At 37.9% G+C, this 72,089-nt stretch overlaps 2 protein-coding genes and 1 non-coding gene across 3 annotated transcripts; 2 read left to right on the plus strand and 1 right to left on the minus strand.

Annotated features, from left to right (window-relative positions):
- The first annotated feature begins 21,772 nt into the window (after nucleotides 1-21,772).
- LOC110885336 (ultraviolet-B receptor UVR8) lies at nucleotides 21,773-26,373 on the plus strand. Its single transcript, XM_022133021.2, has 12 exons — nucleotides 21,773-22,029; nucleotides 23,331-23,517; nucleotides 23,621-23,767; nucleotides 23,935-24,016; nucleotides 24,197-24,352; nucleotides 24,633-24,806; nucleotides 25,073-25,144; nucleotides 25,257-25,328; nucleotides 25,459-25,577; nucleotides 25,672-25,757; nucleotides 25,890-25,942; nucleotides 26,071-26,373. Exons 1-12 carry the CDS (start codon nucleotides 21,948-21,950, stop codon nucleotides 26,137-26,139), a joined length of 1,299 nt encoding a protein of 432 aa, XP_021988713.1. The 5' UTR covers nucleotides 21,773-21,947; the 3' UTR covers nucleotides 26,140-26,373.
- A 607-nt stretch (nucleotides 26,374-26,980) lies between these two features.
- Nucleotides 26,981-27,547, minus strand: LOC110882077. Its single transcript, XM_022130175.1, has one exon. The coding sequence runs from the start codon at nucleotides 27,545-27,547 to the stop codon at nucleotides 26,981-26,983; it is 567 nt and encodes a 188-aa protein (XP_021985867.1).
- An 8,356-nt stretch (nucleotides 27,548-35,903) lies between these two features.
- Nucleotides 35,904-36,010, plus strand: LOC118483443. Its single transcript, XR_004870731.1, has one exon. It is a non-coding gene; the product is annotated as a small nucleolar RNA R71 (small nucleolar RNA).
- Nucleotides 36,011-72,089: the final 36,079 nt, after the last annotated feature.

Raw genomic sequence — 72,089 nt, forward strand, 5'->3', positions numbered from 1 at the left:
GCCAAAGGAATGCGAATGATTTTCTCATGACAAATAACTTCAGCTTTGTTCTTGGACAACCAGTCCATTCCGACCACTACATCGAAACTACCCAATTGAATAGGTAAGAGATCGATGCTAAATCTTCGTTCACCAAGTTTTAATGTGCAGCCTCTAACAACTTCGCCTGATTTGACAAGTTTACCATTGGCTAGCTCTATAGAATAAGGAATATCTAATCTGCTAGATTCTATTCCAAGCATGCGTTTAAATTCCACAGACATGAAACTATAGTCGGCACTAGTGTCAAATAATATGGATGCAAAGTGATTGTTAACGAGAAACGTACCGGTGACCACATTAGGGTCCTCGCGTGCGTTCTTTGCTCCAATCACGAATGCTCGAGCCTGAGCGTTGTTTCCCTTTGGGCAGTCTTTCATGTAATGCTCTTTGCTTCCACAACTGAAGCATCCTTGGTTCTGCCCCTTTTTGTTACCATTCCTGTTACCAGCACCATTTCCATTCCAGTTCTTTCCTTTTCCCTAAAAATCCTCAGTGTGGTGACCCAGCTTTCCACACTTGTCACATTTTGGAATGCGATAAACCCCTTCGTGATGACGCTTGCAATTGTTGCAAATGGGCAGAGTGCCCAGGTATCTTTTTGTAGGAGCGTCATTCATGGTTGCAAGAGTTTTCGCCTCCTGAGGCAGGTTAGTGTCACGCTTCTTGTTGGAACCCTTGTTGTTACGTGTCGCTTGATTCAGGTTCGCATGCTTCCTTTTCTTGTCACCAGACGACTCAGCATGCGTCTCGGTCTTTTCAGTAGGGTTCAGCGACAAGTTCTTCATACGGACAGCATCTTCAGTAAGGCTAACAGCCAGAGTTACAGCCTCAGTGATTGTTGTAGGTTTGGCCGAGGTTACCATGCTGCGAAATTCTGAGGCCAATCCCCAAATGTAGCGTTCAACGCGCTTAAATTCGGGTGTCACCATGTAGGGAAGCACTCTAGACAGATCGTGGAACCTTCGAGTATAACCAGTAATGTCAGCACCTTCCATGGTCAAGTGCCAAAACTTGTAGGATCGAATCGGTGACCCAAACGAGTCAATCAGAAGAATTCTTGTCTGTTTCAGAGGCGGAAACAAAGAAACAGACTTGTAAAACAGCTTATTTCACACTTAATCGTCTTGTTTTATTGATATCACAGCAATACAGATCGATAGACGCGTCGGCAGCACTTCGGTACCGGAATCATGAAGGATACAAATGATTTCGCTTGGGAGGTATTTATAGTGTGTTAATTCCGCTTGAACAAGACACAAACGGAATTAGAATTGCAAACGGAATTTAATTCCGCACGAAATTACACCAAGCATTTTCAAGCGGAATTAGCTCCTTCAAGCGAAATTACTTTAATACCCTATTTGATGTAGTGCGTGGTACGATAAATGAAGATCAAATACGTTGATTCTACGAATACCCGTGTAGTTCTTCCCCAACCCCAAAATTCAACCCAAAGGGCACGGAATTTGAAGTGAAAAATCAGTTTTCTCAAAATTCAAGTCTGAACTTTTCATTATCTTTAGCAACATATAAATAGAGACTGAAATTCGAAAATGGGCCTAAAACACACTTGGGCCAGAAACTAGAACAAAACAAAAGTCCAAAAAACCCACTAAAAAACATAAAACATAAAATAACTCATGGAAATAAGCGTTTTTGCAGCAAGATAGAGCTTGTTCTCACGTTCGAATCGCCTGGTCGCACGTCCCAAACGGACCCCCGTAGCCCAAGTTAGAGCCATTTTAGTGAGGCCCCTTTTGTTACGCGGTCTTGGGCCTCCAAATACAAAATAGCCCGCTCTTCTACACTTGGGCCTACATCACTATTTCTCGAACTACGCGCCCTGATCTAACATTCTTAGTACAAGACTCGATACAAGACGAAGTCGACAGACGCATGCACCAACAGACTCCCCCTCGAATGTTGACGAGTCTTAAGTGTCGAGTCTTCAACGTCTTCAGTCTTTATCAGTCTTCGGACTTCCAGAATCTTTATCTGGCTTTTATCACACTCTAACTCTTTCTTCAGCTAATCTCCCCCCGGATGATGCTCTATCAATCTCTGGCATCTTCAGGATCAAATTCCTAGCTCTTGCATCTTCAGACTCTCTTTCTCTAACAGACTCCCCCTCAAGTTGTACTGGGATCGTAGTCTGGCTTTCACAGGATCAGGATCAAAACCTGGCTCTCTTTTCAGAAATATACTCCAGGTTATCCTGCACATCCTCTACCTCAAAATAAGATTTACAAATTTAATAATTTGACAAATTTAAACTTTTGCAAGAGTCGATCTGAAAGATTTAGCATTTAATATATCTGATGACCACTTGTAAATATAACTTTCAAACAAACTCTTACCAAACCTGTTCGTCATGTTTAGCACTTGAATTTTGAAAAACAGCTTTTCATCATCAGTTGTCGAAAATCTTTTTGTACTTTCAAAAATTTATGCTAAAACACACTAAAAATCTTTTTGGTTTTTTTGAGTTAAAAAAAATGTAGAACTGAAATATTTACAAACACTATTTTGTGAGTTTGTGTAAGAGGATCATATCAGTTTTTTGAGACATATCACTAACACCGTTAAGCTTTAAACATTTTAAGTTCTAAACGATTCACTTAGATTGTTAGTATATTAGACCACTTAAATTTTCACACAAAGTTCAACTGTTTCGAGATACGAAATTAATGTTTTAATAGACTTAAACCTATTCGTGTGTCCCACCTCAGAATATACTCCCGCATCCAGATCCCAATATTCAGTCTTACAGGTGAGTATACCTAGATGATATCTGTTAAAGGGTTAAATGCGAAACCGTGAGAGCTCAGGTCAGAACTTCCGTTCAGCAAAGAGATGACGGTTCGACTTTTAGGTGGGTTCCCTTTAGAGAATCTTTTCTACAACAGCACATGATTAGCATTTTGCAATGTTTCATCATTTTTTTTACTAAGGGCAGTGCTATATTTCAAGCAAATGCGGAGTATTATACTGGGACTAGGCCATTGTGTAGGATCGTGATCTCACTCGAATGAGTCGTTCAGAGGAGCTTTACTCCGTTTCAGGTGCGGAATAACAAGAAACAAAGCTAGAAACAGCTGATTCTTCACTTTAACTACTGATTGTATTGATCTGAAAGCAATTATAGTCAGTCTTCACACCGGCAGCACTTCGGCGTGGAAGACAAGGCAACCAATACTGATTTCGCTCATGAAACACCTATATATAGTGTTGTGATTTCGCCCCAAACACCACATGCTCACAGGAGCGAAATCACAGATAGTGATTTCGGGCGAAATCACTTCTAAGACACCTAGGAGCAAAATCAGCTGCTAAAACACATACACTCTCCTATTTTCTCGTAAAACGTGCTCTAATCTATACAATGCAATCTAAGACTCGATACAAGACGAAGTCGACAGATGTAGTGCACCAACAGATTCCCCCTCAGATGTTGACGAGTCGTCCATCGAGTCTTTGACAATGTCATGTCTTCACTTCTTCAGTCTTGATCAGTCTCTGGGCTTCTCTCTTTCTATCTTCATCAACAGACTCCCCTTTAACAATATCTACTTGAATATCTTCAGACTCCCCCTCTCAATATGCTGGCATTTCTTTGTTCTTCAGCAACAGCTGCTTCAGGATTGTTGTCTGGCTTTCACATAGGTCCAAGATTGTTGCCTGGCTTTAACTTTGTCCACATAATCGAAACTTGGCTCTAGTTCTATCCACAGAAACTTTAGGATCGATCATCCTGGCTCATACTTTGATTTTAGAGTCTACAGGAATCAGAAACCTGGCTTTCTTCAATCAGAGTCCTTAGGTATCGTAACCTGGCTCTCGTTCAGCTTAGATCTCAGGATTGAATTAACCTGGCTCAACTTAACCTGCATAAACTCTACCTCAAAGTAAGATTTATATTTAACAATTTGAATATAAACGTATGCACCACATCGACTTCCCTCTCATGAAAACTTCCTCTTTGATGAACCACTTGTTGATTTTTTTTAAAAAAAACATTTGATGTTCAAGACACACTCCCCCTCTCAACAATGTCATCATGTTTAGCGCACGGAATTTTGAAAATCAGCTTTCCAACATCAGCTGTCGAAAATCTTTTTGATTTTTTTTAAAAATTTATGCTAAAACACACACAAAATCTTTTTGGATTTTCTGAAAGAAAGTAACTAACACCAATTGAAGAATCAAAAAAAATGCAGAAATGAAATATTTACAAACAATATTTTTTGTGAGTTTGTGTAAGAGGATCATATCAGTTTTTGAGACAAGACACTAACACCATTAAGCTGCGAGTTCTAAACAATTCACCTAGATTGTCAGTATATTTGTCCACTTAAGTTTTCATACAAAGTTCAATTGTTCCGAGATACGATATTAACGTTTTAATTTCTTGAACTTATCCGTGTGTCCCACTACTTGAATATACTCCCGTATCCAGATCCCAGCATTCAGTCTTACAGGTGAGTATACCACAGATGATATCTGTTCAGGGGTTAATTGCGAGGGCCGTGAGAGCTCAGGTCGATACTCCCGTATACACAAAGAGATGACGGCTTCGACTTTTCGGTGTGTCCCCTTTAGAGGATCTTTTGATTACAACAGCAGTGGCTATCAATTTTATTGTTTCATCGACATGCTGAGGGCGTAGCTGTGTTTCAAGCTATTGCGGAAAGCATTATCCGGGGACTAGGTCAAAACTTCCATTCAGCAGAAGTCCCGGGATAATACCCCAGATATCACTAAGCATAAAGACCTAGTATCTCAGAATAAGGGACCTTTCAAACAAGATTTCAGGGGTTACCTATATATCCAAGACGTTGTTACCCACAGAATAAGCAAGTCTGAATTTTTATGTTTATATCTTGTCACAATTTACTAAGTATGTAAAAACCTACTAACATATCCACAGTGAGATTGTTTATCACATTTTATCTTTACATTTCTTTAGCATGTTGTAACAGTCTACTGATGTACTATCATCTCCTCTATTCACAACAAAACTCAATTTTTGATTTTATAATGTTTATGGCTTTTTCAAATTTTCTAATGTTTTTGGATTTTCTGAAAATTTTCTACTCCCCCTAAAATGCAAACACATTAAAGAAAAATTGAAAATAAACTAAACTCTTGACCCACTTGAAACATGAAATGTAAAACAAACTGTACAAAACTTGACAACTGACATCGAGTCGCATTAAATCTCCATCCACTCGGCATAAACAATCTGAACTCCCCCTTTCACAAACCATTTTCTCATTTAGATTTCAAAATACTTAAGTTTGTTTTAATCAAAATGATTTTTCCGGAAAATGAGTTTGTTTTTATCACTTGTAGGATCATCAATAATCGATTTGGGGTTACGGTTCATCATCTTGTTCATCAGTCACATATGTAGTAAATCAAGTACAACTTACTATCCCTGATTTACCATTTGCAGTAAAGCAACTTCTGTACCACTTGTAAGTATATCTGAAACAATACCACTTGTAAAAATGCACACAATTCTAACTGTAGGAATGTTACGTCTACATAACCAATTTACCAACTCAGGATGCCGATTCCTGCTTCTCACTTACCAACATGGAAGCTCCGGCGTAGTCCTTCACCTGTAAAATTTGAACACTTATAAAAAAAACTTTCATACAAACTCATTAAACATGAATGATGCCGATTCCTGATCCACGATATAAACTTGGGATCTCCGGTATAGTCCTAAGACTTCAAGGAAAACAAACTTCCATCCAAGTCTTCTCAGACTTGATGGTTTTCAATTCTTGCGCAGTAGGATTGTATGTTGCCTTTTTAGTTGCATAACAATCTTTAACCCCCTTTGCTTTCCCATTCAGCATTTTCCCAAAAATTTTCTTAATATTCCCATTGAATGTTTTCTCGACATCAAATTTAGTTTTCTCGTTGTAAAACTGCTTCGAGATTTCAACTTTTCCAACTTTCTTTTTAACTTCTTCAAACTTCAGTGATGGAAACTCTTCATCATTCACTGAAATTTTTACCTCAACTTGTGGCTCTTCTGGCTTTGTGGAACCAGATTCATCGCCGACTTTCTCATCAACCTTTTTAACAACCCATACTTGGTTGTCTTTCTCTTTCTTTTTGTAAACATTCTTTTTAGAACACTCACCAATCTCATAAGTTGAATTTTCAAAAATTTTAAATTTCTCGATTGGTGGTTCAACATCAATAACCTTTTCTTTCAATTTGTTAGAAACTCCTTGTTTTGTTTTGGCATTTCTCGGACAGTTCCATGCAATGTGACCAGCTTCATTGCATTTGTAACATGTTCGAGTTTCCTTTGGATGAAACACTACAGTTCCATTCCTTTTCTTCTCAGTAAGAAACTCTTGATTTGACTGTCTCCAGAATGATTTCTTCTGTTCATCCTCAGCACTCCCACCTGAAACAAATTATGTTTTTGTTTTAGAATTTTTTACATTTTTATGATTTTCTGGTGGAATAAATCCTAAACCTTTCTTTTTGTAGCTTTGATTTTGGTTAGGTTTCTTTTGAAAACCAAGACCAGAATTGTAACCCTTTTTCTTGTTTATACGTTGTTGAACTCTTGAAGTGTATTTTTTAGGTTTTCCAGTAAGATTTAACTCTTTTATTTCAGAAATATTAATTTCTGTCATTTTGAAAACCTTTTTGATCATGTCAAAACGAACACTTCTTATTGGAAACTCTTTGTCAGAGTATAATTTGTCAGAATCATTTAAAGTGTATGCAACTTCAAATGTTTCATCATCCAAATTTGCTTTTGATAACAAAAATTCTTTACTATAAGACTGTTTAACCGACGACTTTGAACTGTTGACTGACGAATTTGACCCTCTAGACTCAGACTTTGACTCGGACTCCTCATCAGTATCCAACAGTTGATCGACCACCTTTTTGATTAACTCAGACTCATGATCAGTGTCAGACGAGGTAAACGTGACGTCAATGTTTTCCGGTAATTCATCAGTTGTGTCGGTTTTTAGCTTTATATTGACTGCTTTTTCAAGTTGCTCCTCGTTTGGTTTTCTAGGAGAGTACCCTTCCCAAATTGGAGGCGGACACTTGTTATAGCTAACAGTCGGTTTCTTACCAGTATCCTTTTTCTTCGGCTTGTCATTTTGAAAAGTTTCCATACCTGCAACAGTTGGGTAAATACGATCAATGAGATAATCAGAACTAGAATAACTTTGCAATAAACGTCTAATTCTCTCATTTTCAATCTTCTCTGTTTCCAACTCTTGCTTCCACTTAGCACTCTCTTCGATGTAAAAATTTATAGATCTTCTCTGTTTCCAACTCTTGCTTCCACTTAGCACTCTCTTCGATGTAAAAATTTATAGCTTTTTGCTTTGTCATCATGACTGCATTCATCATCGTTAGTGCTTGTTCTCTTTCAGAATATGTCTTTTGGAGACCAGTTACTGTTTTGTTCAAGACATCATAAGATTCTTTCACATAGTTGAGGTTGAACAGTAACTGCTCCTTCTTCTTCTCATACTCAGCAATTATATCGTCTTTTGCTGCACATTCCTTGCATGCTTCCAAACACTTTTCACAAGGCTTGACAACTTCAACAATCTTTTCAACTTCGATTGTTTTCACTACTTCAACCACTTTCTCTGTCTCAATCAGCATCTCACCTTCAGCAATCTCCTCAGCAACACTTTCAATGTTCTCATTCTGAACATCATCTTCAGTTTTCACTTGTTGTTGTTTTTTAGCAGCTTGTTTCTCCTTTAGTTTCTCCAAGCGATCTGCAAAATAGAAATGAAAACTTTTAGGAGATGGATGAGTTTTAGCAACATTAATGTGTTTTTCCTCCTCATCATCACTGCTGTCATCTGGAGGTGATTGATCAAACTGTGCAAATTTTTCAGAACTAACATTTGATAAACCAGAATCAGATGGAGTTTGATCAAAAACAACTTCTTTTTCTGAACTAACATCATTTTGTACACTCTCATCTGAACTCTGTGAGTTTTCATCAGCACTTTCTGAACTTTCAACAGAAACAACAGACTCTTCTTCCACATTCTTCACAGTCTAACCAATAAACTTCATCCATGTGGCAAACATGTCTGGTTCTCTAACAATCTTAGCGATGAAAGCTTTGAAATCTCCTTTTTCATCAACAAACATATCCCAGCTGAAGCCTTCAGGTAGCCTTTCATCATCTTGATCGACTAAACATGCTTTGCTTTTAGTTGATATGTAGTTGCTCCAATTGAAATCCACCAAACACGCTCTCTTTGAATCCTCAATCTTTCTACCATGAGCCACCTGAGGTTCTTGCTGATGACCAACTTGTTGATAAATGGCTTTCCGGTAATAGTCGTCTTTTCTGAACGGATTCTGAGCTCCACTAGTTTCCCTGTTCTTGCACTCTCGCTTGAAATGGCCTTTCTCCCTGCATCGAAAACAAGTAACTTTAGATTTATCAAAACCTAAAGTAGATACATGAGCATCGAGAAAGTCATTTCTCCCAGTAATAAGCTTGAATTTTTCAGCTCGTCTGAGAACACTCGCTAGACACCATTTGATATCCATTAATTCCATCTCTTTGGTGTCTATCTGATCGTAATCCTCCTTTGTGAGCATAGGATTCCCGATTCTTCCAGCCACTAGACCTTCATACGAGAGTAACACAGAACCAAGTAAAGCCATGTGATCTTTAGCAGTTTCTTCCGAAAAACTTTGACCTTTTGGAAGATTTAAAGCGATGTTGCACTGGATCACGTAACCACTTCCTGTCTTTGTGCTCTGAGAATGAAAACTTGTATTTGACTCTTTCGGATTGGCACTAGGAAATGATGAAAATCCACTGCTACTGTTGTTTGTACCCTGATCAGCTTTTTCTGATGAATCCCCAGCACTAAATGCAGTTTGTATCTTCGAACTTCTCTCAGCTTCTGGAACGGGAACACTACCCTTGTAGTAAATCTTTACGTCCTGTTGACCACTTGGACTGTTCATCCTAGCGATCTTCTGCTGTTCCAAATCCTGACTTTCAATCTTTTCGATAAACTGAGAAATCGTTAACCCATCATAAACACCCGTATTTTTCAAAATCATCAAATACGTTCCCCATTCTTTCTGTGGTAACGCATCAGCTAGCTTGTCTACCCACTCTTCACGATCTTTTGTAATACTCAACATTGACATGGATCGCACTAAGTGGCAGTAGCGTTCTATCAGCTTCTTCGTATCCTCTCCCGGTAGACTGCTAAACAGATCAAACTCTTTCTTGAGCAATGCCTTTTTGCTCTTTATCATATTCTCACTACCTTCAAATTTAACTTTAAGAGCATCCCAGATTGATTTTACAGTTTTGTCGTGCTGAAGCAATATGAAGATGTCTTCTTTGATAGCTTGCTGAAGCAGACTTATCATCATCTTCTCAGCTTTATACATAATTCGTTCTTCATCAGTAAACTCTGATAAATCTTTGATAACCTACAAATCTGTTCGAGGCAACACATATTTCTTTAGTATACATTCCCAAGACCTTAGATGATTTGCCTGAACCCAATTTTCGAATATGTCCTTCCACCCGTAGTATTCTTCGATACTCATCAATTTCGGGGGCTTTTGGGTAGTTCCAGTCTCGTTTTCTAAACTCATGGCCTGAGCAATGACAGTTGGACCAGATGGAGTTGCAAATGCATTATAGAACTCGGTATCCATGATTAGTCAACACGTTTTTCAAAATCAGCAACTTTCGAGCGAAATTAGCAATTTGCAGCTTCAAGCGAAATCCCAAATAACACACTGGAGCGAAATTAATTGCTTATCAGGAGCGAAATCAGACAGATGGCAACTAGGAGCGAAATCAGAAGTCAGTTTAGAGCAAAATCCCTCGGAACTTGTCCACTGGAGCGAAATCAGAACAACCTTGGAGCGAAATTAATCAACAATTGTCACACTGGAGTGAAATCTGATGTGAACTCGAGCGAAATCAGACTGTAACGGACTTCTGGAACGAAATCAGGTTGTATTCTGGAGCGAAATCAGAAAGATCTTGTTCGAGCGAAATCAGCTCGGAGGTTAATTTGGTCCATTTTTAGTCCGATTTTAAGTCTCAAACTTTCAGGGATTTATCTTTGTCCAATTATCTATAGTCTGTGAAATTTTGAGCAGGTTTTGACCGGTAAAACTTTCTGAAATGATGAAAGAAGGTGTAGAAGTAAGAAAACTCGATAAGTTCCAGCTAATCTCTGCAGAACTCCTCCTCCTGAGCTCTGATACCACTTGTATGATCGTGATCTGACCCGAATGAGTCGTTCAGAGGAGCTTTACTCTGTTTCAGGTGCGGAATAACAAGAAACAAAGCTAGAAACAGCTGATTCTTCACTTTAACTACTGATTGTATTGATCTGAAAGCAATTACAGTCAGTCTTCACACCGGCAGCACTTCAGCGTGGAAGACAAGGCAACCAATACTGATTTCGCTCATGAAACACCTATATATAGTGTTGTGATTTCGCCCCAAATACCACATGCTCACAGGAGCGAAATCACAGATAGTGATTTCGGGCGAAATCACTTCTAAGACACCTAGGAGCGAAATCAGCTGCTAAAACACATACACTCTCCTATTTTCTCGTAAAACGTGCTCTAATCTATACAATGCAATCTAAGACTCGATACAAGACGAAGTCGACATATGTAACAACACATTGCTTCCGCAAAATCAGAAGTCCCGGGATAATACCCCAGATATCACTAAGCATAAAGACCTAGTATCTCAGAAAGAGGGACCTTTCAAACAAGATTTCGGGGGTTACCCATATATCCGAGAGATGTTCCCCACGAGATAAGTAAGTATTTGTATTTATGTTTATATCTCGAAAACAATCTACTAAATGAGTAAAAACCTACTCGCACATCCGCAGTGAGACCGTTTATCACATTTTAACTTTCCAATTCTTTAGCGTGTTGTGATAGTCCACTGATGTACTATCATTTCCTCTTTTATACAACAAAACTCATTTTGAATTTTTCTAATTTTTGTCTTTTTCAAATTTTCTAATATGTAAGAAATTTGAAAACAAACTGTACAATCAAAGTGACAACTGATCTTCAAGCTTCAATTTGCCATCCACTTGGCATAAACAATCAGATCTCCCCCTCACAACAAACTATTTTCCCATTAAGATTTCAAAATACTTAAGTTTGTATTAATCAAAATGGTTTTTTCGGAAAATTAGTTGTGTTGTTACCACTTGTAGGGTAGGGATGAGATCATCACTTTGTTTTTTTTTCTTTACAATGAATTGAACCCCAATTTTTTTTAACTACTTATAGAAAATCAAGTACAATTTAATGTCCCTGATTTACCACTTGTAAGAATGCACAATTACACTTGAAATAAAGAATGATGCCGATTTATGCTCCACGATTACCAACTTGGGAGCTCCGGCAAGTCAGGATTTCAGTTAGGAGATACTTTCCCCCAAGCCTGACCAGCCTTGGGAGATTCTGGAACACATCTATCCCACCAACATTTTGATTTGTAAAATTCTTTTGCACCCTTTACTTTCCCATCAACCATCTTTCTAAAAATATGTTTAACTTTTCCATTAAACACCTTTTCAGCATCAAATTCTTTCTTACCATCAAAGAATTGATCTGAAATTTCAACCTTACCAACTTTCTTCTTCAAATTTTCTTTTGACAATGTTGGAAAATTTTCATCGTTCAACTCAAGAACGGAATTCACAACCTTTTTCTCAACCAAACACTCCTCTGATTTTATGGAATCAGATTCATTGTCAGAACTAGTTTCAGATTTAACAACCCACTTTTGTTTGTTCAAATCACCTTTCCTTTTGTAAAAACGTTTTGAAGTTTCACCAACTTCAAGAGTCGATTTATCAAACATTTTCAATTTTTCTTTTGATTGTTCTGATTTACCAACACATTTCCTTCTCATTTCAGAGTTAGAAGAAACTCCCTGTTCTGAATAATTGGACTCGTTGCAGTTCCAAGCAATGTGTCCAGTTTTTTGACACTTGAAACAGGTTCTTCTGTCAACTCTTGGAGCGAATTTCTTCACAATCCTCTTTACTTCAGCAAGAAATTCTTGGTTTGACTGTTTCCAGAATGGTTTCTTCTGCTCATCTTCAGAACTTCCTCCTGCAACAAATATTGTTTTTGGTTATAATTTTTTTCATTTTTATAATTTTCTGAAGAACTAAAACCAAGACCTTTCTTTTTGAAATTACTGTTATGGTTTGGCCTCTTTTGAAAACCATAACCAGAACCGTAACCCATTTTCCTGTTTACTCTTTGTTGAATTCTTGAAGAAGTGTACTTATTAGGTTTTCCATCAAGATTTAAATCTTTTATTTAAGAAATTTTAATTTCTGTTAATTTGAAAACCTATTTGATCATTTCAGTTTTGACACTTCTTATTGGGAATTCCTCATCAGAATATAATTTGTCTGAATCATTCAAAGTATAAGCTACTTTAACTGATCCATCATTCAAATTAGATTTTGACAATAGGAATTCTTTATTATAAACTCTTTTAACCGATGAACTCGGACTCTTTTCTGACGAACTCGAACTTTCAGACTTAGACTCCGGTTTTGACTCTTCATCCATATCCAACACCTGATCGACAACTTTCTTTACTAACTCAGACTCATGATCAGTGTCAGATGCTGTGAATGTGACATCAATATTGTCTGGTAATTCATCAATGATTTCAGACTTTAACTTGATGTTGAGAGCCTTATTAACTCGTTCCTCGTTTGGCTTTCTGGGAGAATAACTTTCAAAGATCGGGGGCGGACATCTGTTATACTTGACACTTTGTTTCTTACCAGTCTCAGTATCTTCAGTCTTATCCTCCTTGAATGCTTCCAGACCTGCAACAGTAGGATAAGCTCTGTCAATCAAATAATCACATGTTGTATAACTCAAAAGTAATCGGTTAATCCTTTCACTTTCAATCTTCTCAAGCTCTAAATCATGCTTCAGCTTAGCACAGTCTTCAATATACTCATTGATGACCTTCTGCTTCATCATTAGTGTCGAATTCATTTTTGTCATTGCATTTTCAATTTCTAAATTTGTTTTTTTCAGACTATCAACTGTTTTGTTCAGCACATCATATGATTCCTTCACATACTTCACATCAGACAGTAAATCTTCTTTAATCTTCTCAACCTCGACAATTTTCTCAATTCCAACGATTTTCTCTATAATCTTTTCAACCACTGGTTCTTCAGATTCTATTTCAGCTTTCTGTTCCTCAGCTTCCTTTGTTAAACTTTCTTCAACTTCTGCTTTCTCAGCTTCTACTTTTCCATTATCTTCTGCAGCTTTTCTTGCTTCTGTCTCTTCCCATTCTCTTTTCAATCGAGCAGCTCTTTTTTCTTTCAACATCTCGATCTTTTCTGCAAAAAAACAAATTAAAACTATCAGTATCTAAACCTCTCCTAGCTTTTTCAATATATTCTTCTTCATCATCAGTATCTGCCTCAACTCCCAATTCTGGAAAAATCGGAATTCTTTTTGGTTTAGATTTTACAGATGTTTCCTTCAAGATTCGAGCAACAAAAGCTGAGCTTAAGTGTGGATTTTCTTGAACGTATTTATCCCAGCTAAAACCTGCAGCCATTTTCTCATCATCTTGATCAATAATACCAAAATAAGCTTTCTTATTTGCATCTTCGATCATTTTCCTTTTTCCATCATCAATGCCCCGAGCATGTGCAGTTTGTGGTTCCTTTTGTTGAGTAATCTGATGAAAAATTGACTTCTGATAATAATCATTCTTTTCTTGATTCTCGGTTGTTTCTTTATATGTACATTCTCTTTTAAAATGACCTTTTCCTTTACAACGGAAACAGGTAACTTTTGATTTATCAAATCCCAAAGGAGAAGTAGCCATTCCCCAAACCTCATCTCTACCAGTAACTTGTGTAAACTTTTCTGCTCTTCTAAATGCACTGGATAGACACCACTTGATATCCATCAAATCAAGCTCTTCTGCATCAATTTGGTCATAATCCTCTTTGGTAAGCATAGGGTTTCCAATTCTTCCTGCAATCAGACTTTCATATGACTCTAACATAGTAGCAAGTGATGCCATATGTTGTTTTGCAACTTCTGGAGAAAGATTGTGACTGTTTTGAAAATTCAAAGTGACATTGCATTGAAGATTTGTTGAGTTCTGCCTTTGAGGACTTGATGTTGTATGATTTGGATCAAAGCTTGAATAGAAGACGAAGATCCACCACTCTGGGTTACATTACTACTCTTTGTTCCAGACGAACTATCAGCACTGAAACCAGTTTGAATTTTAGGACTTGAAGTGGCCTCAAATTTGTTTCCCCTATAATACAAACTGACATCTTGTTGAGCATTCGGATTCGTCATAATAGCAGTTTTCTGAATATCCAATTCATGCTCTTCAATTTTTTGAATGAACTGTGCCAAATTCATATTCTCAGACTTTCCCATGTGTTTCACAATCATCAAATAAGTTCCCCACTTATGTTGTGGTAGTGCTTTAGCTAGTTTATCAACCCACTCCTCATCATCTTTCTTTATATCCAATCTTCCCATCTCCAAAACAAGATGACAATACTGTCGATGGTCGTTTTTGTTGATTCACCTTCGAAAGCTACAAACATATCAAATGATTTCTTCAATAACGCCTTTCTGTTTTTAATCATATATGCACTTCCTTTGAACTTTTGAATCAATGCATTCCAAATCGATCTAGCAGTATTCTCATGTTGAAGTAAAACAAAGATATCTTCCTTTACTGCTTGTTATAGAAGGCTAATCATCATTTTCTCACTTGTATACTTCAATTTATCACTTTCAGAAAAATCACAAAAAGCTTTTTCAAGCCCACGCTCGTTTTTCAGTTTCTCGTAATCTTTGTTTAAAGCACACCATGCGTCAAACTTATATGCCTGCACCCAGTTCTCAAATCGATTTTGCCATCCTTTGAAATCTTCAATGAACATCAGCTTAGGTGGTTTTTGGTAAGTTCCTGTTTCATTCTCACTGTACAATGTCTCGGCAGCAGTGACAGGAGTAATCGGTGTCGCAAACACATTGTAAAATTCCTCGTCCATGTTTCGGTAAATTTTTTCACAAAATTACAAGTTCAAACAAAATATCAGTCCAAACGAAATTACTCTTCAAACGGAAATACCTGCACAACAACTTCAAACGAGAATAGAAAAAATTCAAACGGAATTCTAACTCTTAAACGAAATTAGTAATTCCACGCGGAATTACTTCACACAGAATTGCACTTTGACACGGAATTAACTGTTTCAAGCGAAATTAAGTAATTTCATGTGAAAATGTCAAACGAAATTACTGATTCAAGCGAAATTAGTTAATTTCGTGCGGAATTAGGTAATTTCGTGTGGAACGGTTTCAAACGGAATTACACACATAAGCGAAATTATGTATTTCAAGCGGAATTATGTAATTTCGTTTGAAAACAAGCTGGTGATTCCAAGCGGAATTAGGATGACGTCATCTTTTTCGATCTGAATTTCAAACGGAATTACTGATTTTATCAAATTTAGATAGAATTAAGGTCCAATTTTCTCAAGGATTCATTAAAACACTGTTTCGCACAGAATATATGAAATTCAAGACATTTTAACCAAGTTTTCACGGTCAATTATGAAAAGAAGGTGTAGAAGTCAGAAATTAAGGCTGTTTTGGTAAGAACTCTTCTTCCTGAGCTCTGATACCACTTGTAGGATCGAATCGGTGACCCAAACGAGTCAATCAGAAGAATTCTTGTCTGTTTCAGAGGCGGAAATAAAGAAACAGACTTGTAAAACAACTTATTTCACACTTAATCGTCTTGTTTTATTGATATCACAGCAATACAAATCGATAGACACGTCGGCAGCACTTCGGTACCCGAATCATGAAGGTTACAAATGATTTCGCTTGGGAGGTATTTATAGTGTGTTAATTCCGCTTGAACAAGACACAAACGGAATTAGAATTCCAAACGGAATTTAATTCCGCACGAAATTACACCAAGCATTTTCAAGCGGAATTAGCTCCTTCAAGCGAAATTACTTTAATACCCTATTTCTCAAACTACGCGCCCTGATCTACCATTCTTAGTACAAGAATCGATACAAGACGAAGTCGACAGATGCATGCACCAACAAAACTCAGTCTCCAACCTTTGGAGTTCAGCACGAGAGCAATACTTTTCTCTCATTTTCTCTTTCAATTCATCCCAAGACATGCCATACGCGGCATCATCACCCAGAGTTTGGACTTGCAAGTTCCACCAAGTCAGAGCTTCATCAACAAACAACCCCGTAGCAAAAGTGACTTGCTGATCCGTGGTACACTTGCTCATACGGATAGTAGCCTCAGTCTTCTCCGTCCAGCGTACAAACGCCACTGCACCTCCAGTGTCGTCGTAGTTCAGCGGTTTGCAGTCGAGGAACTGCTTGAAAGTGCAGCCCTGAGCTGCGTTTCCTCCAGATGAATCTCCATTCCCATTACGTCTTGCATTGCTTGGTCCACCACTGTGTTCAGTACGGTTCGCCTCGTACTGGGCGATAGCTGCGGAGATCCTTTCTTCCAGGCGGGCGTCCAACTCTTCAGTAGTCCATGGCAGTGGGGGAGGAGGAGGTTGATCATGAGCGTTCACAGCTCTTCTGGGTGCCATGTTCTGACAGAACACAACACAATACGGTTAGACATTTGTTTAATATCGTCATACGAGACAGTAGTAGTATATATATACACAGGCATATACCACATAAGTGACATCAAACAATCCGCCAAACGTATCAATTCATACAGCAAGAAGCATGCATAAATAGATAAATACTGTTGTGTCATAAGATATTCACATTGGCGGTTCTTGTCTTTATACCCTAAGTTATTACTCCAAAAGAGTATTTAACAGGAAGGGTGTTAACATTTTCCCTTTTCTTGTACTGAGGGAATCTATACGTGACAAGACTTGTTGTGGTTTCTGTGCACTGATTTCCATAATTATGTATGCATCCATAATTACGTAACTCCTTGCACAGTCCGCACAGTTCGTTTCATCCTCGTATCTCTTCCTTTAGATAGGCCATTGTTTTCAGACGAAGTCACGTATACATGTGACCTTCTACTTCTAGTATATGTATACATCAATTATCACACATAATTGCAAGTAATTCTTAACCACAGATAAGTGCTACTCCAGTGCACCCTAGGTCTCGTGGTGTCTTTTCTTGACTCTTGTAAACAGTTTCAGGTAGTGGATGTCGCGGGAAGTTTTATGCAATGAAAACTTTTTGAAAAATTGTTTTCGTGAAAGGATCCTAGAGATTGTAGACTAGACTCGGGAAGGAATCCTGGTTCACTACAATCGCAGCTCTGATACCAATCTGTCACACCCCTTTCTAAGGCGGAAGCACGAGGTGTGATCATGAAAGGTTTTCATTGCATACGATTGGTAAACATACTACATGCTCATAAAAATAACTTCAAATGTCAAACATTACATAACTTGAAATCATAGTGTTTACAACACAAGACGACATATTGTCTGAAAAGTTTACAACTTTATTCAACGATAAACATAAACGACATCTAAGAGCATGAGTAAGACCGCGCGCACATCCACTTTTAGTTACCTGAAATACATGTGAGTTTTGGAAAAACGTCAACATAATGTTGGTGTGAATTCATGCAGTTCTTGTATTGAACGTTTGTATACTTTGTATGAGAAACATGGTATGTATCTTGTATAAATCAAGTATTCTTGTATAAATCAAGTATTCTTGTATAAATCAAGTATTCTGTATGTATCATGTTGTTAATGGGTTGCAAGGCCATTAACATGTGACACGACATATGAAGCAACCAAACCATAGGCATTTTTCTAGTTGTCGATTCATGACTGAGACACAAAAGCACTACTCGGTACTAGTTTTCACCAAGAGTGTGGCTGCCCGAAAACCCATTAGATCTAACCTTTTGTTCTACAGTCTTAGTATGTACACGATTAATGGTGCTTATGGTACCCTATTCGTGACACGATTTCTCGTATCATTCCTTAAAACGCATCATACTTGGTACTAGTTATCACCAAGAGTGCTTCTTGTTTTTCTATCCATCATACCATTTGTAAACATTGTAACATTTGTAACATGTATTTCACCCCCGAAGTTATAAAACTGAAAACAGTTAAAAGAAAAGGGGGAGCATGAACTCACAACTTTGCGTTCTTGCGTCGTAGACTTCACCGGATTTGCTTATCTAGCGTCGTGACCTAAACGTGTTTTATTAACGTTAGTCACAGGACTTGCATCGCACAAGTACAAGTCACTATCTTTTGTATATGTGTTCTTGTGTTAAAAATAATTTATATTTTTAACTATGTATCTTACTTATATTATTTTCTCAAAAATAAAGATAAGTATCTTGTGTTTTTCACCCGAATTATGTATTTTGTCCAGAACTTCATTTCATGTTCATAACTTGTCCAAGTTATTTATTCTATCAAGTAATATATTTTCATAAATATATTTTCTTGTATTTGTCTAAGCATGTTGTATGTGTATTTTTGTATTTTCACTCCTTAGGAGTATTTAGTGTATTTTCAAGTCCTAATACACTATTACGTATAATACATACTACATACACTTAGCACGAAATTTGGTGATCAATAAATATATATATTTTTCTCAAAAATATACATACTTAATATCAATTTTAATCTTGAAGAAATCAACATTTCTTAACACAAAAATTAGGGAAACCTTGGTAAATGCTTTGAGATACATTTTTAGGGAATAAGTTTCTCAAAAACTTATATTTTTCGAAGTGTCAAAATTTATAAAAATTTTGACATAGTTTCCCCTAAAAATGGAGGTTTCCCATGTTTCCAAAACATGTGTTTATTTTCTTTTAAATAATCAACAACATCAACAACACAATCAAGTCTTACCATAAGCCTAGATCATGTAAATCACACTACATCATGAACTTGAAGTTCTTGTAAAAACTTGTAGTAACTTACCATGTTATTTAGTAGGTTTAGTTACCCTTAAAAAAACATGGTTGTTTGTTTGTAAATCTCATTCTTGAAGGAGTTAGCCATTTACAACTTGTAAGATGATTTTTCTAAAAATATTTCTTTTGTATTTTTCTTGTTTCATAAGTGTTTATAAAAATAGTGTAGGTTTAAGTAAAAACCAAGATCTTCTAAAAATCACATTTTAAACTTGGTTCTTTTAGAAAAACCATTCATTCATCTTAGATCTATAAGTTTACTAGCTTGCTTTGTTTGTTATTTTCCAAGAAATCATTTATTCATCAAGTTCATGTTTATACATGAGGTTGATCTTCTTGTGTTAACACATAATCATCCTCTAACTTGCTAGATCATGTGTTTAATCACAATCTAGCAAGCTTCATGTATTGATCAACATCAATATTTCTAGTAATCAACAAACAAACATTACACATCTACTAAACAACATCATTTCATCAAGACATCATCATATTTCACCTTATGTTTCAAGTTTCATATGCATGTCTTTTAGGGTTCATATGATAATCAACATGTTATATCTTTTAACCAACTAAAATGGAAGTAAACAAGGGTGTTCAAGAATCTTACAACTAGCTTAAAGCTAGGGAAGAACAAGGTTGAAAATGTGGTGGATAAAAGCTTGTAAAGGAGGTCCTTCAAGATTCGAGAGTTCCAAGCCTTCTAACCTTGCCTCTTACACCTTGCGAGGAGCTTGGAATGGATGGATGGTGGTTGTATGGTGGTGGTGGTGGCGGCACTACTTGGGTCGGGAGGAAGAGGGAGAGAGTGAGGGAGATGGAGTGAAGTGAGATGTTGATGGTGGTGTACTTATGGGACAAGATCTCTAGTGAATCTTCCACAAGATCTTATAATATCTATGGAAATCTTATAATATCATTTTGAATCCAAGAAAGATCATGTAGGATTTAACAAGATTTTACAAAATCAAAAGTGGGGCCCCCATGACCGTCCACTATAGGGGGGGGGGGGGGGTAAAATGTAATTTCCAGTCTTTAATTGTATAAATAAGTTAAGCTTTCAAGTGTAATTTTTAGGGACTTGATGTGTTATTACGTTATAAGAGGTGTTATGGTGTTCTGGGACCATAACTAGCTCAGAAGTAGGTAAACAATGCTTCTAGTAATATTTTGATGTTTCGGGTAATGTCCGGTTGTTCGGTTAAGTACTGGTTCGTTAAAGTGCTAAATCGCACCATTTAGTGTCCTTTATGTCCCCTTTTGTGATACTTTCAATTCCCGAAACTTAGGGAAATATTCTGGATCAATCTGTCACATTTTTACATGTCATTAATTTGTCACAATGCTGAATTTTGCTGAATTGTATGAATTTCAGCATTTAAAGTGTGTTTTGGGTGCTTTTTAGTGCGTATTTTAGCTTCCGGAAAGTCTATATATAAACCCTTGTATGTACTCTTGGGTTTTAATGTATTCTTGTCGTTGGACCTACACCTAGGCTCCAATTCTATTATCTAACTGTTTTCTGCAGAATTGTTGACACAATGTGTTTACCGGTGAGTTTACTAGTATTTCTGACGCAACGCTGTTCATTAATGCATAAAGTAATTCTTGTAGTATAAAACGTGCATGAATTCACTTGTTTAGTATGTAATCAGACAATGTTGACATTTAAGCACATAATTGCAGTCATTAAATAATAATTAAAGTGTACGAAAATTACCGGTTGGGTGCTAGTTGTCACACATCCCACGAACCCAACCCCACCGGCTACCCACTTCTCTCGAACCTGCTAACCCACTGGCGCCCCCATCCCACAAAGAACATGGCATCTTGGACTCACGAGGAAGAATTGGCTCTCGTCACAAGCGTCGTTGACGCTATGAAGGGGCGGCCACCGGGCTAAACAAAATATTGGCCGGAAGCATTCGCCACCTACCGACATAACGTCGGTAACGACCGCCACAACCTCAACGCGTGCCAACACAAATGGCGCGAGCTACGGCCCAAGCTCGATCGTTTCAAGGCTTACTACGAAGCCGTTCCGAGCGGCGAGTTAAGCCACGAGGACTGGGTGGCGGTGGCAAACATAGAGTTTCGAGGCAAAGAGTGAAAGGCGTTCGACAAGATCGCACTTTTTGAAATTTATCTAACGCTCTAGGTTTGTAATTTTTAGAAATTATGTAATTTTTAGGATTATGTAATTTTTAAAATTTTAATGAAGTTGTAGGTTTTTTTTTATAAATGTTGTTTGAATTTTATAAATTTTTTGTATTTTTTATTTAACAATCTGCCACGCGGTGCACCCAACCCAAGCCCAACCCACGCCCCGCCATACCCCGCGGACACGTCACTAGGCGGTGGGGGGGGGGGGGGGGGCTCCCATTCCACGTGTCAACAAATGCCTCAACCCAAACCTAACCCAAACCCCACCATACCCACGGTGTAAAAAGGGTGAGCACTAGGATACAAGCTACCATTTATAGTTGCAAAAATTATGGTTTCAAGTTTGATCCAAATGAACCATCTTACCTAGTAACAACATGTGATGATGTGAAACCGGATTCGTAATGATTGAAAAGGATGCATAATTCCTCTAGAGACACAGGAAAATTAATTAATATTATTATAATTATTAAATATTAAATATTATTATCATCGAGAATTTTCACAAAAAAGGAAGGAAGGAAGGAGGGAAGATGATAGAATATGGTTTGTCGTTTTCCATCAACAATAACTACCCCAATTCAATTCTCCTATTTACTCCCTCCCTCTCTGCAACCACATATAATCACTCTATTCATTCATATCCCCCATTTTCACCAAATTCCTGAACAACCTGCAACTCACACATGGAGACTGAAACTACTTCACCTCCGATTCGTCACGTGATTTTGATCTCCGCTGGTGCAAGTCACTCTGTTGCTCTTCTCTGTAAGAATTACCAACCCTAGACATACGTTTCCTTTGTTTTTTTGAATTCATTAGGGCATTTTGTGTGTGTGTATTGATTGATTTTAGTTTGAGAATTCTGTTTAATTGGATTGTGGAGGCTTGGAATATGTCGGTTGAGGTGTTTGTTGTAGGGTTTTGATTGGTTTGTTGTGAAACTTGTTTGATCTGAGGATGGATCTTTAGGTTAATTTGTTTATATGATGAATTGTGTTATTGATTTTGTGGCTGAGTTAAATATTTGAAGTGATCTGAGTTAGAGGAACTCTGTTTAAGTGATGTATACCTGCAATAATGAAAATCATTTCTTAACCTAGGTTGAAGTTTCCTAATGCAAGTTTTATCAGTATGAATGTGCTCATTGCTTTATTTGTAACTAGGCGTTAAGGGGCCGAAAGGGTGATGGAGTTTGCTTTGTCATATTCCTTCATACTTGGGTTCAGTTTATATGTGTAGGCATGTATGGTTAAATGTAAGACCATTTTGGAGTTCCACGGAACGTTATAGGGTACGCGACTGAAAGAACCAAGAGACGGTTAAACAAGTAAAAACTGAGGGTGTGTTTGGTTGAGGGTTTGGGAATGGGAATGGGAATGGGTAGAAGAGTGATGTATGGTGTTTGTTTTAAATCATATGGGTTTGAGAACACAAAAAAGAAATAAGGGTGGTGCTTTACGGATGCGGATACGTGTAAGAAAAAAAAGCTTTGTCCTATCCTTTCTCAAATCGATTATTATACCTAAAGTCATTGTCAATAACGAACAATATGGCAACTGAATAATTTTGTAGTATCTCTTTTATCCTGACTGAATAGTGTTAAACGTATGATGGACTGAATTATCCTGCTAACGACTTGAAATGAGTGTTGTAAATTCTTTTCTCTGTAAGACTTGATCTAGTTATTGTTTTTACTTTCACTGAAAATAACAAATAGAAAATTATGTTTAGATAAGCTTCAGATAAATTAATAACTAGTCTTAATGCTAGTGGGGGGTTTTGGTGTATGATATATTAAACCTTTTATCGCGCTGCATATTTATCTGTTCCACATTTCATCATATGAAATATCAAAGGCACTTCATTTTTTCATTTACAACATTGTCCATGGAATCACGCAACAGGCTGCACACAAGATGTGTATAGTATTGTCCATAAAATCACACACCATTGTTCTTCTATCTTAACAGTTACAGTATTGCAACTATATGTAAGTAATTTATATATCCAACTTACAAATAAATTGTACAAGATCATAATATTCTACTTTTTTTTAATTACATCAGCTGGAAATATTGTTTGTTCATGGGGAAGGGGTGAGGATGGACAGCTAGGGCATGGTGATGCTGAAGACAGGCTGTCACCTACTCAGTTAAGTGCTTTAGACGGGGAAGATATAGTATCTCTTACTTGTGGAGCTGATCATACAACTGCGTTTTCGGAGTCACAACTCAAAGTATTCAGCTGGGGATGGTTTGTTCTCTTATCGATAAATCCTAACCCAATTCTATTTTTCCTTTTAGTAGTAGTGCTTCTTATACACCTTAAACGGTAATATTTGTTATTTTGGTATCAGGGGTGATTTTGGGAGGCTAGGACATGGCAACTCTACTGATTTCTTTATTCCTCAGCCAATAAAAGCGTTACAGGGGATACGGATACGACAAATTGCATGTGGGGACAGCCATTGTTTGGCCGTCACCATGGAAGGCGAGGTGCAAAGGTTTGTATCAGCTTCTGATTCTCTACATATGTTTTGAAATAATGATGTTACTATTGGTAACAAGAATATTTAGTGAATCTGGAATGTAGTGTAGTAAATTGATGAGATTATGTCAATCCCATAATCAAGTATTTTAATTCTGTTTATTGCTTGTGACTTCATTGTAGTTGGGGCCGGAACCAAAATGGCCAACTTGGTTTAGGCACAACTGAGGACTCTCTCGTTCCACAAAAGATTGAAGCTTTCCAGGTAAAATATAATTTCAATCATCACGGTTGGCACTGCACATATTAAAAGTGGAAGATATCTGTTTGTTGTGTTCTCATTGTCAAAGCACATGTATGTTGTCAAAGAACATAGAGTGTGTTGCGTAACTTAATGATCCTTGATTATTTTCAACTTTCTTTGAATTTTTTATGGTTTTTGCAGGGTATAAATGTGAAAATGGTTGCTGCTGGTGCTGAACATACAGTGGCTATAACTGAAGATGGTGAGCTTTATGGTTGGGGTTGGGGGCGATACGGGAACTTGGGCTTAGGTGACAGAAATGATCGCAACATTCCAGAGAAAGCTTCAGTTATCAGTGTATGTAGCCATTTCGTATATCGTCCATGATTATATAATCATCAAACATGTTGCTGTATAATGGATAATGTGCTATTAAAAAACAAAGACGTTTTTTTTCCATTTCAAGTCTATTACTCTTTAAGTAGAAAATATATGTATTTTGTTACAACCACACCAGTATTTTCTGCCTTTTCTTACTATATATTTGAAAGAAGTTGATGTAGCAAACTTATGCATTAAAACTACACTCTGGACTTCTTTCGACCTGTTTGTATGTAACATGTTGAAGTTGGTACAGGATGAGAAGATGGTACTTGTTGCCTGTGGTTGGAGGCATACAATCTCTGTTTCTTCATCCGGTGATCTTTATACATTTGGGTGGAGTAAATACGGTCAACTAGGACACGGGGATTTTAAGGACCACCTTGTTCCCCATAAACTCCAAGCATTGCATGGCCAATTTATATCACAGGTATTTGTTTTTTATTCCTATATTCTTTGACATGGTGTGTTAGTATGTTGTTCGTTTTCGAGCCGAGGGTCTCTCTGGAAGCAGTCTCTCTATCCCTAGAGATAGAGGCAAGGTCTGTCTACATCCCACCCTCCCCAGACCCTATAAGTAGCTTTGCTATTTGTGGGATTTACTGGGTATGGTTGTTGTTGTATTATAGTTCAAACATTGTGTGTGGATGTTACAGTTATTGATGATGTTTTTACATGTGACTTTTGACATCCCAGATCTCCGGTGGCTGGAGGCACACCATGGCATTAACATCAGAGGGAAAGCTTTATGGATGGGGATGGAATAAGGTCAAATGTCAATTGATTATTGTTAATCAGTATCATTTTGCTATATTTACATTTAATCAATATCATTTTGCTATATTTACATAACTTACCCTGATATTTCTCTTGTGAACAGTTTGGGCAAGTGGGTGTCGGGGACAATAAAGATCATTGTATTCCTATGGAAGTCAAATTTCCAGATGAGCAGGCACATCATTTTTCCATGTGAACTTACTTTCTTTCATGTCTAGGGGATTAGATTAAATTACCGTCTTATCATGTAACACTTATTCGACTATCTTAAGTTTCAGTTTTAATGTCCTTAACGTATTTGACAGAAAGTAGTCCAGATTTCATGTGGATGGAGGCACACACTTGCTGTCACTGCAAGACATAATCTATATTCCTGGGGCAGAGGTACAAATGGACAGCTTGGCCACAAAGAGGCTATCGACAGGTATTTACCACACACACGTGCACTTGCTTTTTTGACACGTGGCATTGTGAAGAAACCGAAACTTATGTGTGTTATATTTTAAAACACTTGGCAGAAACATTCCCAAGCTAATTGAAGCTTTGAGCAGAGATGGATCTGGTGGACAACATATAGAATCATCAAGCACTGACCCATCTGCAGGTGCTATATTCTGCTGCTTCTTTTCCATATATCTCTTAATTTTTTTGAACTTGGTTTAGAATGATCAACCGTAAGTATGATTTCATTCTCACCGTTCACATATTGATCCTGTAACTATGATTCTTTTGGAAGGGAAACTTTCGGCATTCCCGTCTGATAGATATGCAGTTGTACCTGATGAAATGGTATGATTTCATTTTCAACCTATTACAACAATTTGTATCTATTTTTAACATTTTGTATGCTTATATGCAATGAAAAGAAACTTGTTTGAACAAAAAGAGACTAAAGGCGGGTTATACACATTGTGCAGGTTCAGGGCGGGAACAATGGAAATGACGCTAGTGTCCCTGAGAACGATGTGAAGCGAATGAGGCTCTGAATTTTGCAGCTCCAAACTAACCACAGATGCAGATTTAAAGGACCGTCGTGTTGTCAGGAAATAAAAGTATATCTGCTATTATCGTCTTTAGGAAGTTTGAATATTAATGCCATTTTAGTTTAGTTTTTGTGCAATTTATCCGCTATGTTAAACAAGTGCATGTTATTGTTGTATTATATGATGTTGTAATCCTGTTGTATGACCATGTTGATGTATGGAGTATTTGTTTCTATATTGCTGCAGTTCAACTAAGCGATGTTTTGTTCTTTAACTCTGTTCGCGTGTTACGGTGACATGTGTGCAAATGATTTTATACCCCTTTAGAAGATAGCAAACATTATTATTATTAGACTACCCGTTGTGATCTAGGTGAGCACCGGTATTTATCCTGTAATATGCTTCACCAGGCGCCGACTGGTCGCTGACTAAGCACATAAAGCCACTGCTAAAGCCACCTGACCCTGTTGTGGTCCAGGTGAGCAATGGCTTCAGCGAATTTTCATTTTTTTTTTATTTTTTGTTCATTCTTTCTACATTTGTAAATGGTATTAATAGAAAACTATTTTTTTTTTATAAAATATCACATTAAAATAAAAAGATTACAACCAACAAATAATACTAGCCTAACACAAGATCATTGGGTCATCTAGCCCACAAATGCTCGACCAACTCATGGCGAAGGTTTCCGTGTCTCACGGATCTTGTGATATTATGTATGTTTTGGAGTTTTTGCTCATAAGTTATTGTGGATTCATACCGTGTGACATCACCTTAGTAGTTTTGACAAATAGACATACTTTGATCTTCCAGAATCATGTTATGTAGAATTAGATAAGTCACCTTAGTAGTTTTGACAAATAGACATACTTTGATCTTCCAGAATCATGTTATGTAGAATTAGATAAGTGTAGATGACGTCCATTATTTTTATTTTCTCTGGCGTCATAAACCGTACTGGGTTGGCAATCAAATGAAATCTTTTCTTTAGAACTCCAAACGCTCTTTCAATATATTTTCTTGTTGATTCTTGCTTCTTTGTAAAGTACTTTCGTTTGCCATTAGTTGTAGACGAAAAAGCTTGAATAAGTGTCGAACACTCGTAAATACCGTCAACCAGGTAGTAACCATACTTGAAATGTTTCCCGTTTGCATAAAACGATTGTGTTGGCTCAATCCCGTCGATAATGTCATCGAATATTGGGGATTGATCGATAACATTTAGGTCGTTATTTGACCCAGCAACTCTAAAAAACGCATGCCAAAACCAAAGATCATGCGAGGCTAACGCCTCAAGTATAATTGTCGGGCCGAAGATCACCTCGGTGGTACTGGCCTCGCCAAGCCGTAGGACACATAGCCCATCCAACATGCATACAGTCGAGGCAACCGAGCAAGCCGGGAAAACCATGTTTTTCACCGTGAACCTCGTATATGTGTTGGATATCAAACAATGTTGGCTTACGCAAATACATTCATAAGTAAATGGATATGATCCCTATGTAAAGATATATAATTTATACAAGCGTTGTGAAATTTAAACGTAAAATTTTTAAAAATATAATTTAGGTAAAGATGTATATACCTTGACAAAAGAAATGAAATGAATCGCACACAATTTTTTCGGACATTTCTAGATATTCATTCATTGTGTTTGACGAAATCCCATACGCTAGCGGCAATACATTTTTGTATAGATGTGAACCCAAGTCTACCTCTCGCATCTTCCCTTTGTTGAAAAAAGGATATCGCTCTGACAAATCATTCGCTAGACGCATAAATAGTTGTCTACTCATTCAAAAACGTCGCCTAAAATGTTCTTCATCGTAAACGGGATTGGGGCTAATAGTGACGCATCAATGTTTCGTTAGCTCCCTCTAGATCAGGATCAAGTGGTGGTTGTCTCATTAGCCCTCGTCGCCTTTGAGACCGCTCAACCAAGTAGTTAACCGTTATCCTACGCGCTTCAATAATGAGATTGTCTTCTTCGAATGAATCAGATGAAGAAAATGCATTCTATTCCACTTTTTATGAGAGTAAGAGAGTTTTTTTTAACAAAATTTTGAGAGAAATGTGGGAGTAAGAGAGTTTTTTTTAAAAGAATATGGGAGAAATGTGGATATTAAGGAGTTATGTATAGAATTTTTGTATTTTTTTAAATTCAAAACACGTGGCTCGGAATCCCACACCCCAACGGTCAACGGTCAAAGAGTCCCACTACCACACTCACCTGTGCTCGCTCACGCTAGCCCTCGCGTTGTTGATCAGTTTTGTTTTAGTTGTAATGGAAAACATGAAAACATACACGTGATTGCAGACAGGCCAACAAAGAATCCAGTGAGGGATGATGCCCTCGAGTTCGACATGTTTGTAAGTGTGATCTGGTTCCTCCTTAGGGTGCAATCTAATGATGGTAAAGATGAAAACCGATAAAGGGTTATCAGTATGGAAAGAGAGGTTTCGAATGATGTTATGAACTAAGCACAAGATGTCTAGTTGTCTAACCTTGTTACCTCTACATAAGTCTCCTTATATATGCACCCAAGAGGAAACTCAATTAGTTAATAAGGATAATATGGTCCATCAACAATTACCAACTAATTATTTAATAGGTCGTTATATATTTTGACCTATATAATGTAAATGATTATAATGGCTACTAGATTAAATTCAACATCATAACGTATTTAATCTTACATTCTCTCACTTAACCGAGTAATCATTTACTATGTGTATTAGATAAGCCTGATCAGAAATTAACACTCATTTTAGCCTTAAACCAAGAATTATAGCAGAGAAATATAGCCGTTGAATCATCATTCGACTCAGGACCCCCATTAGTCATACAATAGCCTCAATTTAAAACCTAATCGTTATGATCAAAATACGCATAAGCCCTTTGTTTGTTTTGTAACTTTATTTGTCTATATGCCATTATACTAGTTGAACATATTCTTAGAGACATACAAAATCAAACTGAGGAAATTTCATTAACATAAAACATAAGCTAGTACAATATGCTAAATAAGGTCTTTAGTAAATCCCATATTCCGAACATGTTCTTCATAAACTTCAGGTGGGAGACCTTTAGTCATCGGATCCGCAAGCATATCTTTAATACTAATATACTTTGTATCGAGATATAAACCAGCTCCAGTCGAACATATATTTCCTCAACTCGTTCACGTACGAACATATATTTTGTATCGAGATATAAACCAGCTCCAGTCGAACTGTTACTGTTCGAGAAACTAACGGCAGCTGAGTTATCACAATAAAGCTTCAATAGTCTAGAAATGGAATTAACGATTTTGAGTCCAGTGATCAGATTCCTAAGCAACATTCCATGACATGTTGCGTTATAAACAACAATGTACCCTGCCATCATTGTGGAAGTCGTGGTCAACTGTTGTTTATGACTCTACCATGAAATGGGTCCGCCTGCTAACATAAAGATATAGCCCGAAGTGGATTTCTTGTCATCTTTGCACTTGGCAAAGTCAGAATCAGAATAACCCACCACTTCTAAATGATCACTTCTTCTATAAGTCAGTTTATAGTCTTTCGTCCCTTGCAGATATCGAAGTACCTTCTTAGCTGTTTTCCAGTGATCTAGGCCAGGATTAGTCTGATAACGGCCTAACATTCCAGCAATATAAGCGATATCTGGGCGAGTACAGACTTGAGCATACATCACGCTCCCGACTACTGACGCGTATGGTATCTGGCTCATTTGCTCCTTTTCAACCTCTGTTGTCGGACATTGGAATGAACCGAAAACATCTCCCTTAACTAATGGAGCGACGGAAGGTTTGCACTGTTGCATGTTATAACGTGTAAGGACACAATCTATGTAAGCCTTTTGAGACAATCCTAAGATCCCTTTGTGTCTATCTCGGTGAATTTCGATGCCAATGACGTAAGAAGCATCTCCGAGATCCTTCATGTCGAAGTTATGCGAGAGTAACCGCTTCGACTCATGCAACATGTCTAAACTATTACTTGCCAATAGAATATCATCTATATAAAGGACAAGTATAGTAAAGTTGCTCCCACTCATCTTGAGGTAGGTGCATTGATCCACTTGATTCTTTATAAAACCTTGTTTCTTCATGACTTCATCAAACTTGAGGTACCATTGACGTGATGCTTGTTTTAAGCCGTAAATGGATTTCTTCAACTTATAGACTAGATGCTCCTAGCCTTCAGGTTTAAAGCCTTCAGGTTGTTTCATGTAAACATATTTGTCCAAGTCTCCGTTAAGGAAAACGGTTTTAACGTCCATCTGATGCAGCTCTTAATCAAAATGAGCTACTAGGGCCATTAAGATCCTTAATGAATCTTTATGAGAGACAGGGGAAAACGTCACTTGATAATCAATTCCCTCTTTCTGAGTGTAGCCCTTTACAATCAATCTCGCTTTATAGCGTTCAACGTTCCCATTCAGATCCAGTTTTGTTTTGAATACCCATTTACATCCTATGGGTTTGACACCCTTGGGTAATTCTACCAAATCCCAAACATCATTTTTCTTCATGGATTCATGCTCATCAATCATTGCTTTATTCCATTCAGAAGACTGATGCGGATTGGTGTGTATATGGAATTAAGTATATTTTAAGCCCTTTTTACACGTTAGTCAAGTCTTAAATTTATAAAACAAGATATTTTACTAGCACCAAACACACATATGGGCAAGTGCACCCATCGTGAGCGTAGTATAGTGTTGGCAAGATACCGAGGTCGTCCAAGGACACAAGAGCTTTTAGTACCGGTTTATCCTCAACGTCTAATCAAATCAGAAGTTTAGAAAAAAGGTTTTAAACTAGAAAAATAAAAACTAACTAAAATGCTGAAAAATAAAATAAAAATAAAAAAACAGATAGACAAGATGAATCACGTGGCTCCGACTCGTGTATAGTGTAACCTTTGATTATTTTCGCACTTTTGCACTTTTTAAGAGATTATCTTAGTTATTGTAGTAGGCCCCTCTTTTGAAGGTGACGTTACCCTCAACCCAGTAGTTTGAGTCAGCAAGGATACAATCCTAAAGGGTCGGATTATTGAAAGATAATTAATTAAGTTATTAATGCATATTGTGGTAGGCCCCTGTTTTGAAGGTGAGTTACCCTCGGCTAAGTAGTCTGAGTCAGCAGGGATACAGTCCTAAGTAGCCGGGTTAAAATATTAATAGTAGTTTAACATATGAGGGGATCAAAGAGTTTGGACCCCCGCCATCCAATACCGATGGGTATTGAAGGAGGTCCTACTAAATTTGACCCAGGTCCTTTGCAGGATCTATACACTGAACAATGGCAAGACTCTTACCAAACCGTTCCCTTAACCCCCGACCAGGTAGCCAACATACCTCCATATAGACCGTGGAGATATGAATGGTGAAAATCTTTTATTTTTATATAGACAGTAAAATAATGCCAAGACACCACGGACAAACGATAAGGAAGAATCACCTTCAACATAAGAAACTAGTTATTAAAGTCATTAATACATAACCAAGTAAAAAGTGCGAAAAGATTAAAAATAAAAAGTATTACACTAGACACTTGTCTTCACCAAGTGATGTAAGAGGCTTAGGCAAACATGGCCTTTGATTGTCAAGAACTCTTACGATCAATCTTGGATCCCGAGACGACTCACACACTCTATGATGGACAATGGATGATGGTGGTGGATGATGGTGGTGGGTGGTGGGTGAAGTGTGAGAGAGGTGGTGTGCCAAGGGATGAGTTGCAAGTGATCCAAGCACTCCTATTTATAGGCTGAACAGAAGCTCGGGCACGGCCTCGTGTCCGTTGGGCACGGCCCCGTGTCCATCCTTCTCTCTTTCTTCATTAATTGCAGTTTGTCTGCATTAGTTGACCACGCCCCCGTGTCCGCTGAGCACGACCCCTTGTGAAGAAACATATCTGTACTATCAAGATTTGCCTGGATTCTACGAATCTTATAGTTGACCACGGCCCCGTGTCCACTGAGCACGGCCCCGTGGTGGGCGATGGAAGCTTCTACAACGTTGTCTTTTCTGCTGACACTTGGGCACGCCCCCGTGCTCACTGAGCACAGGGCATGTTCAGCCTTCTGTTCTTTTGTTTTGCTTGGGAAGATGCTGTCGGGGGGTCGGGCATGCCACGTTTGTTCCTTTTCTTGTATTTATGTTAGATTTAGCTGCCTTTTTGCTTCTTTTGTTCATTTGAGCTCATTTAATCCTGAAAATACAAAAGGAAGACAAAAACACACTTTTTCCAACATTAATACTAAAAAAGGGTTAGTTTTTATGCCGCAATTGATGTAATTTATATGTTACATTTTGTGCACATCAAATACCCCCACACTTGAATCTTTGCTTGTCCTCAAGAAAAACTCTTTATAATGTGGCTTTACACTCCCAAATGGAATGGGTAGAAGAGAAGGTTTTTGGGCTTGTCATAGAGTGTCGGGATTTCCAAGATTCTTTATTAAGTTTTATTTTTATTTATTTACAATCCTATTCGTCATGATTTATTAAAAGCGTTTCATAAGATAAATTACTTATTAGGGCATAACATGCCTTTTTAAAATTTCATTTATATACGAGTTCACATACCTCATGGGGGATCACTCAACACTCGGCCGAAGGTGTATTTTTCGTGAATCACTCGAGAGCGGCATGGAACTTACTCCTACCATAAGCTTGCCAAGCAATCAATCCTCCTCCTTTTTAACTATATACCTTTCTAAATATCAAGAGGACTTTTTGGGTGAAAGGTTAGGCTTGGGCTAAAGGTGGGTGGTTGGGTTAGTGGTTAGTAAAAGGGCGAAAAGCGTAAAAAGCGTCGGTTTTCATAAGACTTGATATTTTTCATAACTTTTTATTTTGATGAAGCATTTCAAACAAAGTTATTTTTGATAAACTTGTTTGTTTATTTCTTTGACTTCATCATCATCATCATTTTTTTTTAATCAAGTCATACTAAAAACCGAGCTTTGTTACTAAAATAAAGGGTTTAAAAAGGAAAAAGGTTTAGGTGGGTAAAGGGTGTTTGGTTTGGGTTATGAAATGAAAAGGTTTAGGCGGTTAACTAGGGGGATTTTGGGTAGGTGGTAAAAAAAAGAAAAATAATGGTGTAGAAATAAAAAAGGTTAGTCCTAATGCCTCCATCATTTACTTACTCGGGTTTAAGTTGGTAAGGATCGGGAATGTATCGTTGTGGCAAGTTTTAGAGTTGTAAGAACGAAGCGGCTATTCACACAAGAAACGAAAAATGAGCATTTAGTTTAAAGATATGTATTTGTATGCTCAATAAAGGCTCAAAACTCACTTTTGTGGGAATGGGTTTTTATGTGATCAAGTATATATAATCAAATTTTAACTAAGCTTGCCACGCCGTTTCATCATTTTCTTATGTTGGTTCTTTTTATCATGACGCCATCGGTTGTAAATTTGTAAAAATATAACCTTTTTAGAACTTGAAATTCCCATCTTAAACTTAGACAAGTAAAAAAAAATGGAAAATTTTTGAAAAAATTTGGGGTGATTAGCGGTTCCAATAGATTTTGTGTAAGGCTTGTTAATTAGGACTTGCAAGATTCAAAGTTTTAGCATCCCCCCCACACTTAAATTACACATTGTCCTCAATGTGTCCCAAAAATAAGTTTTTAGGTTGATTGAATGTGTGAAAAAGCAAAATTGTCTGTTACTGGGCATCTGGACACGGCCCCGTGGTGTCCGGGCACGGCCCCGTGTTCAGGTGCCAGTAACAAAAGTTTGTAAAAAAGAAACAGAAGCCTGGACACGGGGGCATGTTCAGTGAGCACGCCCCGTGTCCAGTTACCTGAACTGGGCATTTTCTGCAGATTGTGCAGCACGGGGCCGTGTTGGGCGGGCATGGCCCGTGCTGAACTTGCTGTAACGAAGAAAAATTTGTCGGATGGCTCCGTTTTCGTGTATGGGTCGCTGGTGCAAGTTTCCCTTGTTATCCTTCACCATCCCGAGTGTGTTTTATTCCTGAAAATTAAAACTAAACTAGAAAACATAAAAATTAATCTAAACTAAACTAATGATAGTTCCGCGGAATGCCTCCGTGGTGCGCCACATTTATAAGGGTCCTTGGCTAGACCCAAAGCATTATCATATGTTACCCAAGTGGGATGTTTTGCATCCCATGCTACACCGTCGGAGAGCATCATTCAAACTTGAGTTAATGACCTTCATGTAGTTGACCGAGTCTTCGTCTTCTACTCTTTTTCCGACTCCAAACTTTACTTCCTCGTCCCCAACCCTCAATGTTAGTGTTCCATCATTCATATCTACCACTGCTTGGGCTGTAGCTAGGAATGGCCTCCCTAGGATGACTGGTACTTCGGTATCTTACTCCATATCTAATATGACAAAGTTGGCCGGGAAGACAAATTCGCCGACTTTGACCAATAGATTTTTAGCGACACCTTGTGGATATTTGACGGATCTATCGGCGAGTTGTGTACTTATTTTTGTAGGACTTGTTTTTCCCAAGCCGAGTCGATTGAACATTGATGAGGGCATGAGGTTGATGCTTGCCCCGAGATCTGCTAGTGCATTACGAATGGGAGATTTCCCAATCGAGCAAGGAATTGTGAAGCTTCCGGGGTCAAGCTTCTTTTGCGGAAGTTTATTGAGTAGTAAGGCTGAGCATTCTTCGCCTAAGTTAACTAATTGCAATGATTCAATTTTCCTTTTATGAGTGAGGAAGTCCCTCATAAATTTTGAATATTTAGGCATTTGAGTTAGGAACTCGATAAATGGAATATTAACATGCAATTGTTTTAGTAAATTTTCGAACTTTGCGAATTGCTCATCGGTCTTTTGACGAATTAACCGACCGGGGTATGGAACCAGATGAGTCTTAGCCGGTTCTTGAATTGGTGGAGAAACCTTCTCTTGTTGGGGCGCGGGTGGAGTTGGTTGTTTAGATTGGCTTCTTTCAGTTGGTGGAAGTGGAGCATCTTCAGGACCCACGGTTCGGTTTCTCAATGTTATGAGATGTACTTGCGCCTTTGGGTTGGTTTCGGTATTACTTGGTAACGCGCCTTGTTGTCTCTCAGAGAAATTTTGAGCTAGTTGATTTAATTGTTTTTCAATGTTTTGAATGCTAGCTTGTTGATTTCTAAAATTCGATTCCAATTGTTGAAATCGATCCGAGTTTTTCTTTTCGGTGTCGGAGATGAGGCGAGATACAGTATCTTCAAGCCTTTCTCGTCCACCTTGTTGTTGAGAAAAAGTTTGTAGTTGTTGAAAGTTAGTTCGTTGGTTTTGTTGGTTACTACTATTGCCGAGATCTCTCCAACCAAGGTTAGGGTGGTTACACCATCCTTGGTTGTAGGTACCCGTTGGAGGACCCGACGACCTAGGTCTATTATCAATGTAGTTTACCATTTTTGTTTGATCATCTAATTCTTTCATACAACTCCAATTTTCATGTGGTCCACCACACCCCTCACAAGCCATTACCGAGACCGTTTTTGTCATTTCTAACTTTTTGATTTTTGAAGAAAGGGCCTCGATTTGGGCTTGCAAAGAAGTGCTTTCATCAACCTTATGGGCGCCCAGGGCAATAGATTTATTGCCTCGGGGAGTGTGCCACTGAAAATTGGTTTGAGCAATTTCCTCAATTTGATTATATATTTCATTTGGGCGACGATTACCTAAAAGTCCCCCAGAGCTAGAATCAAGGGTTTGTCTTGTGTGTGACAACAACCCATTGTAGAAAGTGGATACTTGTTGCCATACCGCAAGGCCGTGATAAGGACACTTACTTAGTAGCCCCTTGAACCTTTCCCAAGTTTCATATAAGGATTCCCCATCCTCTTGTGAATATGTATTAATTTCAGTAATTAATTTAGCCGTTTTAGCCGGAGGGAAATACTTATATAGAAACTTTTGAGCTAGTTCATCCCAGGTGTTTACCGAGCCAACTGGGAGGGTATTAAGCCAAGCCTTAGCTCGGTCTTTTAGTGAAAATGGAAACATACGAAGGCGGATGGCGTCGTTTGATGCCCCATTGATCCAAAAGGTATCACATATTTCTAAGGAATTAGTAATATGTAGATGAGGATCCTCGTCCGCAAGCCCATGGAAGGTTGCGGAGTTTTGAAGCATTTGTATCAAATGTGGCCGAAGTTCGAAGTTGTTGGCTTCGACATTCGGTGCATTGATAGCGGCGCCGAGATTACCTACGGTGGGGCGTAGGTAATCCATGAGGGTACGCTGGTCCGCCATTGGAAGTGGGTCTCCTGAAGCTTTCTCTTGGTTTTTAGCTTTAAGTCTTTTTCTGAGAAAGCATTCGGGTTCTTCAAGAGGTTCTTTTATGTCTCTACTAGAACTGGAGCTCATATACTACGTAGAAATTCGTGGCTCCTGGGTTCCTAGTCCTGCAATAAAAACAGAAAAGAACGTTGGTCAGAAGGTTCACCACGGCCCCATGCTCAGCTGAACACGGCCCGTGGTCGGAGATACAGTGATTGTTTTCCGGATCCCTGTTAATGGGGAGTTGGACACGGCCCCGTGTTGCACCGACACGGCTCCGTGCTCAACTGTCTGTAACTCGGAAAATAGAAACTGCCAGTCATAATGCTAGGCACGGCCCGTGTCCGACCAGGCACGGCCCGTGCTGAGCTCTGCTGAAGCTGAAAATTACGAAAATCCTAAAAAAAACAGAAAAATTTAGAAAAAACGATTAGGTCATTGATTCCTAACTTTCTTAAAATCTTTGTGTCCACGGCAACGGTGCCAAAAACTTGATGCAGATTGGTGTGTATATGGAATTAAGTATATTTTAAGCCCTTTTTACACGTTAGTCAAGTTTTAAATTTATAAAACACGATATTTTACTAACACCAAACACACATATGGGCAAGTGCACCCATCATGAGCGTAGTATAGTGTTGGCAAGATACCGAGGTCGTCCAAGGACACAAGAGCTTTTAGTACCGGTTTATCCTCAACGTCTAATCAAATCAAAAGTTTAGAAAAAAGGTTTTAAACTAGAAAAATAAAAACTAACTAAAATGCTGAAAAATAAAATAAAAATAAAAAACAGATAGACAAGATGAATCACGTGGCTCCGACTCGTGTATAGTGTAACCTTTGATTATTTTCGCACTTTTGCACTTTTTAAGAGATTATCTTAGTTATTGTAGTAGGCCCCTCTTTTGAAGGTGACGTTACCCTCAACCTAGTAGTTTGAGTCAGCAAGGATACAATCCTAAAGGGTCGGATTATTGAAAGACAATTAATTAAGTTATTAATGCATATTGTGGTAGGCCCCTCTTTTGAATGTGACGTTACCCTCGGCTAAGTAGTCTGAGTCAGCAGGGATACAGTCCTAAGTAGCCGGGTTAAAATATTAATAGTAGTTTAACTTATGAGGGGATCAAAGAGTTTGGACCCCCGCCATCCAATACCGGTGGGTATTGAAGGAGGTCCTACTAAATTTGACCCAGGTCCTTTGCAGGATCTATACACTGAACAATGGCAAGACTCTTAACAAACCGTTCCCTTAACCCCCGACCAGGTAGCCAACATACCTCCATATAGACCATGGAGATATGAATGGTGAAAATCTTTTATTTTATATAGACAGTAAAATAATGCCAAGACACCACGGACAAACGATAAGGAAGAATCACCTTCAACATAAGAAACTAGTTATTAAAGTCATTAATACATAACCAAGTAAAAAGTGCGAAAAGATTAAAAATAAAAAGTATTACACTAGACACTTGTCTTCACCAAGTGATGTAAGAGACTTAGGCAAACATGGCCTTTGATTGTCAAGAACTCTTACGATCAATCTTGGATCCCGAGACGACTCACACACTCTATGATGGACAATGGATGATGGTGGTGGATGATGGTGTTTTGATGGTGGTGGGTGGTGGGTGAATTGTGAGAGAGGTGGTGTGCCAAGGGATGAGTTGCAAGTGATCCAAGCACTTCTATTTATAGGCTGAACAGAAGCTCGGGCACGGCCCCGTGTCCGTTGGGCACGGCCCCGTGTCCATCCTTCTCTCTTTCTTCATTAATTGCAGTTTGTCTGCATTAGTTGACCACGCCCCCGTGTCCGCTGAGCACGACCCCGTGTGTAGAAACATATCTGTACTATCAAGATTTGCCTGGATTCTGCGAGTCTTATAGTTGACCACGACCCCATGTCCGCTGAGCACAACCCCGTGGTGGGCGATGGAAGCTTCTACAACTTTGTCTTTTCTGTTGACACTTGGGCACGCCCCCGTGCTCACTGAGCACGGGGCGTGTTCAGCCTTCTGTTCTTTTGTTTTGCTTGGGAAGATGCTGTCGGGGGGTTGAGCATGCCACGTTTGTTCCTTTTCTTGTATTTATGTTAGATTTACCTGCCTTTTTGCTTCTTTTGTTCATTTGAGCTCATTTAATCCTGAAAATACAAAAGGAAGACAAAAACACACTTTTTCCAACATTAGTACTAAAAAGGGTTAGTTTTATGCCACAATTGATGTACTTTATATGTTGTATTTTGTGCACATCAAGACTGATCACTGCTAATGGCTTCATTATAAGAGATAGGATCATTGAGCTTTCCGGCATCCTCTTCAGTCAGGTAGATAACATAATCATCCCAATTTGGAAGCCTTCTTTGCCTGGATGACCTCCTGAGTTGATTATCGGGTTCAACACTGTCTTGGTTTTGAGCGTTTGATGTGCCTTCATTATGAGGTATAATGGGTTCTGATTGTGAAGGTAAATTTGGAGTTGGTGCAGTAGCTTCAGGTGCAGTAGTTGCATTGGGTACAAGAGGAGTAAACGGAGTAATGGTAAGTGACGAGTCTCTCCCCCGCGTCTTGTACTTCTTGCAATTCTTCGTAAAGGTTGGTACTGCTCCCACTGACCTTGAAATCTTCCAGGAACGTATCACGCTTGGTTTCAACAATACGGGTGACATGGGAAGGACAATAGAAACGATAACCCTTTGAATGATCAGGATACCCGATAAAGAAACAGATAACTGTTTTAGGGTCAAGTTTCCTTAGGGAAGGATTATAAAGTTTTGCTTCAGCAATGCAGACCCATACTTTCATATATTTAAGACTCGGTTTCCTTCCTGTCCAAAGTTCGTAAGGAGTTTTAGGGACAAACTTAGAAGGAACTCTATTGAGAATGTGAATAACTGCTTTTAACACTTCAGTCCAGAGAAATAATGGTAAATTAGTGTTGACTAACATACTACGCACCATGTTCATAAGGGTACGGTTTCTTGTTCTGCAACACCGTTCTGTTGAGGTGTGCCAGGCATGGTGTATTGGTTCACAATCCCCTGGCCCTTAAAAACTCATAAAATGGACCAGGAGCTTGACCCACATCAGTATCTCTTCCATAATATTCACCGCCTCTATCTGATCTCAAAACTTTAATCTGACGATCTAATTGCTTTTCAACTTCAGCTTTATAATCTTTAAAAGTTGTAAGAGATTCAGATTTTTCCTTAATAAGATACAAGTACATGTAGAGAGAATAATCATCAATGTAAGTGATAAATGAAGTATGTCCAGTTATGCCAGCGATTTGGTAGGAACCACTAATGTCAGTATGAATGAGTTCGAATAAATTAGAGCTCCTAGTGGCACCTTTCTTATTCGCTAATGTCATTTTACCTTTAAGACATTTGACACATGTTCCAAAATGAGAGAAATCGAGAGGAGGTAAGACTTCATCGTTTATGAGATGATTTAATCGTTCTCTTGAGATGTGGCCTAAACGTTGATGCCACAACATGGATGAAGTCTCTAAGTCTCGTTTCTCTTTCATCTTTGTGAGTGATTTATTAATATTATATGACAACAAAGATTTGGAAAAGTCCTCATTTAGTTCTAATCTATAGAGACCACCATCCAGAATACCAGTACCAAAAAGAACAGAATCATAGAGGATAGAGAGTTTGCGATGACCATGGGAAACAACAAAACCGTCTATATCTAACTTTGGTCCTGATACAAGGTTCCGAGTTACCTTCAGAACATATAAGGTATCATACAGTTTAATACATAAACCAGTTTTCATAAATAATTTTAATGTTCCAATGGCCTTCACTTCTAATTCTCGATCATCCCCAACCTTAAGTGTTCTTTGGTTTCTTCCCAGCTTCTGGATTGAAAGGAATCCCTGAGTAGAGTTGGTAACATGAACCATAAAACCAGAATCAAACCACCAAGAATTAGTAGGAACATTGAAAAAATCGTTACCTTTCTTGCCAGTCACTCCTTAAAGTCAAGGCATTCCTTCTGCATATGTCCTGTCTTTTTACAGAACTTGCAGTGGATTTTGCCTTAGGAGTTCTTAGAGCTAGAAGGTGCACTTGTATTAGGATTGGGCCCTTGGACTTTAGAAGCATCCTTTCTTTAATAATTGTTCTTCCTCTTCTTAGAGTTGGAGGTGGTGAAGTTAGCAACATCAGTAGTGCGATCCATCTTCATACGCTCTTCCTCCTGTACGCACATAGCGACCAGCTCACTCATCGTCCATTTGTCCTTCTGAGTGTTGTAATTGATCTTGAATGCTTCATAGGACGAAGGAAGCGAAGTAATGATGAAATGAACGAGGAAACCATCACTGATATCCATGTCTAGCCCCTTCAGCTTATTGGCCATGTCATTCATCATCATGATGTGTTCGCGAATGCCGCTCCTCCCATCATACTTTGTTGTCACCAGCTTGAGGATAATAGTACTAGCGTGTGCTTTAGACGTCTCCTTGAATTGCGCCTCCACAGAAGCCAAGTAGGTTTTAGCATCATCAGAATCAGGAATGGCTCCTCTGATTGCATTGTTTATGGACTGCTTCATAAACATGAGAGACATACGCTTACACCTAGTCCACTTTTCATGAATCATCTGCTCAACAGCAGTACTTTGAGGAGTAAGGTCCGCTGGCTTATTCTCTTAGAACATAATTGAAGTCCAGCAATCTAAGCGTAAGCATGAGAGAGTCCTTCCATGCAGCAAAGTTATCACCAGTCAAAGGTGAAATCCCGCAATTGGGTGCTGATAGTGGAATAAGATGAGGGAATTATGATACTAATCAAGAAGTCCTAATGTGATCTAAGGGCATGTTATACTAAGGCACGCTTAAATAATGACCATTTTAATCATGAAGCTGTGATATTGTCTATTACTAACATCAAAATAATAGACTTAGTTAAAATTCTACTTAAACAAAGACAAATCAGCTTTGGCCAGAAGTGTAATCATCTAAGCATGTGTGCAAAGTGATCATGACAACTCAGCTTTGGCTAGAAATGAGACAATCACTTTAGTTATGCACTTGTTTAGTATGCTATACATGAATGAATTAAATCAGCTTTCAGATATTAAGACATTCACGTTTATGATGCATACTTAAACATAGCTTTCGTAATACTTGAACGATAAATAGATGTATCAAATCAGCTTTGGCTAGAAATGATACATCAGAAGCTCATTCAAGTTAAGCCATTTTGGTTTTGTTAAACATTATCTGATTCTGATTAATTAACTAAGTATTTACAAAACCAATTATTTAATAGCAAACCACCTGCACGGGGTTCGGGGCGAAGCCCCGAGCTAAATTTTAGTTCACACTAACAACTCAATAAAGTAATGAGATTTTGAGTGAGATCTCGACTCAGTTATGAGATCTCGACTCAGTTATGAGATCTCGACTAAACTTGAGATTTCGAGTGAGATCTCGAGTAAGTTTTCGAGTAAGATTTCGACTCATTATGAGGTTTCGAGTCACAGCAACCTGATTGCGAGTCACTAATGCCATGAGTCGCAACAACCTGATTGTGAATCACTAATGGCAGTCACAACCTCACTCGAAACCGAGGTTTCAAGTGATGAAGATTGATGCCTTAATGAGATTTCGACTTCATTATGGGGTTTCGAGTTGCAACCACCTGATTGCGAGTCGAAATCTCAGTCGCAATCTCAGTTGTCCTCGTATTTAGTGAGATTTCGAGTAGAAATCTCAATTGGAACCTTAGTCGAAACCACCTAATCTCAAAACTTATTCTCCAAGTCTCGAAATCTGCTCATCAACAGCTGTTAGTGGAGATAAAATTGAAAATTCAAATTTTTAGGGATTTCTAGATATGGTTTCCTGTTTTAATGATGATATAATTTTATCAAAATATTTCAAAAATTTTATCTGTAGATCTAATAACAGTTTTCAAAAATTTTTTAAGAGATAAAAACGGATCAAAATAGGGGAAAATATCCAATAATCCAAATTATATTTCAAAACATAAAGGAATTTCGAATTTTCATAAGAACACATGATGAACCCTAAAAAATAAAAACATGATTCTGGAACCCGAAACTTGAAAATTAAGGCTTCTAAACAGATTTCGGACATAAAAATTAACCCATATTGGTTTCGAGTCAAATGATTAACCAACTTAGTCTTTCGAAACGGTGATTTCGATAATATTAAAAAGGGACTCGAAACCGGCTGTGATGGTTATTAAGTTTTCAAAACTTCTGTTTTCCAGATTTCAATCCCAGAATAATAGATACGAAAACATAACTAATTAATCAACATATTCTCTGATACCACATGTTGATCAGTTTTGTTTTAGATGTAATGGAAAACATGAAAACATACCCGTGATTGCAGACAGACCAACAGAAAATCCAGTGAGGGATGATGCCATCGAGTTCGACATGTTTGTCAGTGTGATCTGGTTCCTCCTTAGGGTGCAATCTAATGATGGTGAAGATTAAAACCGATAAAACTATAAAAGGATAGTATTTCGTCTTTAATTTAGATTCAAGGGGTATATGGTAATTTTATAATTAATTAACAGATAAATATAAAGCTTATTAGCAATGAACAAATAAAACGAGAAAATTGGATGTTGAAAATGTAAAAAAGAAAACTTGAAGGAGGAAATCCAATAGGAGAGACTATCCGTATAAGGGGGCGTGGCACTCCTCGGGTAGCAGCCAACGAGTTTAAACTCGAGCCAGCACACCGCTGCCACCCCCGCATGTAGGTTTGGCGGGTTCGGGCTGCTAGCACGAGTACCCGCTTGAGAATTGTATGGTTTGCGATGTTTTTGACCGTTGACCCTTTTAACCGTTTATAACTTAAAAAAATTTCAAATTAAAATATTTTTACCATTCTCAGTTTAACCAACCCATTATATCTATTCAATCCACAAAACTCTCTCAAATTTGTATTTTCATATGCTAAAACCCGTTCTATCTTCCCCATCTATAAAACTCTCATCTTCAAATATGGCATCAATCCCGTGGATCGAAGAGGAAGACACCGTGTTAGCGTTGTCTTATAGTGATCCGTCCATTTAAAATTAATTGGACATGGATCAGATCACGATCCATTATGTTGGATCATGGATCGGATCATGATCCATTTAAGTAGGATCATTAATGGATTGGATCATGGATCGGATCATGATCCATTTAAGTAGGATCATTAATGGATTGGATCATGATCCAATCCATATTCATCCATTGACAGGCCTACATGTAGACTCACTTTTTGCCAGATCTGAATCAACATTGGCCAAACACTCAAAGTTTCTACCTTTGCTAGATAACAACCTTTTATCCGAGAAAAGTCTTAGACCAATATGTAAATGAGCATTAGTAGGAGAATCGTTATGTTGACTCAGAAATTCTTATACCTTACAAATTCAATGTGCTTGTACAGGAGCTCAATCATTTAAACCAATTACATTTTTGGCTTTTTTTTTAGTTTCTTAATTACTTTTTAAAAAAGAGTTGTAATGGAGTCCATCAAACATATTTTGTTTTTTTATTTTTTATAATATAATATTTTAATATTATGAATTCATTTTGATTAGATTGCGTTTTGCGTTTATAAATTAAATAATACAATATTTATAAAATTCCAAGCATTTTATTGCAATGTGCTTATTTTTATTTGTGTTTATACATAAATTTTATTTGAAACAGAGTTATACACGTAATATAAAATGATGTCGTTTACCTTTTTTCGTTATTTAAGCAATATAATACAACATTCTATAAGCCGGTTAGCTTTTTCGTTATTTGAGTAATATATTATGACGTTTAATAACATTTTGAACATATCATTGTGATGTGTTTGTTTTTATCTACTATAAAATTTTATTTGAACGGATATAAATACCGGTGTTGCATTTAGTTTTATGGTTTTCTCAATATGGTGATACATAATTTATTGAGTTGTTTTATATACAATTACATCTTTTACCTTTTTTGTTATCCGGGTAACATAACATACAATTTTGAATACGTTGTTGCAACATGCTTATTTTTATATACGATTCGATAGAACTTTTGATCGAATGGGTAAAAATAGTTGATTTTTTTTGTTTTTACGAGGGTGAACCGAGCCAATATTGTTCGAACTATATCAGTACCAGTATGTATTCATTTTTATGCTCTTCTCTATGTTGCGGTATAAAAGTGATTGAAAATAAAGTTGTATTGGTAATAGTGTTTATTTAGTATCGTAAGTTCGTATGCTATAGCGAGTGATACTAACCGAACCAATGCCCACCCGAATAACATCGATACCGGCATTTGTTTCTAAAGTTTTCGATCAATGCAAAATACGTGCTGATATCCTTTTGAGCGTATCTCTATTTGTAGTTATACCGAGTGCATGTATCATACATTCATACCTATACTTTAAAGAACCGAGTCGACGCCGGCCGAAAGCTCGCTGCTAAGCATGGGAATCCAACTAGTTAAACAACATAAGTCAGTTTGGTTAGGGAAAGATATATCAATTTACCAATTCATTTTTGAAACCCAATTATACGTGTTAACATATTTTCATTTTTATCACATTAAGAGGTAACAATATAATGTTGTTTATCAACTGGAATACTAACCGGTTTTCTCCTAGACATACCAAATTTAGAAAACAATTACAAACAATATTTTCTTTGGAACACACAAATACCATGATCATAATACAAGACTTCCATTCCCAAAACCATTTCGATTTTCCTAAATCATTTATCATGACTTTTGAACTTAGAAAACTCTTAACGTCACTGATTTCATGCAAATTATTTTAGTGGTTATTTTGTCATCAACATACACTAGAAGTACAATTAACACATTACTTTTAGATTTGATATGCAAGGAATGATCATAAGTACTTTGAATTGTTGGATTAGTATGCCCAAATAATGACATCTTATAACACTGCTACTAATGTAGACCTAAATAGTTACACAATAGCAATGAGTAGATTAGGTTGCTCCTTTAGGGTCACTTAATGAATAACACAAGTGATCAAATAGTTTAAAGGAGTTTAATTATCCATACGAATCACAAATGTGAGATATAATCTTTAGAATTACCATCGTTGGCAAGCGGGGGCCTTTGCTATCCGGTCGTCGCTGCTTTCGCCGCCTCTACCACCGTTGTTGACTTCAACACCGTTTCTTGTTAAAAAATATATTACATAACTCATTGTTTCAATTTCATTTATTTTATATAACATCTCATTGTGTTACTTATAATATTTATTTCTTATGTTTACATATAATGACACAATGAATACAATGGATCTGGATTGCTGCGAGTGGGCTTGGACATGACTAAGTGGGCTTGGACTTCTGGAGCTTGTGTAAAGGAGGTTATAACAGACTTAACAACTCAGCTAACAACCCAGCTATCTTTCCGGGTCAAGTCGGTGTTATTTGGATCTATTAAGAGAAGTGTGTGGTTCATTTTCATCTTATCTCAGATATTTTGTTTGTTTCACTCTTGTCTTCTCGCTTCACTTTCTATCTCTAGGGTTTCGTAGTTTGATCTCGAGTTAAGGTCTCGTTCTTGTTTAAATCCTTTGTGAGTGAGTCCGATCATCGTGTTGATGATCAGTAAGTGTTAGTTGTGAAGTTGTAAGTCTTATATCTGATTTCATAGTTCTGTTGTTCTTCGATTGATAATAAAAGAGTTTTTTCTGTGATACATGTTGTCTTTGACATGGTATCAGAGCATTTGTGATGCTCTTTGGGTTATTGCTTCCGTTGTTGGATCAGGTCTTTGTAGATCTTGGAATTAGGGTTTCAACATTTGTGGTTTTTTATAGATATGTTGTGTTCGTGGTAAGATCTCCCCGGATCTGTATTGTTGGTTATGAGGAGACATCGTGAAAGGATAAAGGAGCTCTAGATTTGAGTTCAACCCTTGAAGGTTGTAAAACTCAGATCTCATTTTGGAAGCTGTTGTTTCTTGTTTCCAAGTTCAATCAAGAGAGATTGTAAAATATGGAACAAGAACTGGAGAAAACCCTTTCTAGGGTTTTGCTATTCTGGTGAGATCTCTCATTTTTATTGCTTTCGTTTATTTTAGTTCTTGCATATTTAGGCATACTGTTGTCGGGGTAGTGTGGACCGGTTTGATTGATTGGGACACATAACGGGTCATCTCCTGTTGCATTTACGCTGTGTGTTTTGATTTCTTGTTGATTACTGGTTTGATTGAATCTTGTTTGTTGACTGGTATTTGGTGTTATCTGTGTTGATTTCTGATTTGGTGAATCTTGTTTGTTACCTGCTTTTTACTGTGGTTATTGTAGGTGTTTAGATCGATTAGCATAACAGCTTCTGTGCAATGACTTGGGTAGGCACCTATTGAGTAATGATCCTACCATCTGGACACTAGCACCGTTTCGCTAAGTTTGTGATTGTTGTTTGATCTTTTGTTTGTATACTTGGTGTATCAGACTTGTTGTAGTTTTACGTGTATATTGTTTTCATGGCTGAGGTTGAAGGTAATCCTTTTGCAACATTGATTAGCAAACTTGAACCAAGTAATCCTCTATACTTACATCCTAGTGATACCACGAACTTAACTATAACAAGTATAAAATTAAAGGGTACAGAAAATTTTACAGTTTGGGCTAATTCTTTAACGTTAGCTTTAAAAGTTTAAAATAAGTATGGATTTATTGATGGTTCATGTGAAAAATCTTTAACAGATGAGGTTTTAGCTAATCAATGGGAAAGATGCAATTTGGTTGTGTTGACATGGATTCTTAATTTTGTTTCAGAAGAACTTTTCTTAGGTCAAGTTTATTCCAAACTTGCATCTGAAGTTTGGAAGGACTTGAAAGAAACGTATAATAAAATAGATGGGTAAGTAGTATTTGATCTATATCATAGAATTAATTCATTTAGTCAAAATGGTCAATATGTGTCTGAATACTATAATAAATTGAATGTTATGTGGAAACAATTAGATCAAAATTTACAACTGCCTTCTTGTACATGTCAAGCTTCAAATGAGTTTAATAACTTTAGTCATATGATTAAACTCATGCAGTTTCTTATGGGTCTTGATGATACTTATCAGTCGGTTAGGACCACTCTGTTAAATAAAGAAATTTTACCTTCTGTTAAGGAAGCTTTCTCAATAGTATCAAGGGAAGAATCACATAAAAATTCTTGTAACAACAGTATTAAAAATAATCAAACAGTTGGTTTTTCATCATCAAATCAAGGTTCTGATGTTACTAAGAGATTCAATAAAATTTCAAATCAAAATTTGAAATGTACACATTGTAACAAAGTTGGTCATACAATTGATAAGTGTTTTGAGCTGATTGAATATCCCTCTTGGATGAAGCCACCAAGAGGGAATCAAGGTAGAAAGGCTAGTTTGAGTAATAATACATTTGTAAATGAATCTAATATTCCTGTGACTTCTTTGACTTCTGATCAAGTGGCTAAATTGTTGAGTTTGTTAAAGGAAAAAACACCTGAATCAACACAGAGCTGCAATGTTTCATGTGAGTTTTTTTTGTTCTAATGTGTTTGTCAAACCTATATATTCGTTTGGGAATAATATTGGGGAAGGAACTAGTTGGATAGTTGATTCAGGGGCAAATAATCATATGGTAAAGTCTGAAAATGATTTGTCAGATTATGTGGATGTTTCCAATTTGAACATTCAAGTAAAACATCCTAATGGCACAAGTGCTCTTGTAACTAACATTGGTTCTTTAAAACTGGTAGGTGGAGTTGTTTTACATGATGTTTATGTTGTCTTTGAATATTCTGTGAACCTAATATTAGTTCATAAGTTGACAAGAGATAATAAACTGTATGTTGGGTTTGATGAGCATAAGTGTTATATACAGGACTTATTAACAAAGAAAGTCCTGGTGATTGATAATCAAATAGAGGGACTTTATGTATGTGGAAATACTGTTGTGTCTAATGAGGTGTGTTCTAATAGTATTAGTTTACATAAACTGTGGCGTGCTAGATTAGGACATCCTGCTGATCAAGCTGTTAAAGTGTATAAAGATACTTTAAAAATCTCATTTGTCTTTAACCATAGTCCTTGTGAAGTATGTCATATAGCTAAGCAACATAGAGACCCCTTTTCTTTAAGTGACCATAAAGTACCCATTTAGGGGAATTGGTCCATTTGGAAGTGTGGGGGGCGTATAGAGTTGCTAGTAGAGAAGGACATAAGTTCTTTTTACTATAGTTGATGACTATTCCAGGGCTATTTGGGTTTGTTTATTAAAAAAACAAAACAGAAGTGTTTGAAAATATTCAAAGCTTTGTAAACATTATTCAAACTCAGTTTAAACAAACTGTGAAATGTTTTAGAAGTTTAATGGTTCTGAATTTGTAAATAATCAAATGTCTAGGTTTTGTAAACTTAAAGGAATAGTTCATCAAACTACATGTGCATGTGCATGTACACCTCAACAAAATGGAATTGTTAAGAGAAAGCATAGGCACTTGCTAAATGTTACTAGGGCTTTACTATTTCAAAGTAATCTACCTGTTAGGTTTTGGCATGAGTGTGTTCTAACTGCTGCTTATCTTATAAATAGGACTCCATCCTCTGTTCTTTCTGGCAAAACTCCGTATGAGTTGATTCATAAGTTTAAACCCTTCTTAAACCACTTGAAAGTGTTTAGATGTTTGTGTTTTTTGTACAAATTTAGATGAAAGTAATAAACTAAATAGTAGAGCAGAAAAGTGTCTTTATTGGGTATTCACATGAGGAAAAAGGGTATAAATTGTATAGTCTTGACACAAAAGTAATAATTTTTTTCAAGAGACGGTAAGTTTTATGAAACAATTTTTCCTTTCAAAGAAAAAAACTGTATTTTAATCTTATGATTCCAACCCTTTTAAAGACATAAATGCTCTTAATTTTTTTTTTTTTTTGATTTGTATGATAACACAGAATTCAAACATCTACCACATGTGGATGATCCCAATGATAATAGAAGGGATCAAGGTGAGTCTGATGTGGAAACACATGAAATTCAGCAGTCGGAGATACCTGACACACCCAATGTCACGACTGATACTCAATAGACAAGTGGGAGTCATGTATCACCTGACATAGTAGAACCTGTGGTTACCACAGATGAAATTCAACACACTTCTGAGGGTGACACAGAAAATTCTGATGTGTCTATTTTACCTAGAAGATGTATAAGGTCTTCTGTTTTTTCCTAAGAAACTTGATGACTTTGTTGTTGATAGCAAAGTCAAATATGAGATTGAAAAGGTTATTAATTTTTTCAACTTGTCTATTGAGAATAAGTCATTTGCATTGATCTTGTCTAAAAGTATTGAACCCAGTACCTATAAAGAGGCTTTGCATGATCCTAATTGGATTAATGCTATGAATGATGAAATAAATGGTTTACATAGAAATAATACTTGGGATATTGTAGACAAACCACCTAATAGAAGTATAGTAGGATGCAAATGGATATATAAAATCAAATATAAGGCAAATGGTGAAATAGATAGGTATAAGGCTAGGCTAGTTGCAAAGGGGTTTAGCCAGAAGGAGGGGATTGACTATGAGGAAACTTTTTCTCCGATTGTTAAACTTGTTACTGTTAGATGTGTTGTGTCACTTGCTGTTCAAAATAACTTCCAATTATTTCAACTAGATGTAAATAATGCTTTCCTATATGGGGATTTAAATGAGGAAGTTTATATGTCAATACCTGAGGGTTATCAGTTTGGTGATAAATCTAAAGTGTGTAAAATTAAGAAGTCTTTATATGGGTTGAAACAAGCTCCTCGGATGTGGAATGAGAAGCTTGTGAGTGTCTTAGTTGACGTTGGTTTTGTGCAAAGCAAATGTGATACCTCTTTATTTATTAAAAATACCAGTGGTCTGTGTATTATATTGTTAGTATATGTAGATGATATAGTGATTACTGGTAGTTCTATTTCTAAAATTGAAAAAAATAAAACAAAGCTTAAAAACAAAGTTCTTAATTAAAGACCTTGGGGTTTTACAATATTTTTAGGAATAGAAGTGTTGTCTTGTGCAAATGGGGTATGTTTGTCTCAGAGAAAATATTGCACCGATTTGTTAACTGAATACGGGATGTTAGGCTGTAAGCCTCTTAGTGTTCCCATAGATCAAAGTCATGTAGTTAACAGTCTTCTGGAAAGTAATAATGGTCCTTTAACGAATATAGCTGGTTATCAAAAACTGGTAGGAAAATTAATCTACTTGTCTCACACTAGGCCAGATATAGCCTATGTTGTGCACATTTTAAGTCAGTACATGCATAGTCCAACTGATGGTCATTTAAAACTTGCATTTAACTTGTTAAGATACTTAAAGTCTGCACCTGGTCAAGGGTTATTATTTAACAAAGGTGATAGTTTTGAACTAAAAGCTTTTGTTGATTTAGATTGGGCAAAATGTTTGACTAGTAGAAAATCTGTTACCGGGTTTTGTGTATTTTTGGGTAATTGTTTGGTTTCTTGGAAAAACAAGAAAGAGTCCACGGTGTCTAGATTTTCAGCTGAAGCTGACTATAGATCTATGTGTGCAACTGCATGTGAGATAATATGGCTTAAAAATTTGTTAAAAGAGTTACAAGTAGATATAATAGTTCCTATTAGTTTATTCTGTGATAATAACGCTGCAATTTCTATTGCGGCTAATCCAGTTTTTCACGATCGGACCAAACACTTTGAGGTTGATTTATTTGTCTTTAGAGACTTGATTTCAAAAGGAACTTTGAGATGTGTTGGTGTAAAGTCTAAGAATCAAGTGGCAGACTTGTTTACTAAAGAAATTTTGGTCAAAACACATCAACTGTTATGTAAAGAGTTAAAGCTTTTTGATGTTTTTAAGAAATGAAATTAAGGGAGGTGTTAAAAAATATATTACATAACACATTATTTCAATTTCATTTATTTTATATAACATCTCGTTGTGTTACTTATAGTGTTTATCTCTTATGTTTACATATAATGACATAATGGATACAGTGGATCTGGATTGCTGCGAGTGGGCTTGGACATGACTAAGTGGGCTTGGACTTCCGAGCTTGTGTAAAGGAGGTTATAACAGACTTAACAACTCAGCTAACAACCCAGCTATCTTTGTCACACCCTGGCTTTGCGGAAGCGTGGTTAATTTGGTGTGACTTCTTAATACCATAGCTTAATCATAACAAGCTATATGAAATAAAAATATGCAAGATCATCCATTGAAAATAAAATAGTAAAACATTGTCTTAACGGGTTAACACCCAACAACCATAACTTGTCTAAACATTACAAATGCAAACTTAACATAAACATGATTCAAGGACTGTGACTTGTCCAGGAAAGAGTCACAAGCCTCGAACCCTGGATGACCTCGGGCCTAATGCAGCGGAAAACAAGCCATACCGCGCCAGATCGTTAATTTCCTGAAATACATGTAAGTTGAAAAAAATCAACAATAATGTTGAGCGAGTTCATGCGAAAGTGCGTAAACAAACCTTTATCTTTATCAAAAACCTGGTATGTAGCAAATAAGGAAAAAGAGATCACCAATGGTTTGCAAGGCCATTGATATGTGTGAAGTGCAAGTAGGGATGACTCAAACCTAGCGGATTTATGCGTCGGGCACTAAGTCAACCCGAGGTCCGTTATGCTGGACCTGGGGCTGGGCTCGCTACACCCAGATAGATCTACCGCTCCTGTCCCTCGGTCCTACTACGAGGATTAATGGCCTCAAGTTGTGCCTACCCACTCACATGATCTAAGTAGTAAACCTCCTTACGCTAACCATACCATGTATAAACATATTCGTAATCATAGTAACATGTATTTCACCCCCGCAGTTTATAAAACTGAAAACAGTTAAGAGAAAAGGGGGACATGAACTCACAGTGAGTGCGTCACAACACCAAGTAATCCAAATATCCAACTGCTGCGCAACGACCTACATGTGCTAATTCTATTAGACGGATGGTCGTGCCTTAGCTTTATAGTTTAATTTTTTCGGGAAACGGTTAGACAACCGTTCCGTGTATATACTTGGTAGTAAATCTCCTTCCCAAGGATGGGGGAATTAATACATGCGTGTTTATAATATTAAGTCTCACTTAATATATTTTATTTCTCATTCCAAAATATAATTATTTTTCTCAAAAATAATATATTTTCTCTTTACATAATACTTCCCAAAATAATATGTTGACAACATATGCGTTTATGAATATTTCTGTATAAAGCGTAAGTTACGTTTTGGCGATTTAAGTGGTAATAGTAATTACCGTTGTAACTTATATGTTTGTCATATAAGCGTTTGTATTATTTCGGGTTCGACAAAGTTAGTAAATATTATTTTTACTCTAAAAATAATATTTATATATTTTCACAAAATAATCATAAACAGTGTGATGAAAAATATATTTATCGAATAAATATTTATCACTTTTAGTTTTTGTGAAAATCCCACCTCCGATTATTTAATAAATAAAGTCATGGCGAAATATAGTTTGAAAACATCTCAAAATAGTTTAACACTTGTAAATAATTCTAAGTGTTATATTTTTAGAAAATTTCGCCAGAGTTTCCCCTGTAACTGGAGGTGGCCACGCTTTCAAGCGTATCATTTTCTTTTACAAAATCATTTCAACAATTCTTCAAATCAACCAAATCAATTTCCGATACTTCAAACTAGTTTCAACACATTAAACTCGTAGACTAGTATGTAAAATCACATTATTATATGAACTTGTAGTTTTTCTAAAACTATTGTGTAGATCTCGTTACATTTAGTGGATCTATGTATAAAATAGTTTAGTCTTGTAAAAACCCCGTTTTTAGAACAAATCACTCTTTACAACTTCCCGACAATTTTTGTAAAAATTGTTATTTTGTCGGATCTTTCGTTTCACAAGTGTTCATACACTTGTAGTTTATAAAAAATCACCTTTGTAAACATGTTATCCAACTTATATAAAAACATGATTTTCTCGACACTTGGTTCTACGAATGTACCACTTATACATACGTAGATCGGCTCGTTTTAAATACCATTTTTCATGTCAAAACACTTTTACACAAGTTCATGTTTCCCGTGTGGTGGAGTTTCACCTTTTAACCCTTGTACAAAAGAAACAAGTGTATGTCAAGATTCGGGATCTTAACAAAGTCGGGTTAAACGATGATAAGAGCCACCACATCGTAGATCGGGTCTCTACAATCAACATATTCAAATACTACGACATTTACACAAGACGTGACCTTTTATCCAACGATTTTCATGTTTTAGTAGACTTTTTAGATTCAAAAGGTGGGTTACCGACTTTTAACCGTTAAAAATCCTTTTAACCACTTTAGATATGTTCAAGAACAAGTTTTAAATGTTATACCTCTAGCTCGGGGCTAGGGAAGAATCTAGTCGGAAATGACGTGGATAAAAGCAAATGCACGTGGTCCTCCAACTTCCGTTTGCTTCCGGCTTCCTTATGCGTGATCCCCGACACTAGTATATGCTTGGAATGGCAAGACACGAACTCGAAAATAGATGGATGGTGGTGGGTATGTTCGGCCGAGAGGGAGGGGGCAAGAGGGAGAGAGAGTTGGTTTGTGTGTGAGTCTTGTGTGTGTGTGTGTGTGGTATTTATAGAAAAATCAAGCTCCATCGTCCAACGGATCTCCATGTTCTCTAGATATCCACGTAATCTATTATAATATTCAAAAGTGTGTACCCTTAGTTCCATTGGAATGGAACCGGCCTAAAGGGGTGTGGGGTCGCCCGGTTGGATCTTGATCGTACAGTTAGAGTTTAGTTTGGTTAAGTCGGTTAACTTTAGGGATTAACCCCGTTAGTTGTTTAATGCGTTATAAAGTGGGTGTTAAGGTAATCAGGGACCCTAACTGGCTCAGAAAATTACCAATAATATTTCTGGCAATATTTTTATGTTCCGGGTATAGTCCGGTTGTTCGGTTGGATAGTAATCCGTTAAAGTGCTTAAGTAATCCTTTAAGCGTTGTAAATAATATTTTTAGCGACACAATTTATTCTGCAAAGTGTCAGGAATAATTCCTCATGTTTTGGCACTTTATTAGTTAGCTAGAAGCTAGTATGTAAATAAAAGTGCTGTGTTTCGTGCTTAGAATACGTTTTAGGCACATCCAATCTCTATATCTTATTCCTAGAGACGCAATTATACAACCCTTGTATCTCTACACACACTATGGGTGTAGTAAAATATTTCTGGCTCATACAGGCCTTTAGAGGCAGTGTCTGCCTGATGCTGGCTATATCAGCATGTCAAATAGGTTATCCGTTCAAATGCTACTGTGCTTTTGTGCATCATGTTTGTCACTAATGTTCAGTAAATAAATAATGTAGTGACGGAAAAATCAAAGTATGATGCAGATATGTACAAGTATCAAAAATCAAGTAGCAGTTTATCATAAATCTCAGTTAAGCACAGTAATTAGGCAATAATTAATAGTTAATTAAGTCGTACGGATACCTGGTTTAGTGAGGATTGTCACATTCTCCCCCCGTTAAATAAATTTCGTCCCGAAATTTTAAATTCTGCTTTTAGAAGCAGGGTTCTCAGGAAATAAATGGGGGTATTTCTCTTTCATTCGGTCTTCACGCTCCCAGGTGAATTCAGGACCATGTCTAGCATTCCAGCGAACTTTGACGAGCTTGACACTGCTCCGGCGGGTCTTGTTAATTTTCCAATCCGTGACCCCAACAGGTTCTTAAACGAAGTGGAGCGTGTTGTCAACATGAATTTCGTCGGTAGGAATGGCAACGTTAACTTGAGTTGGACTCCTCTTCAGATTGGATACATGAAATGTATCGTGAACATTATTCAGCTCGGCAGATAGATCCAACTTGTATGCTACGGTCCCAATTCTTTCCAAAACCTTGAAAGGACCAATGTAGCGCGGATTCAACTTCCCACGCTTCCCAAAGCGTGCTACACCCTTCCAGGGTGATACCTTCAACAAAACCATATCCCCAACCTCAAACTCCTGAGGTTTCCTTTTCAGATCTGCGTAGGTCTTCTGACGGTCACGAGCCGCACTAATGCGATCTCGGATTTGCGCAATCTTATCTGTAGTCTCCTGAACTACATCGGGACCTACCAATTGTCTATCGCCTGCGTCAGACCAACACAGCGGCGACCTGCACTTGCGTCCATATAACGCTTCAAATGGCGCGGCACCAATACTAGTGTGGTAGCTGTTGTTGTATGAAAATTCAACCAGGGGTAAATGTTTATCCCAGCTACCGCCTAAATCCATCACACATGCTCTCAGCATGTCCTCCAACGTCTGAATCGTCCGCTCGCTTTGGCCGTCGGTCTGCGGGTGAAAAGCTGTGCTCATATTCAGCTTTGAGCCAAAAGCTTCCTGGAAGGATTGCCATATCCTCGATACGAACCTCCCGTCTCTATCAGAAATAATCGAGAGAGGTACTCCATGGCGTGTAACAATCTCTCTCATGTAGATTTCGGCCAGTTTGCTTGTATTATCCTTCTCGCGGATAGGTAAGAAATGTGCTGACTTCGTTAAGCGATCCACTATCACCCAGATAGTGTCATGGCCTTTTGGCGTCCTTGGCAACTTCGTAATAAAATCCATGGAGATTTCTTCCCACTTCCACTGGGGAATTTTTGGTTGCTGCAGGAGTCCCGAAGGCTTCTGGTATTCCGCCTTAACTTTGGCGCAAGTTAAACATCTGCTCACGTAAATAGCAACATCGCCCTTCATCCTAGGCCACCAGTAATAATCTTTAAGATCCTGGTACATCTTATCCGCTCCAGGGTGGATAGAGTACCGTGACTTGTGAGCTTCATCAAAGATAATCTCTCTTAAACCACCAAACAGAGGAACCCAAATCCTTTTCCCAAAACACAATGTTCCTTCCCTGTTTGGCACCAATATCTTCTCCATCCCACGGAGATATTCTTCCTCAAGGTTTCCCTCCTTGAGAGCTTCCTTCTGTGCTGCACGAACGCGCGAGGAAAGGTTGGTTTGGATTATCATCTCCATAGCCCTAACCCTTATGGGCTTGATTCTCTCTTTACGACTTAGGGCATCAGCGACCACATTCGCCTTCCCTGGATGATACTTGATCTCGCAGTCGTAATCGTTCAACAACTCGACCCATCGTCTTTGCCTCATGTTCAGCTCCTTCTGGTTGAATATATGCTGGAGGCTCTTGTGATCTGTAAAGATTGTACACTTCGTACCGTAAAGGTAGTGTCTCCAGATCTTCAAAGCAAAAACCACTGCGCCTAGCTCCAAATCATGAGTGGTATAGTTCTTTTCGTGCACTTTCAGTTGGCGTGATGCGTAGGCGATAACCTTTTGACGTTGCATCAACACACAACCCAATCCTTGACGCGATGCGTCACAGTATACCACGAAATCGTCAGTGCCTTCTGGTAGAGCTAAGATTGGCGCGTTGCAAAGCTTATCCTTCAATATCTGAAACGCCTCATCATGTTTGATTCCCCAATCAAACTTCTTGTCTTTCTGCGTGAGGAGTGTCAACGGTTGAGCGATCTTTGAAAAGTTCTCGATGAACCTTCGATAATAGCCAGCCAAACCCAAGAATTGCCGAATCTCGGTTGGCGTCTTTGGCGTTTCCCAATCTTTGATCGCCTCAATCTTGGTTGGATCCACGTGGATTCCATCTCCATTCACCACGTGCCCAAGGAATTGCACCTCACGTAGCCAAAACTCACACTTAGAGAACTTGGCGTACAATTGTTCCTTCTTTAGTAGCTCCAGAATGGCTCTAAGATGCTGCTCGTGCTCAGCCTTCGTCTTTGAATAAATCAAGATGTCGTCGATGAATACAATCACGAACTTATCCAGGTACGGCTTACAAACTCGGTTCATCAAATCCATGAATACTGCAGGTGCGTTTGTCAAACCAAACGGCATAACCAGAAACTCGTAGTGCCCATATCGAGTTCTGAAAGCTGTCTTTGGGATACTCTCCTCCTGTATCCGTAGCTGATGGTATCCGGATCGAAGATCGATCTTTGAATAGAAGCTTGAACCTTGAAGTTGGTCGAACAGATCATCGATTCTTGGCAGGGGATACCTATTCTTGATCGTCAGCTTGTTCAACTCTCTGTAGTCGATACACATCCGAAAACTACCGTCCTTCTTCTTCACAAACAAAACTGGAGCTCCCCAAGGCGAGAAGCTTGGTCGGATAAAACCCTTGTCTAACAACTCTTGAAGTTGTGTCGACAGTTCTTGCATCTCAGACGGAGCAAGTCTATAGGGTGCCTTAGCCACAGGCGCAGCGCCTGGAACTAAGTCGATGCGAAACTCCACTTGCCTTTGAGGTGGCAAGCCAGGCAAGTCTTCTGGAAAGACTTCTGGGTATTCCCTCACGACAGGGATGTCTTCGATCTTTGGCTCAGCAGCCTTCTTATCCACAATGTGTGCTAGAAAAGCAACACATCCTTTCCTCAAACACTTCCTTGCTTTCAGGCAGCTAATTATCCTTAACGGCGTCTCACGCTTCTCCCCATGAACAACAATGGTCTCACCATCGTCGGTCGGGATACGAATAATCTTCTCGTGACAAACTATCTCTGCCTTGTTACTCGATAACCAATCCATCCCTACTACCACGTCGAAGCTTCCCAACTGGACTGGTAGTAGATCGAGAGCAAACTCACGCTCTCCCAACTCGATTACGCAACCTCGAGTCACCTCGTTAGCTTCTACTAACTTCCCATTTGCTAATTCGATCGAGTAAGGAATATCTAACTTACTAGCAGCTAAACCAAGCATGTTTCTAAATTCTAATGATACGAAGCTATAATCGGCACCAGTATCAAACAAAACGGATGCATAACGTTGGTTTACAGGGAACGTACCAGTGACAACGTTGGGATCCTGGCGCGCTTCCCTGGCTTCCATGTTAAACACTCTTCCGCGTGCCTGGTTTAATTCTGGGCAATTCCTCTTGTAATGCCCTTGATCTCCACAATTGAAACATCCGGGCCTCTGCCCGTTTCCACCATTGTTTCCAACTTGATGGTTTCCCTGGTTCCGATTCATGGTGCCTGCTTGGTTAGCATTGTTGGCACGGTTTCCATCACCTCCCAGGTTTCCTTGTGGGCGGTTCCCAACACCACCACGGTTGCTCCTATTTCCATTTCCTCCTTGGCCTCCCCGGCCAGCATTAGCCCAACAGAAATCCTTCGTATGACCAGTCTTCCCACATGATTCACAAACTCTCAGGCTGCAACGACCAGAGTGATGTTTTTGGCATGAGTTGCACTTGGGGTGTGCACCCATGTATCCCTTCCCTTTCTTTCCACCACCAGCTGAATCTTGAGCTGGCGCATTCGATTCTCCCTTTTTAACCACCATCCCGGTGCTCTGCTTGAAACTTGAAAACTTTCGCTTATTACCACCAGATGACTCCACATGAGTCTCCTTCTTCTTGGGCTCAACCCCATCAAACTTGTTCAACCGAATCGCCTCTTCGGTGAGAGCCACACTCAGATCAATGGCTTCTGTGATGGTTGCAGGTTTGGAAGAAGTCACCATGCTGATTATCTGAGGAGCCAATCCCCAGATGAAGCGTTCAATCCTTTTGAACTCCGGTGTAACCATGTAGGGTACCACGTGCGACAAATCGTGGAACCTCTGGACATACTCAGCTATCTTGGAACCTTCCATCTTTAGGTGCCAGAAATCGGTCTCTAACCTCTGAATTTCAGCACGAGAACAGTACTTCTTGCGCATAAGTTCTTTCAACTCAGTCCAGGTCAGTGCGTAAGCTGCGGCTTCGCCAAGGGTCTGGACCTGTAGATTCCACCAGGATAGGGCTCCATCCACAAATAGCCCTGAGATGTAAGTGACTTGCTGATCCACAGCGCACTTGCTCATGCGAAGTACGGACTCGGTCTTCTCTGCCCAGCGGACGAAAGCAACAGCACCACCTGTGCCGTCGAAGTTTATGGGCTTACAGTCCAAGAATTGTTTGTAGGTGCACCCTGCACATACATTACATCATAGGAACGGCATTAGCATCTGCTAAAGGAATCCATTTAGGCCATGGTATGTCTTAATGACTTAGGGTTACCATGAGGAGGATTTTGGTTGCCGTTAATGTTCGAGCTACTTCCGTTTGGTCCTCCTTGCGAGGCAGCATATTGAGCAATGGCGGCAGCAATAACTTGCTGTAGTTCTTCAGGAGTAGTGGGCATCGGCTGCGGTTGACGTCTTGGTGCCATCTTCTAAAGATGCGTACGTCGATTAGGCCATAATAAAGCGTATATAGTAATAATAATAGCATATAACATCTCATGTTATCTATATATCACACACAACATCCCATGTCCCAACATCCCATGTCACAAATATCATACACACAACATCCCATGTCCCAACATCCCATGTTGCAAATATCATACATACAACATCCCATGTCCCAACATCCCATGTTGCAAATATCATACATACAACATCCCATGTCCCAACATCCCATGTTGCAAATATCATACATACAACATCCCATGTCCCAACATCCCATGTCACAAAACATAAATAAACAACCAAGTGAATCAGATATGGTGAGAATACGACGATTGTTATATATATCGAGACCATAATGTGGTAAGGGTATCAGTACGTCACTGTATCATACAATCACAAATCAAATAGGGGCTACATCACCCCTGTCAAAAACAATATCACATCAGTGTCACATACATCCAGTACATCAACAAATATCAACAAAAATCAGTATCGTCAGATGGTCTCCAAAAGGCTGTGCAGTCACAATCGCGGTCGTCTCACCATCGTCTACCACTATGGCACCGATGAGCTCTAAGCGGATGGGGGTGGAGGAGGGGGAAAGTGAGCGTAAAGTAAGCGGCGTAAATGAAGCCAATCCTCCTCCATCGCCTGCTGAGTGCGAATAACAGATGCAATCTGCTGCTCCATAGTCGTAAGTCGGGCAGCAAAGTCCGGGGGAAGTGATCGGAAAGGCTGAAAAGATGAAGATGTCTGACCAAGATATGGACCTAGTGATAACTGAGCTCTCTCGAGCTCCTGGAGTCGCTGCGTATGGGAATCATGCTGATGGACAAAGGACATCAAGACGTCCTCTATGGTATGTCCCATATGGAATGGATGATATGGATCAGTGGGTGGCATCGGTGAGGAAGATGACCAAAGCAGTGGTATGCTGGTGGGATCGAATGGTGCTACATGAACAGAAGATGGAACAGGTGTCATCTGTGGTATGAAAGGCATAGGCATCGGTATGTGCCCAAAGGGGTGGGCTGAAGAGCCCTCTCCAGGCCCTGCTGGAGGTACAAACGGTGGGATCTGAAATGAAAAATCAGCATGATGTGCAGCAGTGTGATGTGGTGGAAGCGGTGGAACATCCTCATCAGCCGGTATCCAACCGTGCTGAGCCTCCTCATCGGGTGGATCCATATGCTCTGCAAATAAAGCGTGCTCAGGCTCAATGGGTACAGGATCAAAAGGAGCAATGACAGGATCAACATGATCAATATGATGGTCAACAGGGACGTCAGCAATCAAAGGTGGGTCGACAAAAGGATCAACAGCATGATCAGCAACTAACAAAGGGACATCATCAACAGGAAGATCGCCAACAGGCGGGTCAGCCAAAACGGGCTCAACAGGAACGTCAGCATGTACCAAGTCATGCTCATGCACAGGATCGAAAGCAGCTGCCTGCTCTGGGGCTACGGCAGGCTCTGGGTCATCAAAAGCCATGTCAAAATCAAACTCTGGATCAAAGGGATCGATAGGATCGACGGGATCAACAGGGTCCTCCATATGCTGGTCCATAGGAATATACTCAATGTCGCGGTCAGGATCAAATCCTGGAGGAAAAACGGGATCGGAATCCTCAATATCGTCGTGCTCGAACACAAAGCTCGGAATGGGGGCGGCAGAAGATGCCTGTTCAGGGTCCGAGTCATGAACAAAATGCTGAATGCTCACCTCGTGAGACGGAGCAGAAGCCACAGACTCAAAGGAGTCTGGGACTGGTGAGTGAGCGGGCGAGTCTCCAGCTGGGGCATCAGCAATCATCAAGAGACCGCCAGCGGGTAAAGGGGCTGTATCAGGATCCTCGTCCTCAAAAGGCTCGTCCTCGTAGAGATCAATGTCGCCGTCAGCCTCGGCGTCTAGTAATAGCTCGTGTACTGGATAAGAAGCAAGAGGAATCGGAGCTGGAATCACAACAAGGGGAAGATACTCAGCAGGATCGCCATCAATAGGCTCATAGGCACCCTCGGGTAAAGCGAAGGGCAAGGAGTCATCAGTATGCTCATCAATGCCGTCGGGTAGAGCGAACGGCTGGAAGTCATCATCATCCGTGCTCGAGTAGTCTGAGGTATGCACCTTACGCTCCGATGACACAATGTCATCCGACACTATGGGTAGAGGTCCAGTGGTATCTGAGTCTCCGGTGCCTGATGTATCCATGTGTCTGTAACACAATCACAAGTATGCACAAATAATCAGTAAATCAGGTAATCACATAAGCTACCAAATAATAATCACATAATCCACCTAGTCCCACTAGCCTCCCAGCCTCCCAGACTGTCCCTCCTAGTCCCACTAGCCAACTTTCCCAGCCTCCCAGACTGACTCCCTAGTCCCACTAGTCAATTCTCCCAGCCTCCCAGACTGACTCCCAAGTCCCACTAGCCAACTACCTCGATCCATTAGATCGAGCCTCGGCCTCCCAGACCGAGCCTCAGTCTCCCAGACCGAGCCTCAGCTTCCCAGACTGAGCCTAAAAATAATAAATAAAATATGCTCAACATTTGTTTATAAAAACGTTTTGGATCTGGACTTAAGTGGTATGCAGAAAAATGTTTTCGTGAGAGCCCTAGTGATCATAGTCTAGACTCGAGAAGGAATCCTAGTTCGCTATGATCAGAGCTCTGATACCAAGCTGTCACACCCTGGCTTTGCGGAAGCGTGGTTAATTTGGTGTGACTTCTTAATACCATAGCTTAATCATAACAAGCTATATGAAATAAAAATATGCAAGATCATCCATTGAAAATAAAATAGTAAAACATTGTCTTAACGGGTTAACACCCAACAACCATAACTTGTCTAAACATTACAAATGCAAACTTAACATAAACATGATTCAAGGACTGTGACTTGTCCAGGAAAGAGTCACAAGCCTCGAACCCTGGATGACCTCGGGCCTAATGCAGCGGAAAACAAGCCATACCGCGCCAGATCGTTAATTTCCTGAAATACATGTAAGTTGAAAAAAATCAACAATAATGTTGAGCGAGTTCATGCGAAAGTGCGTAAACAAACCTTTATCTTTATCAAAAACCTGGTATGTAGCAAATAAGGAAAAAGAGATCACCAATGGTTTGCAAGGCCATTGATATGTGTGAAGTGCAAGTAGGGATGACTCAAACCTAGCGGATTTATGCGTCGGGCACTAAGTCACCCCGAGGTCCGTTATGCTGGACCTGGGGCTGGGCTCGCTACACCCAGATAGATCTACCGCTCCTGTCCCTCGGTCCTACTACGAGGATTAATGGCCTCAAGTTGTGCCTACCCACTCACATGATCTAAGTAGTAAACCTCCTTACGCTAACCATACCATGTATAAACATATTCATAATCATAGTAACATGTATTTCACCCCCGCAGTTTATAAAACTGAAAACAGTTAAGAGAAAAGGGGGACATGAACTCACAGTGAGTGCGTCACAACACCAAGTAATCCAAATATCCAACTGCTGCGCAACGACCTACATGTGCTAATTCTATTAGACGGATGGCCGTGCCTTAGCTTTATAGTTTAATTTTTTCGGGAAACGGTTAGACAACCGTTCCGTGTATATACTTGGTAGTAAATCTCCTTCCCAAGGATGGGGGAATTAATACATGCGTGTTTATAATACTAAGTCTCACTTAATATATTTTATTTCTCATTCCAAAATATAATTATTTTTCTCAAAAATAATATATTTTCTCTTTACATAATACTTCCCAAAATAATATGTTGACAACATATGCGTTTATGAATATTTCCGTATAAAGCGTAAGTTACGTTTTGGCGATTTAAGTGGTAATAGTAATTACCGTTGTAACTTATATGTTTGTCGTATAAGCGTTTGTATTATTTCGGGTTCGACAAAGTTAGTAAATATTATTTTTACTCTAAAAATAATATTTATATATTTTCACAAAATAATCATAAACAGTGTGATGAAAAATATATTTATCGAATAAATATTTATCACTTTTAGTTTTTGTGAAAATCCCACCTCCCATTATTTAATAAATAAAGTCATGGCGAAATATAGTTTGAAAACATCTCAAAATAGTTTAACACTTGTAAATAATTCTAAGTGTTATATTTTTAGAAAATTTCGCCAGAGTTTCCCCTGTAACTGGAGGTGGCCACGCTTTCAAGCGTATCATTTTCTTTTACAAAATCATTTCAACAATTCTTCAAATCAACCAAATCAATTTCCGATACTTCAAACTAGTTTCAACACATTAAACTCGTAGACTAGTATGTAAAATCACATTATTATATGAACTTGTAGTTTTTCTAAAACTATTGTGTAGATCTCGTTACATTTAGTGGATCTATGTATAAAATAGTTTAGTCTTGTAAAAACCCCGTTTTTAGAACAAATCACTCTTTACAACTTCCCGACAATTTTTGTAAAAATTGTTATTTTGTCGGATCTTTCGTTTCACAAGTGTTCATACACTTGTAGTTTATAAAAAATCACCTTTGTAAACATGTTATCCAACTTATATAAAAACATGATTTTCTCGACACTTGGTTCTACGAATGTACCACTTATACATACGTAGATCGGCTCGTTTTAAATACCATTTTTCATGTCAAAACACTTTTACACAAGTTCATGTTTCCCGTGTGGTGGAGTTTCACCTTTTAACCCTTGTACAAAAGAAACAAGTGTATGTCAAGATTCGGGATCTTAACAAAGTCGGGTTAAACGATGATAAGAGCCACCACATCGTAGATCGGGTCTCTACAATCAACATATTCAAATACTACGACATTTACACAAGACGTGACCTTTTATCCAACGATTTTCATGTTTTAGTAGACTTTTTAGATTCAAAAGGTGGGTTACCGACTTTTAACCGTTAAAAATCCTTTTAACCACTTTAGATATGTTCAAGAACAAGTTTTAAATGTTATACCTCTAGCTCGGGGCTAGGGAAGAATCTAGTCGGAAATGACGTGGATAAAAGCAAATGCACGTGGTCCTCCAACTTCCGTTTGCTTCCGGCTTCCTTATGCGTGATCCCCGACACTAGTATATGCTTGGAATGGCAAGACACGAACTCGAAAATAGATGGATGGTGGTGGGTATGTTCGGCCGAGAGGGAGGGGGCAAGAGGGAGAGAGAGTTGGTTTGTGTGTGAGTCTTGTGTGTGTGTGTGTGGTATTTATAGAAAAATCAAGCTCCATCGTCCAACGGATCTCCATGTTCTCTAGATATCCACGTAATCTATTATAATATTCAAAAGTGTGTACCCTTAGTTCCATTGGAATGGAACCGGCCTAAAGGGGTGTGGGGTCGCCCGGTTGGATCTTGATCGTACAGTTAGAGTTTAGTTTGGTTAAGTCGGTTAACTTTAGGGATTAACCCCGTTAGTTGTTTAATGCGTTATAAAGCGGGTGTTAGGGTAATCAGGGACCCTAACTGGCTCAGAAAATTACCAATAATATTTCTGGCAATATTTTTATGTTCCGGGTATAGTCCGGTTGTTCGGTTGGATAGTAATCCGTTAAAGTGCTTAAGTAATCCTTTAAGCGTTGTAAATAATATTTTTAGCGACACAATTTATTCTGCAAAGTGTCAGGAATAATTCCTCATGTTTTGGCACTTTATTAGTTAGCTAGAAGCTAGTATGTAAATAAAAGTGCTGTGTTTCGTGCTTAGAATACGTTTTAGGCACATCCAATCTCTATATCTTATTCCTAGAGACGCAATTATACAACCCTTGTATCTCTACACACACTATGGGTGTAGTAAAATATTTCTGGCTCATACAGGCCTTTAGAGGCAGTGTCTGCCTGATGCTGGCTATATCAGCATATCAAATAGGTTATCCGTTCAAATGCTACTGTGCTTTTGTGCATCATGTTTGTCACTAATGTTCAGTAAATAAATAATGTAGTGACGGAAAAATCAAAGTATGATGCAGATATGTACAAGTATCAAAAATCAAGTAGCAGTTTATCATAAATCTCAGTTAAGCACAGTAATTAGGCAATAATTAATAGTTAATTAAGTCGTACGGATACCTGGTTTAGTGAGGGTTGTCACAATCTTTCTATCTTTCTGGGTCAAGTTGGTGTTATTTGGATCTATTTAAGAGAAGTGTGTGGTTCATTTCATCTTATCTCAGATATTTTGTTTGTTTCGTTCTTGTCTTCTCGCTTCACTCTCTCTCTCTCTCTCTAGGGTTTCGTAGTTTGATCTTGAGTTAAGGTCTCGTTCTCGTTTAGATCCTTTGTGAGTGAGTCTAATCATCATGTTGATGATCAGCAAGTGTTAGTTGTGAAGTTGTAAGTCTTGTATCTGATTTCATAGTTCTGTTGTTCTTCGATTGATAATAAAGAATTTTTTCTGTGATTCATGTTGTTTTTTGACATTTCTCATCTTGTTGTTATGCCACCCGGATTTGAGCCCGGTTTGATTCGGTTTAATTTTCGCGTGGTGAGATTTAGGAACGAAGAGGAAACACAATAGCGATCCGTATCGCGTTATCATAGCGTGTCAAATATAATGTGCCTATATTATGGATGTATTCGGTTGGTGTACGTTTTAACATAAATTTTGTTTGGAAATGAGTCGGGTCACATGTAATACGTGTACATTAGATGGTACAGATTTGAGTTACTTAATGTTTATGAGTCATGTCAAATACAATACGTTTTGGTGCTTATTTTTATAACGTTTTCAGTTGGTCTACATTTTGATGTTTATATACATGTCGGTATAAATTAAAAGTTGGTTTATGTTTCGACGTAATGACATTTTGACCCCCTCAAGTTTTGCGTGCTTATTTTTATTCATGTGTCGGTATAAATTCAAGTTGGTTTATATTTTGACATAATTCTTTCGAAAATGAGTCATGTCAAATATAATATGTTTTGTATTTTTTATAGACGTTTTCTGTTTGTCTTCGCTTTGATCGATAAGCAATTGCAAAAAAAATCAGTATCCTCAAAGCGCATTAAAAAAGACCCCCCAGAACGCAGGGAATCAATTTTAGTAATATTATATAATTAACGTTGTTCAACCTGTATATTATACGGGTACACAACCTAGTATATAGACTAAGTTATAATACATACAAGGAGAACAGACACATAATTTTACAGTATTTTAATATTTTAAGTACATGTTGTTGAACATTAAACTAGCTACTCCACACTTTTTAAATGGTCATAAAGTTTTCATATGTTAATATTAAAAAAATCACACAATAAAACGACCATTTTATTATCTTTATTTTTAGTATGATATTGTTAATTTTTTTTCTAAATTTTAAAAAGTTAACATGTTATGCGATAATCAAATATGTCTTTGTTCTTCGTTGCATCACTCGAGCACCCTACACACAGTAGAGTCAATCTTCAAAATCCCGTACATATTAATTAACGTGTATCCATGATTAGAAGAGTTGGGTGAAGCGTAGTTGAATAAAGTCTCATGAGTGCATTTGCATGAAGGCCGAAGGGCATGATGTCTCTCACAATAATTTTATAATTAATTAGAGAGTAGTCCAATTCTTTTTTTAAGCAATGATCTACCTTATAAAAACTATTGTACTTACCAACAGGACAAAGCTAAAGTTATAGCATAAACCAAACATTGCTAAAAAATATATATATTGTTAAACTAATTATGAAGTTTGTATGCATGAGTACACATTTATATACCTTATCCTAAACAACCATAATAATGAGGAGAGAGTTTGGTGGACAATTAAAAGGTCCCTCACCTACTATCAAAGAAAACATTTCATCATCAAACCAACCTGTAAAGCATCAACATCATACCCTTCTTAGAACATACCTGCCTTCCTCCCTCCCTAACTTTCATTCTATATACAACCATACAAACCTACCTTCTTCATATAAACACACAGAAACAGGTCCCAGACCCCAGTTAAACAGATCATGAGGAAAGGTTGTCGAAAAATGTGGTGGGCGACCAAGAGTTTGCCGACAGAATCAAGAATGGATATCGAGCAGATTCTCAAAGCTAAACTTGAAACCATCAAAGAAGAAACTGAGGCTACGGAAGATAGTTGTATGGTGCGTGGTATATCGAAGCGCAGGTGTTCGATGATGATGAAGGAGAAGAAGTTGTATAAGAAAAGGGCAATGGGAGGAGCGTTTCGGCCTCGAATCGGCTTGAAGTTGAAGGATTCTTATATGTTGTTCATGTCTGGTTTTGTGTCCAAACGATGTTTGGGTGCGATTCCTCAGTGCTAGTATTATAGTATTTATGTTTAGTTTACTGTTTTTAACTTGTCAGCTTTGCGAATTGCGTTTGTACTTTGATTTTTCAGTACCAAGTGCACGTGGGTATGCTTTTCTAGCTATGTAGCTACCATTTTAGGTGTGAACTTTGTTGATGAATGGGATTTCAGTCTTGAGGTATATGTATATATGAATATGTGTGACAATCATGCGGTTTCAAGAATATATATTTATCAATATTATCCATATAGAGGTGATTTGTATAGGAGTATCAATTGTGTCGGGTTGAAAGAATGAATTGATTAACCTGGACATGACTCCTATGTTAATTAGTGTTAAAGATATCTAATTTAACACATACATACCTAAAATGGTGTAATCAAAAGTCAAGCCCTTTAACTCATTTACCAAATTTACATAAAAACTTTTAGTTTCGGAGATATCACATAGAAGTCCAGACTAGTGATGCTCGTAAAAGCACCCGACAATACAATGGATCGATTGTTAACCGGAGAAGATGTGTAGAAATCGATGGTGGAATACTAAGAAACTTAGAAATGACATCGGGATTTTATTGGCTTGGGGAGTGTTGTATTGTGTTTGTTCAATATCGTTACAAGATTTTATTCAGAAAGTACACTTTGTCTTCATGGGTAGAGATTCAAAACTAATTAAAAATGGTTAGTTAGAATCATAAATCAAAAAATCATATATAATATTTTAAATTTTATTTTATTTTATTATATATTCTATAGTATAACATTTATAATTGTGAATAGTATTAAATTAACATAATAATCTTTATTGCTTTTATGTGACTTTATTTTACAGTAATACCATATTATTGTTTTTTTTTTCTAAATAATTCATATTTTTAACCCTAAATTTTAATATATTTTTTATATAAACGACTTATATTTATACCCCTAAATTTTAAAAAATTTATACAAAAGTTTAATAATAATTATTTTCTTATAAATCGTTTGCGTTTCAATCCCACAAACTTTAATATAGTTATCATACGACTCTTGAAGTTTAATATAGTTAATTTTTTTTAACAAATCTTTAGATTAAAGCCTAAATGGTCTAAATTAACCCTTCAATACATCAGGTAACAAATTTAATTATTGTTTATACTTACCTTATCATAGTTAAGGTTAACTTTTAACTGAACAAACGTTTACATAACCATGTTGACTGCTTATTTTTACCGTTGAATAGATTAAAGTCTGCATGGTTTGTTACAACCCATCAATATATTATGTAACAAATTTATCATCGCCAGCATCCTCCTATGACTCGCCGCAAAAAGCGAGCTCCTATACTAATATAATAACAAAACATAATGTGAAGAGTAATATTTCATGATGGTCGTTAATCTTATGTTAGAATATTATAGTTTCTTTTATTTATTAATTTATGTTTCTAACTTTAATTAAACTTTAATCTTATTACCATATAGCCTTAAACTTTAATAATTCTTTTTTTCCTTATAGATGATTTATGTTTATATCCTTAACTTTAATAGATTTATTTTACGAAAGTTTAATAATAATTTTTTTCTATAAACAATTTACGTTTTAATTCTCAAACTTAATAGAGGTATTATACGGGTCTTAAAGTTTAATAAAGTTATTTTTTAGAGAAAAATACTCGGATAGTACCTGTGGTTTGTCTATTTTTCACCTTTAGTCCCCAATTTTTGCAATTTCATTCCCGGATATAGTCTCTGGCGCGGATGGAGGTTAGTTTTTGATGTTAAGTGAATGTTAAATTACTAAAATGCCCTTTGTTATTAAAAAAGAACTTAAATGTAAAAACATATAAATTAATTCAGGTGGGGCCCACATAATTTATTGTAAACCTATCCCCCGTTTCTCTCTCGTTCACTATAGCCACCAACATCAACCACAACCACCCTCCACCGGAGAACCACCACCACCTTCGTCGTACGTCCACCATCCACCATCCACCATCCTTCATCTCCGCCATTGGTTATGGCTGCTGCAATCAAGCTACACCCGCCCCTGATTTAAAACGAGTTTATTCGCCTTTCATTAACAAATTACTATACTTTCTTATTAGGGTTGATAAAATTTCAAATTAGAACTAATAAAGGAACCATCAGGCTACTTTTTGTCTGAAATAATCATCATAAGTGTGACTAATATGATTATGACGGAACTTGTTTTGCAGTATCATTTGATAATGTAAATGGGGAGTGTAACTACATTCCGAGTCCGAATTTAGCCCAAATTTCATGTAAAACTAGTAAAGATCAAAATGCATTTATTGGACAAATGCAGGTGTGTTGAATCAAGAAGAAAACCGAGTCAAACCAACCATCTCCTACAACTCAAAAGGATAGCAAAAGATCAAAAACTCCAACCAACAATGGTGGAACAACATGCAGCCAATCAAATGCATTCTGCCGGCGAGGATCTGTTCCGTCGAGGATCTGCCGGCGAGGATTGCGTTTTGAAATTGAAGCGGCTCCAGCTAGCTCCCTCCTTTGGTCTGAAATTTGGTTTGAAATTTTGTGTTGGTGGGATGAATGGAAAATATTCAAAGAGGGGTTGGATTTAATGGAGTTGAAGGTGGTAGTTATGGTGGAGGTAGGTGGTGATATGATGGTTAAAGGTGGTGATAGGATGAAGAAGAGGTGAGGTTGGGGTGGAACCCACAAAGTTTTTTTTTTAATTAATTTGTTTTTATTATTTAGGTGAGGCCCACTTAAGTTCAGTTGTATTCTTTGGTTTTTAACTTTTATTTTTAACAGCTTTTATTTTTAACAGAGGGGGTACTTTTGTCATTTCACATCAACTTAACAGAGAAAACTAACCCCCATCCACGTCAAGGACTATCGGGGAACGACATTGCAAAAGTTGGGTACTATAGCTGTAATTTTAGAAAGTTACGGACTAAAGGTGAAAAATGGGCAAACCATAGGAACTATCCAGACACTTTTCTCTTTTTTTATTTATAACAAATATTTGTTTTTTTTTTTTGTCTTTTTTAAAGTTGAATTCTTTTTTCATTTTACTTGTTATTTATTTAACTTATTATAGTTAAAGCTAACTTTTAACTAGATATATTTACTTAACCCTGTTTATTGCTTATTTTTACAATCGTTTAGATTTATATTGTCTACAATAACCGATATATGTTGTAACAAATGCATCATCGCCAGCACCCTTCTACAACCCGCCGCAAGCACGATCTCCATACTAGTTTAAATACATGTGATAGATAATTACCAAGTTGTAACGGGCTCACCATTTAACTTTTTAATTTTGTAAAGAACACAATGGGCTCACCATTTAACTTTTTTATTTCGTAAACCACACAATTTAACCATCAGAATGCCACCTACGATATTTATTACCATATGAATTTTGAAAAAAAATTACCATATGAATTTTGAATTTTTTTTTTACTATTATTACTTTTAAAAATCAATACTAATAGAAATAAATTCTGGTATTTATTAAAACTTAACTAGGTCTATGCCCCATGAGTTGGTCCCGAATGATTTGATGGCAATGGTCTTCTAGTTTTATCAATATAATAATAGAAAGATTAATAGCATGCAGCCATTTACATTAATGGTGAGGGGTGTGGGGATAGTGGTTTAGGACATGGATTGTCAAAATCATGATTAGTCAGCGATTAATCGTTAGTCGGCCGGTAACTGAGTAATTTTTCGTTAATCAGTCCATTAATCGCTAGTTGGACCTAGTCGGGCCTAGCCGGCCGGCCAAAACTCGACGATTCCGGCAATAAACCTGTATATTCCTGCCCAAACCTCTAAATTCTGGCAAATTTCCAACCAATCCATGTGAATTCCAAAAATTAATCTTGTACGCTTAAAAAATGAGTTGAGTAAGAGTTAAAACCTAGCTACTTAAAATATTTACCTATAAAAATGTGTATATGTATACATAAAACTGAAAATTACATATAAAAAACCTGATCCGATTAATCCCGAGTAATCCCGAATAGTCGCTAGTCCCCACCTCACTGGCCGACTAGCGACTAGCGAATTCTCCAACCTCGGGGACATGATTCGCTTACACCACCCTCTCTCATTACATGTCAACTATGAGCCTCCTTGC

This window comes from Helianthus annuus, chromosome 10, assembly GCF_002127325.2.
Source record: "Helianthus annuus cultivar XRQ/B chromosome 10, HanXRQr2.0-SUNRISE, whole genome shotgun sequence".
NCBI classification, from domain to species: Eukaryota; Viridiplantae; Streptophyta; class Magnoliopsida; order Asterales; family Asteraceae; genus Helianthus; species Helianthus annuus.

What these genes read in the sequence shown, in the direction of transcription:
- LOC110885336 (XM_022133021.2), top strand. Translation starts at nt 21,948, where the DNA reads ATGGAGACTGAAACTACTTCACCTCCGATTCGTCACGTGATTTTGATC. An exon ending in TCACTCTGTTGCTCTTCTCT is followed by an intron (nt 22,030 to 23,330) that starts GTAAGAATTACC and finishes TAATTACATCAG; the next exon opens with CTGGAAATATTGTTTGTTCA. An exon ending in CACAAAGAGGCTATCGACAG is followed by an intron (nt 25,578 to 25,671) that starts GTATTTACCACA and finishes AACACTTGGCAG; the next exon opens with AAACATTCCCAAGCTAATTG.
- LOC110882077 (XM_022130175.1), bottom strand. Translation starts at nt 27,547, where the DNA reads ATGGTTTTCCCGGCTTGCTCGGTTGCCTCGACTGTATGCATGTTGGAT.